The 60,948-nt window shown below is 31.7% G+C and overlaps 1 protein-coding gene across 1 annotated transcript; it reads right to left on the reverse strand.

Annotated features, from left to right (window-relative positions):
- Positions 1–50,034: 50,034 nt before the first annotated feature.
- On the reverse strand, positions 50,035–60,229 carry LOC142232037 (pancreatic triacylglycerol lipase). The gene is made up of 5 exons (XM_075302737.1): positions 59,746–60,229; positions 55,992–56,257; positions 51,882–52,511; positions 51,640–51,808; positions 50,035–51,571 (listed from the first exon to the last, which is right to left on the reverse strand). The coding sequence occupies exons 1-5, from the start codon at positions 59,861–59,863 to the stop codon at positions 51,141–51,143; spliced, it is 1,614 nt and encodes a 537-aa protein (XP_075158852.1). The 5' UTR covers positions 59,864–60,229; the 3' UTR covers positions 50,035–51,140.
- Positions 60,230–60,948: the final 719 nt, after the last annotated feature.

The following is a 60,948-nucleotide window of genomic DNA, read 5'->3' on the forward strand; positions in this document are numbered from 1 at the left end:
GTGGATATGCCCGATCTTAGCTGAGATAGCACCAACCTGGTCTCTCAAGGAAGCTGTCTCTCATCGTCGCTAACAGGTGGGGGTCTTCTCTAAGTGGATTTACCGTAATGTGAAACGTCGTTTGGACTCAGCTGTAGACCCTGTCGACCAGTGTTTTCAGTATCTTTCTCCTTTGGTGCTGACCACATTGCGAGACCTTTGAAGTACGTGCATTCATCCACAACCTGTTGTAGCACAATGGACTGAAATGAGCCAACAATAACGGGCTGGCACTATACCTAATCTAACCTAAAAATTTGTTATGTTAATATTTCCTGCGCCTTTCGCATCTCCCTTCCCAAATATTCTCATAGTATATTATCCCGTCTTGGGCAGAGCCTGCTGACCAATCTGCTCAGTATATTTTTCCTTTGCGCTGACCACATTGAGAATAAAGAAGGACCATTGAAGTACGTGTATCCAGCATCTTTCTGACCAGTTACACATAGAGGTTACTTCGTAATATGCTTGAATATCTTCTGCATAAGATTTGTCGATTACACATAGACTGGGTATCGTGCAGGCAGGAAACACAAACGGTTTATAGAGGTCACTAAGAGCTTGATAGCTATTGACCCATATTGTCTGATTACGAGCGCGCTGAAATTGGTGAGAACGGTGTCAGAAAAGTAGCAAGTTTGTTCCAATATTCATATCAAGTATACCCGGTTCCCAGTATAGTTAACGATGCCATCACTTCGTCATGGTTTCCCTCCGGGCAGGAGTCCATCCACAACATTGTGTCAGTTAACTGCCAACATTGGAAAATGATTGAATACAGTCAAATCTCTCAGAAGTGGACACTTAAGGTCGCCTAAAGCTTGTCCACATTTGCGAGGTGTCCACTTATGATATGTTACTTTTAGTGTGATAATATAGGAAACGTCACACGAAGTTCACTTTTACGAGGTGTCCGCTTTTCAGAGTTTGCAGATTTGAGAGGTTCCACTGTATTAAGAAGCCGCAAAACGTTTAATTCTTGTAGCATTATATAATCTAGAACATCCTATTAAGAGATATTATGGAGAACTCCCTCTCAAATAACTTTAAGAGATGATTCTCCAACTACAGTTGAACCTCTCAAAAGTGGACACCCACGGTCGCCTAAATTTTTACCAGCTTTGGAGGGTATCCACTTATGAGAGGTTAATTTTAATATGATTTTTTAATATCAGGAAAGTTGTCCGTAGAGTTGTCCGATTTTCAGAGTATCCAAGTTTGAGAGATAATCCTACGTAGAATATAGAGGCAAAACAACAAGGATGGAGCGCTGTCCCCTTCTATTAGCTCTGTATGAAGGAGTGCGATCACCTCAAATATACATCGAGAGCAAAAGTGATATTTTGAGAAATTTAACATGTTTGTCACAACCATCTCAGTTATCATCTCAGAAGTTGTTACCTGAGTTTGGCAAGCATGCTTGTGTTTGGCGAGAAAACAAGATTTTCTCAATGCCGCCGTCAGAAACCAACATTGTACTTTTGGAGCATGTTTGAGCTAAACGTATTTCGTCTCGGTGTTTGCGGACGATTATTCCATAGTTACGTCAGTTAGATATAACAAGAAGCTTTGTATTAAGAATAATAATTATATCCACGAACTTAAGGACTTTTAGAAGTTTTAAAATTTCAGCCCCTGAAGAGGCGAAAGTGATACGTTCGTGACTAACATTGTCTCATAACATTTATATATCCTCGATTTAGCGATATCCGTACGTCTGCTGATAACTACCGAACGAAAAAGTGCTATCCACATGAAACTTTGCACTACTTGTTATGGTCCATAATTACATACATAACCCCAATATAAAGCGATATCCAAATTTAACTTCCGGCGCTTCCTGGAGGTGGAAATTTCATCCCATTGGTTCATATCGGTCCATAATTATATAGCCGCCATACAAAACGATCCCCATATTTTACTTATTGAGCCTCTTGGAAAAGCAAATATTCACAATCCATGATGGAGGATCCAGAAGATTCGGCCTACCTGAATTTAAATTCAATTCATTCATTCAATTCAAATTTAAAAGTTTTTCTACTCCATTTCCACTGTGCTCATGTTTTCAGATTCTAAAACAATTTCCTTATTTATGATGCATAATATGCTACCAAATAGTACGGCTGTTTACCCAAGGGACTGCATCGGGCTTGGCGACACTTCCAGAAAGTTGTAAACAAATATTATGAAGAAAATTTGAAAAATTTCAAAACAGTATCCATTACTGCCGTCCTGGTATGGCAAAGAATATTTGATCAATGTGTTTCCCCTCTCAACCGAATGGGAAGAAAATTATATTGCCTCTGGTAATGGTTCTCCCAACAAATGCATGAAGTTTTTTTATTTATAGGTCTGTCATCGATGTTCAGCTGTTTTATGATCTTTAAAACAAAAAAGACTTGGTGTTTTCTTCGACAATGCAAAGAATATTTTTTGACAATGTGATATGTGGGCAAATTCAACATACATGGTGTATATTTCGAAACCTGTTATCAATTTAATATAATGAAGTGAAATATTCCCAAATCAAATGGCAAAGGAAATTGGAAAGATATTTTTAAAAATTCAAGGGATCCCTGGGTTTCCTGTTAATGTCTTTCCCTAAAAGGTAGAGAATATTTGGCCGTTTTGGAAATTTCAAACATATGTTGACATTTTCTTTATGCTTGAGAAGACAAGTTCATTACTTTAGATTATTTTGTCTGAGGGTCATATCAATCCATCATTAGATGTTTATGTCCTCGTAATTGTTTGATGCATCCTGGTTGACTTCTTCATTGTCAGCATAAACATCCAAGGGAAGCTTCCTAAAATCATCTACAACGAACTTCATAGTTACCCATTGTTTATTTGATTTAACAAATGAGCAGTGATTCATGTCCTTTGAAAGAAGGGAAGAGGGATGATTGTGCCACATCAGTGCTGGTCGACATCATATTGCCCTAACTTTAGAAAAAAATTTTTTTTAAATAAAATGTTCATACGTGTCTGTGTAGAACAGAACTTGTAAGGGGAAACATTTTCATAAAAATCAACTGGTGCAAAAAGCAAAACAGCTACAAGACGATTGATAAATTTCAAATCTAAACATCCTAGGTGAATTATAATCAATACGAGCTACAAATGCAAACCTCGCCGAATTAGTCTCACAATGGACTGAATAGTCTAAGTGAGCCTGAAACTTAATTGGGCTGCCGCTTTAACCAGAGTCTCAGAGGCAAGGACAACCTCTCATCGGACTTACATTCGATATGCAGATGCTCCAATATTAACTTCGTCAGGACAAAACAATGGATGGCGGAATATGAGGACTAGATTCGTATGCCACATTCATACGCAAAGGAACCAACACAGAGTGATGACACGTTGCCAGAAAATATTTGGAGAGACAGCTACTGGGATTACAGATTGAATGCTCCACCATAGTAGAAATGGATAGACACCCATTGCGAATAAAGGTCTTCGGACAGGCTGAGTAACGGCACAGGACCAAAAGCTCCGGTATATCGGTAGGCTTGCAAACGGAATCAACGGAAGAAAGCTTCATACCGATTTTCTTCATTTCTATTTATACCCTGCGCCACACTGTGGAACAGGGTATTATAAGTTAGTGCATATGTTTGCAACACCCAGAAGGAGACGAGATAGACAAATGGAGTCTTTGGCAAAAATGCTCAGGGTGGGCTCCTGAGTCGATATAGCCATGTCCGTCTGTCCGGGAACACATTTTTGTAATCAAAGTCTAGGTCGAAGTTTTAGTCCAATCGACTTCAAATTTGGCACAAATATGTGTTTTGGCTCAGAATAGAACCCTATTATTTTGGAAGAAATCGGTTCAGATTTAGATATAGCTCCCATAAATATCTTTCGCCCGATATGCACTTATATGGATCCAGAAGCCAGGGGTTTATCCCGATTTGATTGAAATTTTGCACGAGGAGTACAATTGGTAGTATAGTCGAGTGTGCAAAATTTGATTGAAATCGGTTCAGATTTAGATATAGCTCCCATATATATATTTTGCCCGATATGGACTTATATGGCCCCCGAAGCCAGAGTTTAGGCCCAATTTGGTTGAAATTTTGCACATGGAGTACAACTAGTAGTGTAGTCAAGTGTGCTAAATTTTATTGAAATTGGTTCAGATTTAGATATAGCTCCCATATATATCTTTCGCCCGATATTGACTAATATGGTCCTAGAAGCCAGAGTTTTGGCCCAATTTGGTTGAAATTTTGCACTAGAAGTACAATTATTAGTGTAGTCATGTGTGCCAAATTTGGTTGAAATCGGTTCAGATTTAGATATAGCTCCCATATATATCTTTCGCCCGATATGGACTAATATGTTCCTAGAAGCCAGAGGTTTGCCCCAATTTGGTTGACATTTTGCACTAGAAGTACAATTAGTAGTATAGTCGAGTGTGCAAAATTTGATTGAAATCGGTTCAGATTTAGATATAGCTCCCATATATATATCTTTCGCCCGATATGGACTAATATGGACCCAGCAGCCAGAGTTTTAAACCGATTTGCTTGAAATTTTGTACAAACGTAACACTTAGTCGTATAGTCAAGTGTGCAAAATTTGATTGAAATCGGTTCAGATTTAGAAATAACTCCCATATATAGCTTTCGCCCGATTTACACTCATATGACCACAGAGGCGAATTTTTTACTGCGATTTAGTTGAAATTTTTCACAGGGAGTGTAATAAGCATTGTTGCTATGCGTGCCAAATTTGGTTGAAATCGGTTCAGATTTAGGAATAGCTCCCATATATATATATATATATATATATATATATATATATATATATATATATATATATATATATATATATATATATATATATATATATATATATATATATATATATATATATATATATATATATATATATATATATACATATATATATATATATATATATATATATATATATATATATATATATATATATATATATATATATATATATATATATATATATATATATATATATATATGTTTTTCTGATTTCGACAAAAATGGTCAAAATACGATCATTTCCCTTTTACAATCGCCCCTGCTTAGTCGAAAAGTTGTAAAAATTACTCTAATTTTCCTCTACTTCTAATAAATATATATCGAGCGATAAATTATAAATAAAAGTTTGTGAAGTTTCCTTAAAATTGCTTCATATTTAAATCTTTCCCATACTTTTTTACTATCGTTGTGTTTCACCCTAGTGCATTAGCCGACTTAAATTTTGAGTCTATAGAATTTGTAGAAGTCTATCAAATTCTGTCCAGATCGAGCGATATCTAAATGTATGTATTTGGGACAAACCTCTATATAAAGGGTGATTCTTTTGAGGTTAGGATTTTCATGCATTAGTATTTGACAGATCACGTGGGATTTCAGACATGGTGTCAAAGAGAAAGATGCTCAGTATGCTTTGACATTTCATCATGAATAGACTTACTAACGAGCCACAACGTCGAATTTTCAGTGAATGGGCCCTAGAAAAGTTGGCAGAAAATCCGCTTTTTTATCGACAAATTTTGTTCAGCGATGAGGCTCATTTCTGGTTGAATGGCTACGTAAATAAGCAAAATTGCCGCATTTGGAGTGAAGAGCAACCAGAAGCCGTTCAAGAACTGCCCATGCATCCCGAAAAATGCACTGTTTGGTGTGGTTTGTACGCTGGTGGAATCATTGGACCGTATTTTTTCAAAGATGCTGTTGGACGCAACGTTACGGTGAATGGCGATCGCTATCGTTCGATGCTAACAAACTTTTTGTTGCCAAAAATGGAAGAACTGAACTTGGTTGACATGTGGTTTCAACAAGATGGCGCTACATGCCACACAGCTCGCGATTCTATGGCCATTTTGAGGGAAAACTTCGGAGAACAATTCATCTCAAGAAATGGACCGGTAAGTTGGCCACCAAGATCATGCGATTTGACGCCTTTAGACTATTTTTTGTGGGGCTACGTCAAGTCTAAAGTCTACAGAAATAAGCCAGCAACTATTCCAGCTTTGGAAGACAACATTTCCGAAGAAATTCGGGCTATTCCGGCCGAAATGCTCGAAAAAGTTGCCCAAAATTGGACTTTCCGAATGGACCACCTAAGACGCAGCCGCGGTCAACATTTAAATGAAATTATCTTCAAAAAGTAAATGTCATGGACCAATCTAACGTTTCAAATAAAGAACCGATGAGATTTTGCAAATTTTATGCGTTTTTTTTAAAAAAAAAGTTATCAAGCTCTTAACAAATCACCCTTTATATAGCACCCAACACATTTGACGGATGTGATATGGTATCGAAAATTTAGATCTACAAAGTGGTGCAGGGTATAATATAGTCGGCCCCGCCTGACTTTAGACTTTCCTTACTTGTTTATTTCTATAGAAAATTTTTCAAAACTTTATTTCTATGGAAAATGTTGTCCAAATTTTATTTCTATAGAAAATTTTGTCAAAATTTTATTTCTATAGAAAATTTTGTCAAAATTTTATTTCTATAGAAAATTTTGTCGAAATTTTATTTCTATAGAAAATTTTGTCAAAATTTTATTTCTATAGAAAATTTTGTCAAAATTTTATTTCTATAGAAAATTTTGTCAAAATTTTATTTCTATAGAAAATTATGTCAAAATTTTATTTCTATAGAAAGTTTTGACAAAATTTTATTTCTATAGAAAATTTTGACAACATTTTATTTCTATAGAAAATTTTAACAAAATTTTATTTCTATATCTAAATTTTATTTCTATATTTTTTATTGATGCCTAATTTATAGTTTTCGTCCTGACAATAGTGTATGTAGGGTATTTTCAATTCTCAATAATTAGATACAAGTACTGAAAACTAACACCCTTGTAACAATACATTTCACGATGCATCAAGAGTCCAGAGTGCAAAAAACAACAAGAGTCCACTTGACATAAAAAGGACAATATTTTGTCAATTATTACTTGCTCATACAACACTCCAACAACAAGTGGTCTTCAAAAAAAAAAAAAAAAAAAACAACAACAAAACCAAAACCAAAACCAACTCATGGGATGGTCTAAGGGTGAAAGCTTGATTGTGCAGATAGCTTCCTCGCTGCAGGATATAAAGTAATCTAGTTAACGCAAAATCTATTTTGAATTAAAAACAAAGCCCCACCTCGTAACACTAAGGGGGAGGAAATTTATGGTTTGTGTAGAACATTATTTTCTTTGGGTTAACATGATGGGCATAAAATGTGCCAGCCGTAAGGGTTCACGCTTCAGTGCTTCTCATCTTCATTCCCCCCTTCGCAAAAGTTATCATGGACTGATACCATTAACATTTATTAGGGATGTAAGTTAGGTCTTCGGGTTCTTTAATCCGAATGACTGTTGTTTGTAAAAATAATTATGGGTGAGCTTAACTGTCTTAGAGAAACTTGAGTGTATTCATTATGTGATGAATTTGGAAACAGAACAATGGGACCAGGATCCACCCATAGAGGGTATAGTTATAAGATATGATAAAAGACCTCTTAATAATACAGTGAAACCTCTCAGACGAAGCTATAACAATCGCCTCAATTTTGGCCACGTTTGGTAGTTGTACATATAAGAGAGGTTAATTATACCCTCGCCACACTGTGGACAAGGTTATAATAAGTGCATATAGTTGCAACTCCCAAAAGGAGATAGACAAAATTTTTCCTTGGCAATAACGTTCAGAGCCAGTCCCCAAGTCGATCCAGCAATATCCGTCCGTCTGTCGGTGAACACATTTTTGGGTTCATAGGTGACATTGCATTACCAAATCTAGCGTGCACATTAAATTTAAAGAGATCCCATTTTCTTAGAGTTTTCGCAACCATTGCAGTTCTCCCATCGATCAATCGCTATCGTAATAACTTTTTCGCGGCTTATCTCAATATGTGATTATCGACCTGCTCAGACATTTTGATATTGGCGGCAGTTAATTGTCTTTTTCAAGTTGAGGAGCACAGAGCCCATGGATTGGATTACAGATTGACTATCTGAATACAGATGCCAGCACGTTTTTTGAAAATGCCCTACCCGGCTCCTAAAAATTCCCTACGCCCAAAAATTTTCCCCCGGTAAAAAATGACTAAATTCAAACAAATATGGCAAGAAAATAACAAATATTTTATATTAATTTCAATTTCTTTACAATTAATAGTCAGAGACTATATCCTTCAATAAAGGCACCAAATGTTCAATAATATGAATACTGACATTCTTAATTGGATTTCAACATCATTTGCAACATCATTGTTCATTTTTAACACTACCAACATTTTTCCTGTGGACTGTGATTGTGAAAATCTTACCTGAAGAAACACGCGGCCATTAAGCGTGTTTCTTCAGGTAAGATTTTCACAATTTACGAACTTTCCACAAGCAATACACTGGTATTTAAATTCGTCATTTTCGACCACCTCTAGCCAACCCTTTAAACAGTGAGCCAATTTGCACAAAAGAGGTTGTTTTCTAAAATTTTCTGCAATGGTTTTATTTTCTTCGCTAGGCGATATTTTTCTAAAACACTCTTATGAATGTAATTTGCCCATAGGTAAACAGCGCAAAACAGTTCTTTGAAGATATTCCGGAATAAAAATCTTTCATTTATATAATCGAATCCGCGAATGCACTGCAAGTGGTCTTTGTATTAGGAAATATTGGGGAGCATCAAGTTGGAGAAGCCATCACCTGTTTATATATCTAAATGGAAGCGTTCATTCCTGCAAAATAAATCTATTAACGCATTCATGTAATTAAATGTTAGTAAAAAACAAGTAAGGAAAGTCTAAAGTCGGGCAGGGCCGACTATATTATACCCTGCACCACTTTGTAGATCTAAATTTTCGATACCATATCACATCCGTCAAATGTGTTGGGTGCTATATATAAAGGTTTGTCCCGAATACATACATTTAAATATCACTCGATTTGGACAGAATTTGATAGACTTTTACAAAATCTATAGACTCAAAATTTAAGTTGGCTAATGCACTAGGGTGGGACACAATTTTAGTAAAAAAAAAAAATATGGGAAACATTTAAATCTGAAGCAATTTTAAGGAAACTTCGCAAAAGTTTGTTTATGATTTATCGCTCGATATATATGTGTTAGGAGCTTAGGCAACTTAGAGTCATTTTTACAACTTTTAGACTAAGCAGTGGCGATTTAACAAGGAAAATGTAGGTATTTTGACCATTTTTGTCGAAATCAGAAAAACATATATATGGGAGCTATATCTAAATCTGAACCGATTTCAATTAAATTTCGCACATGACTATATTACTAATTGTACTCCTAGTGCAAAATTTCAACCAAATTGGGCCAAAACTCTGGCTTCTGGTGACATATAAGTCCATATCGGGCGAAAAATATATATGGAAGCTATATCTAAATCTGAACCGATTTCAATCACATTTGGCACACATGACTATACTACCAATTGTACTCCTTGTGCACAATTTCAAGCTAATCGGGATAAAACTCTGGCTTCTGGGTCCATATAAGTGCATATCGGGCGAAAGATATTTATGGGAGCTATATCTAAATCTGAATAGATTTCAACCAAATTTGGCACGCATAGCTACAATGCTAAATCTACTCCCTGTGCAAAATTCCAACCAAATTGGGCCAAAACTCTGGCTTTTAGGACCATATTAGTCCATATCGGGCGAAAGATATATATGGGAGCTATATCTAAATCTGAACCGATTTCTATCAAATTTTGCACACTTGACTATACTAATTGTACTCCTAGTGCAAAATTTCAACCAAATTCGGCCAAAAATCTGGCTTCTGGGGCCATATAAGTCCATATCGGGCGAAAGATATATATGGGAGCTATATCTAAATCTGAACCGATTTCAATAAAATTTCGCACACTCGACTATACTACTAATTTTACTCCTATTGCAAAATTTCAACCAAATTCGGGCAAAAATCTGGCTTCTGGGGCCATATAAGTCCATATCGGGCGAAAGATATATATGTGAGCTATATCTAAATCTGAACATATTTCAATCAAATTTTGCACACTTGACTATACGACTAAGTGTTACGTTTGTACAAAATTTCAAGCAAATCGGTTTAAAACTCTGGCTGCTGGGTCCATATTAGTGCATATCGGGCGAAAGGTATATATGGGAGCTATATCTAAATCTGAACCGATTTCTTCCAAAATCAATAGGGTTCTATTCTGACACAAATTAGGAACATGTGCCAAATTTGAAGGCGATTGGACTTAAATTGCGACCTAGACTTTGATCACAAAAATGTGTTCACAGACAGACGGACATGGCTACATCGACTCAGGCGCCCACCCTGAGCATTTTTGCCGAAGACACCATGTGTCGATCTCGTCTCCTTCTGGGTGTTGCAAACATATGCACTAACTTATAATACCCTGTTCCACAGTGTGGTGCAGGGTATAAACATGGAACGATATGGGCCATTTTCGGCACACCCTTTGATGGTCCTCAAGTACCTCTAGATTTTCAATTTCAAGCAAATTGGATAAAAACTACGGTTTCTATAAGCCCAAGACCCCAAATCGGGAGGTCGGTTTATATGGGGACCATACCAAAACATGGACCGATGCTCACCATTTTTGGCACACCTCTTTACGGTTCTAAAGTACCTCTCGATTTCCAATTTCAGGTAAATTGGATTAAAACTGCGGTTTCTATAAGCCCAAGAGTAAAATCGGGAGATCGGTCTATATGGGGGCTATACCAAAATATGAACTGATACTCACAAGTTGTGGCTCACGTATTTGTGGTCCTACAATACCCCTAGATTTCCAATTTCAGGTAAATTGAATAAAAACTGCGGTTTCTATAAGCCCAAGAAGTAAAATCGGGACCGATACTCACCATTGTTGGCACACCTCTTTATGGTCATAAAATACCTCTAGATTTAAAATTTCAGGCAAATTGGATAAAAACTACGATTTCTATAAGCCCCCAAATCGGGATGTCGATTTATATGGGGACTATATCAGAACCTGGACCGATATAGCCCATCTTCGAACTTGACCTGCCTGCAGACAAAAGACGAGTTTGTGCAAAATTTCAGCACGATTGCTTCATTATTGAAGACTGTAGCGTGATTACAACAGACAGCCAGACAGACGGACATCGTTATATCGTCTTAGGATTTCTGATCAAGAATATATATACTTTATATAGTCGGAAATCGATATTTCGATGTGTTACAAACGGAATGACAAACTTATTATACCCCCGTCACCATTCTATGGTGGTGGGTATAATAAAAAAATGTCCAATTCTTCCGGTACTTCCTAATCAAGTTTTCTACCATAAATTAAGCCGCGCATGCTAAAAGTAGATTTAATTTTTTTTTTATCACGTTTTAGTTTTAATGCTGATTTTAATATTCCATAGTTGAGAGGAGTATATAAAGACAGGGACTGTGATCTCTAATGCAAAAAGAATTCTTGGAGAAATCTTTGTTTAATACCTCAAACATTTTGGGATGTGAATGATTTGGCACTATGAGCCAGGGGAGAGATTTACAGCGTCATCACTTTCCTCTTTTCAGTTTCGAAAGAGAGCAAAAAACTGTTTATAGCAATGTTCTAAAGTAATAATCCGAGAACAACTCTTTGGGAGTACCTCTTTGCACATACTTTTCAATGGTTGTTTGTACACGGATAAAAAAGACTGTTTTTCATATGTTTGGCTATAAACATTATATGTTTGGAACACAAATTTTTAAACACAATATTTTTGAGTACAAGCATATAATGTTCATAAACTAGCATAACATGTTTGGGACATATATGTTAATATGTTAGAACATATTATGTTCGGGACATAAAATGTTTGTAAATATAATATGCTTGGATGCAAACATATATTAATTTAGAAATAGCCTATAAACATATATGTGTTTAGTAGCTTGGAGCGCTATTTAACAGGGAGCGATATTGAATTAAGTTGGTGGTTGTTGCTTGTTATTACAAAATTAACATTTTATCCTTACAAACTGTGTGGTCCGCTGTTCGAATCCCCGTCCGGCAAAAGGTAAAATTAAAATAAAAACAAGTATATACGGCCGTAAGTTCGGCCAGGCCGAATCTTATGTACCCTCCACCATGGATTGCGTAGGAACTTCTACTAAAGGCTGTCATCCACAATCGAATTACTTGGGTTGCAATAACACTTGCCGATGGCAAGGTATCGTAAAACTTTTTAACACTGTCTTCTAAATTGTAAGTTAGCCCATACGGGGTATATATTAAACAAAAAAAAGGCCGATTAAATACGTATATAATCTAGTTTGACAAAATTTTCTATAGAAATAAAATTTTGACAAAATTTTCTATAGAAATAAAATTTTGACAAAATTTTCTATAGAAATAAAAATTTGACAAAATTTTCTATAGAAATAAAAACTTGACAAAATTTTCTATAGAAATAAAATGTTGACAAAATTTTCTATGGAAGTAAAATGTTGACAAAATTTTCTATAGCAATACAATTTTGACAAAAATTTCTACAGAAATAAAATGTTGACAAAATATTGTATAGAAATAAAATTTTGACAAAATTTTGTATAGAAATAAAATGTTGACAAAATTTTCTACAGGAATAATTTTTTTACAAAATTTTCTATAGAAATAAAATTTTGACTTTCTATAGAAATGAAATTTTAACAAAACTTTCTATAGTAATAAAATTTGACAAAATTTTCTATAGAAATAAAATTTTGACAAAATTTTCTATGGAAATAAAATTTTGACAAACATTTGTATAGAAATAAACTTTTGACAAAACTTTCTATAGAAATGAAATTTTGGCAAAACTTTCTATAGTAATAAAAATTGACAAAATTTTCTATGGAAATAAAGTTTTGGTAGATTATTTTTGGCGATCAGGTACCAAATTTCAACCGGATCGGATGAATTTTGCCCCTCCAAGAGGCTCCGGAGGTCAAATCTGGGGATCGGTTTATATGGGGGCTATATATAATTATGGACCGATATGGACCAATTTTTGCATGGTTGTTAAAAACCGTATACTAAGACCACGTACTAAATTTCAACCGGATCGGATGAATTTTGCTCCTCCAAGAGGCTCCGGTGGTCAAATCTGGGGATCGGTTTATATGGGAGCTATATATAATTATGGACCGATATGGACCAATTTTTGCATGGTTGTTAGAGGCCGTATACTAACATCAGGTACCAAATTTCAACCAGATCGGATGAATTTTGCCCCTCCAAAAGTCTCCGGAGGTCAAATCTGGGGATCGGTTTATATGGGGGCTATATATAATTATGGACCGATATGGACCAATTTTTGCATGGTTGTTAGAGACCATATACTAACATCAGGTACCAAATATCAATCGGATCGGATGAATTTTGCCCCTCCAAGAGGCTCCGGAGGTCAAATCTGGGGATCGGTTTATATGGGGGCTATATATAATTATGGACCGATATGGACCAATTTTTGCATGGTTGTTAGTGACCGTATACTAAGACCACGTACCAAATTTCAACCGGATCGGATGAATTTTGCTGCTCCGGGAGGCTCCCCAAGCCAAATTTGGGGATCGGTTTATATGGGGGCTATACGTAAACGTGATCCGATATGGCCCATTTTCAATACCATCCGACCTACATCAATAACAACTACTTGTGCCAAGTTTCAAGTCGATAGCTTGTTTCGTTCGGAAGTTAGCGTGATTTCCACAGACGGACGGACAGCCGGACAGACGGACAGACGGACGGACGGACAGACGGACAGACGGACGGACGGACGGACATGCTTACATCGACTCAGAATTTCACCACGACCCAGAATATATATACTTTATGGGGTCTTAGAGCAATATTTCGATGTGTTACAAACGGAATGACAAAGTTAATATACCCCCATCCTATGGTGGAGGGTATAAAAAGGCCGATTAAATACGTATGACAAAATTTGACAAAATTTTCTATAGAAATAAAATTTTGACAAAATTTTCTATAGAAATGAAACCTTGACAAAATTTTCTATAGAAATAAAATTTTGACAAAATTTTCTATAGAAATAAAAATTTGACAAAATTTTCTATAGAAATAAAAACTTGACAAAATTTTCTATAGAAATAAAATGTTGACAAAATTTTCTATGGAAGTAAAATGTTGACAAAATTTTCTATAGCAATACAATTTTGACAAAAATTTCTATAGAAATAAAATGTTGACAAAATATTGTATAGAAATAAAATTTTGACAAAATGTGTATAGAAATAAAATGTTGACAAAATTTTCTACAGAAATAAATTTTTTACAAAATTTTCTATAGAAATAAAATTTTGACAAACATTTCTATAGAAATAAACTTTTGACAAAACTTTCTATAGAAATGAAATTTTAACAAAACTTTCTATAGTAATAAAATTTGACAAAATTTTCTATGGAAATAAAGTTTAGGTAGATTACAAAATTTTCTATAGAAATAAAATTTTGACAAAATTTTCTATGGAAATAAAATTTTGACAAACATTTGTATAGAAATAAACTTTTAACAAAACTTTCTATAGAAATGAAATTTTGACAAAACTTTCTATAGTAATAAAATTTGACAAAATTTTCTATGGAAATAAAGTTTTGGTAGATTATTTTTGGCGATATGGACCAATTTTTGTGTAATAAGTCATCGGCTATATATAACTAAAGACCGATATGGACCAATTTTTACATGGCTGTTAGAGGCCATATATTGACAAAATGTACCAAATTTCAGCCGTATCGGATGACTTTTGCTCCTCCAAGAGGTTCCGGACGTCAAATCTGGGGACGGTTTATATGGGAACTATATATAATTATGGACCGATATGGACCAAATTTTGCATGGTTGTTAGAGACCATATACTAACACCATGTACTAAATTTCAACTGGATCGGATGAATTTTGCTCTTCCAAGAGGCTCCGGAGTTCAAATCTGGGGATCGGTTTATATGGGGGCTATATATAATTATGGACCGATATGGACCAATTTTTGCATGGTTATGAGATGCCGTAAACTAAAATCAGGTACCAAATTTCAACCGGATCGGATGAATTTTGCTCCTCCAAGAGGCTCCGGTGGTCAAATCTGGGGATCGGTTTATATGGGAGCTATATATAATTATGGACCGATATGGACCAATTTTTGCATGGTTGTTAGAGGCCGTATACTAACATCAGGTACCAAATTTCAACCGGATCGGATGAATTTTGCCCCTCCAAAAGTCTCCGGAGGTCAAATCTGGGGATCGGTTTATATGGGGGCTATATATAATTATGGACCGATATGGACCAATTTTTGCATGGTTGTTAGAGACCGTATACTAAGACCACGTACCAAATTCCAACCAGATCGGATGAATTTTGCTGCTCCGGGAGGCTCCCCAAGCCAAATTTGGGGATCGGTTTATATGGGGGCTATACGTAAACGTGGTCCGATATGGCCCATTTTCAATACCATCCGACCTACATCAATAACAACTACTTGTGCCAAGCTTCATGTCGATAGCTTGTTTCGTTCGGAAGTTAGCGTGATTTCCACAGACGGACGGACAGCCGGACAGACGGACAGACGGACGGACGGACAGACGGACAGACGGACGGACGGACGGACATGCTTAGATCGACTCAGAATTTCACCACGACCCAGAATATATATACTTTATGGGGTCTTAGAGCAATATTTCGATGTGTTACAAACGGAATGACAAAGTTAATATACCCCCATCCTATGGTGGAGGGTATAAAAAGGCGATTAAATACGTATATAATCTAGTTTGACAAAATTTTCTATAGAAATAAAATTTTGACAAAATTTTCTATAGAAATGAAACCTTGACAAAATTTTCTATAGAAATAAAATTTTGACAAAATTTTCTATAGAAATAAAAATTTGACAAAATTTTCTATAGAAATAAAAACTTGACAAAATTTTCTATAGAAATAAAATGTCGACAAAAATTTCTATGGAAGTAAAATGTTGACAAAATTTTCTATAGCAATACAATTTTGACAAAAATTTCTATAGAAATAAAATGTTGACAAATTTTTGTATAGAAATTAAATTTTGACAAAATTTTGTATAGAAATAAAATGTTGACAAAATTTTCTACAGAAATAAATTTTTTACAAAATTTTCTATAGAAATAAAATTTTGACAAACATTTCTATAGAAATAAACTTTTGACAAAACTTTCTATAGAAATGAAATTTTAACAAAACTTTCTATAGTAATAAAATTTGACAAAATTTTCTATGGAAATAAAGTTTTGGTAGATTACAAAATTTTCTATAGAAATAAAATTTTGACAAAATTTTCTATGGAAATAAAATTTTGACAAACATTTGTATAGAAATAAACTTTTGACAAAACTTTCTATAGAAATGAAATTTTGACAAAACTTTCTATAGTAATAAAATTTGACAAAATTTTCTATGGAAATAAAGTTTTGGTAGATTACAAAATTTTCTATAGAAATAAAATTTTGACAAAATTTTCTATGGAAATAAAATTTTGACAAACATTTGTATAGAAATAAACTTTTGACAAAACTTTCTATAGAAATGAAATTTTGACAAAACTTTCTATAGTAATAAAATTTGACAAAATTTTCTATGGAAATAAAGTTTTGGTAAATTATTTTTGGCGATATGGACCAATTTTTGTGTAATATGTCATCGGCTATATATAACTAAAGACCGATATGGACCAATTTTTACATGGCTGTTAGAGGCCATATATTGACAAAATGTACCAAATTTTAACCGGATCGGATGACTTTTGCTCCTCCAAGAGGTTCCGGACGTCAAATCTGGGGACGGTTTATATGGGAACTATATATAATTATGGACCGATATGGACCAATTTTTGCATGGTTGTTAGAGACCATATACTAACACCATGTACCAAATTTCAACTGGATCGGATGGTCAAATCTGGGGATCGGTTTATATGGGGGCTATATATAATTATGGACCGATATGGACCAATTTTTGCATGGTTATTAGAGGCCGTAAACTAACATCAGGTACCAAATTTCAACCGGATCGGATGAATTTTGCCGCTCCAAGAGGCTCCGGAGGTCAAATCTGGGGATCGGTTTATATGGGGGCTATATATAATTATGGACCGATATGGACCAATTTTTGCATGGTTGTTAAAAACCGTATACTAAGACCACGAACTAAATTTCAACCGGATCGGAAGAATTTTGCTCCTCCAAGAGGCTCCGGTGGTCAAATCTGGGGATCGGTTTATATGGGAGCTATATATAATTATGGACCGATATGGACCAATTTTTGCATGGTTGTTAGAGGCCGTATACTAACATCAGGTACCAAATTTCAACCGGATCCGATGAATTTTGCCCCTCCAAAAGTCTCCGGAGGTCAAATCTGGGGATCGGTTTATATGGGGGCTATATATAATTATGGACCGATATGGACCAATTTTTGCATGGTTGTTAGAGACCATATACTAACATCAGGTACCAAATTTCAATCGGATCGGATGAATTTTGCCCCTCCAAGAGGCTCCGGAGGTCAAATCTGGGGATCGGTTTATATGGGGGCTATATATAATTATGAACCGATATGGACCAATTATTGCATGGTTGTTAGAGACCGTATACTAAGACCACGTACCAAATTTCAACCGGATCGGATGAATTTTGCTGCTCCGGGAGGCTCCCCAAGCCAAATTTGAGGATCGGTTTATATGGGGGGCTATACGTAAACGTGGTCCGATATGGCCCATTTTCAATACCATCCGACCTACATCAATAACAACTACTTGTGCCAAGTTTCAAGTCGATAGCTTGTTTCGTTCGGAAGTTAGCGTGATTTCCACAGACGGACGGACAGCCGGACAGACGGACAGACGGACAGACGGACGGACATGCTTAGATCGACTCAGAATTTCACCACGACCCAGAATATATATACTTTATGGGGTCTTAGAGCAATATTTCGATGTGTTACAAACGGAATGACAAAGTTAATATACCCCCATCCTATGGTGGAGGGTATAAAAATCATACAATTGAATAATTTCTTCTACAATGTTTGTATTACAGAAAAAGGTGCTAAGAACTAAAAAATCTCGTGGAAGTGAGAAAGATGTGGGGGAATATACAATTGGGCAGAAACAAAATTTTGAGCATTCAGGTCGAAAACCTATGTTGTTAGCACCTATATTACCTGTTTATTTTCATAATTCATTTTGATTGTAAATATATAAATAAATAAATAAAATTTTGAGCACAATATTGTTTGGGAGAATTTTTTTTAAGCATATAATATTTTTGAGTGGAAAATGCTTCCAAACATATTATATGTTCACATAATAACATATTGTTTTTTGGAAGACAACATTATTGAATTTGGATGCAAAAATACAAAATGTTTGGAACTTAGACTACCCAAACATATATTGTTTAGACCAATATGCTTTCAAACATATTATATATTGGAAGAGATCAAACATATAAATGTTTGGGCAATACTCAAAAATATATATGCTTGAAGCAAAATATGTTTGGGAGTATATGTTACAGAAGCGATTTTTTGTGAGCGTGCACTAAAGCAAGGATACAGAATGTATCTCAAAACTATAGAAACTTTTCCAAGATTAGCTCATTTCCCAGAAAATATTTGTCACATGACATTCACATCTAATTATCCTCAAGTTAATTTAATTTTCCCCAAAAAACTCTCATCCAGATGTCTGTCTATCTGTTACGTCTCATGCAATGACACTATGACCCGAGGCTGCTACATTTGTTTTTCCCAAAAATATTTATTTGTCATTGGGGATTTTATTGTTGGAAGAAATCAATTACCGGTAAACAAAAATATCTTAATTCACAACATCCTCTCGCTCTCTCTCTCTCTCTCTCTCTACACGCCAAGCGCCAAGGCCTTTCTTAGTCATTACACCCTGAGGGTAACCAGAGACAACAATTCAGAAAGCACTTAACCCATAAAAACACAATTACTTCATGTAATAGAATAACTAACAGTGACAGGAAGAGGAGGGTTGAGGGGACGAACAAATTCACTTAACAAATTACAGATGGGAAAACAGAATCGAAATTTGGTAAAAGAAAGGATTCTTGGCGGTAAATCCATTGCACAGAGCACAGCATGAACACCAGACACCCACATTTCTAGATCCAAAAACGAAGCCCTAGACCGCCAAACAGACATTGGAACGTAACATAACATAACATTAAATTAGGAAATGATTAATGGACTCAACCAAACGCTTGGAGATTATGGCAAAATTTCCCAAACAAAAAATATTTTTCGAAAAAATCCAAACACGCAGTAAAAATTTGAAACAAAAGGACAGACATAGAACAAAGTGGCACACTTCACATTCCACTCTGTAACGGCACTCCAGAGGATAACAACATTTGTCTATTTCGATTCTTGACAATGACTGCAAGGATGTGAATTTAAGAAGGGGAAGAAACATTGGAATGGAAACTAGTAGAGTTAGTGGTGATGGTGGTGGCGTCAGTGGGCGAATGTGTTTTGACAACCCCTCACTGAGAGAGGCGGGGGACTGGTTGCTATTTCAGTAGCACAGATATCCTGTTGACTGTTGATTTTCTGGGGGGGGGTGTGTTTGATGAGGTTTGAGGAAGTACACAAATTCACTCTTCCGTTACGTTTAATTTTCTACCAGGAATTATGAGCATTACAATCGTAAACATCTTCCTGCTGGCTTTCATTAAGGCAGAGAGGGTGTCTATTTGTTGATATGATTCTGATAATATCATACCGTGAGTTTAGCACAGTGTTTAAGGATACGTTCTTTTCCGATTTAAATGATCTAGGGAGTTATAGAAATGGTACCAAATCTCTGTCGAAAAAGCACTTTTATATGCCAAAACGTAATTTTGAATTTTTGCGAGATCAATGCCTGTAGTCTCTCCAGATTGAAACTGTATTAAAGCAGACTAAAGAAGAATTTATTTTGTATGCCAAAAAGTACTTTTGGACCTTTGTCAGAGCAATGTCTGTATTCTTTCTATATTGTCATCATAATAGGTACATAACAGGTAGTGCAATTAGCATTGCTGAAATGGCACTAAATGGATTGACTTCGTAATAGTATAAGGATTCTCTTAATAAAACTTGTGACTTAATGATTAGGATAGTGGACGAGATTAGACATAATTTGGAACGGAAACGCCCTACGGTTTTAGTTGCTCTTGATTTTAGTCTAGCCTTTGACTCTGTCTGCCATGAGAAACTTCTGAATAAACTTTTCTTTCAGTATAAATTTTCCAGAAGTTCTTGTAGTTTGTTAGGCTCGTTTCTGCAGTGCAGGGAGCAATTTGTTTCGACACCTAATAATTCGTCAAGTAGAAGGAACATTTATAGAGGAGTGCCACAGGGATCTATGTTAGGAGCGCTTATGTTCATCATGTATATAAACGACATCTTTGAAGTTTTTCATAATGCTAGTGGATACCTCTATGCGGACGATTTACAGTTAGTAGTTTCTTCGGATGGTGAAAATATGGTGCATATTTTGGGGAATAATTTAAATAGGGTACGGGCTTGGTGTGATGATAACTATATTGTTCTGAATACCTCGAAGTCGAAAATTATGCTTTTTCATGGATGTGGACACAGAGAGTTTGATTTTAGTAGTCTTGGGAAACCCTTGCTTTGACATCGTACATTAAAACCCTTGGTTTTTATATTGATAGCAAATTAAACTTTCAAAATCACATAAACTTTGTTATATCTCGTGTTTCTTGTGTCTTAAAGAGTATTTATTGCACAGGATGCAGGTTCCCCCTAAATACCCGTAAACAAATTGCTCACTCTCTCATTATGCCACTGATAATTTATGGTATTGAACTTTTTGCTGGTACCACTAGTACCCATTTTCAAAGATTAAACCGTTGTTTCAATAGAATTATTCGGTTTGTTAATGGGTTACACATACATGACCATGTTTCCTCCTATGTAATCGATTTTTTGGGATGTTCTTTCAATGATTTTGTCAATATACGAACTTTGTTGTTATTTTATAGGGCTATAAAGGGTGGAGTTCCCCGGTATCTCACATCAAGTTTTTCTTTTTCAACTTCGTCTAGATCTCACTCTTTAATATGTCCTCGTTTTTCGACGCTTCTAATGCAGCATTCTTTTGTAGTTCGCGTTTGCAGGCTTTGGAATACTATTGTGCCTTAGAATGAAAGAAAATTTTCCTATTCTCCAAGCGAGTTTAAATCATTGTTGCTTGCTAATGTATAATTTTTATTACTATTATTATCTTTAAGCATATATAAAGGGTGGTTAAAATTTCAAGGACCGATGTTGATTTTAAATAAAACACAAACTATTTAGGAAATTATTGTAATTTTATTTTATTATGATATATTGGTATTACTCAATTATGTATGGAACAAAATATCGGCCAAATGGACGCCGCGACCTCGGTGGCACACCTTCATCCGATGGTCCAAATTTTCGATGACGCTGAGGCATAATGGAGTTTCTATGCCGTTAATGTGCCGAATTATCTCATCCTTTAGCTCTTGAATTGTTGCTGGCTTATCGACGCACGCCTTTTCTTTCAAATAACCCCAAAGAAAAAAGTCCAACGGTGTCAAATCACATGATCTTGGTGTCCAATTGACATCGCCATTACGTGAGATAACACGGCCATTGAATTTGTTGCGCAAAAGAGCCATTGTTTCGTTAGCTGTGTGGCAAGTGGCACCGTCCTGCTGAAACCACATATCGTCCACATCCATATCTTCCAATTCGGGCCATAAAAAGTTCGTTATCATCTCACGATAGCGAACACCATTCACAGTAACTGCCTGACCGCCTTCATTTTGGAAAAAATACGGCCCGATGATGCCGCCAGCCCATAAACCGCACCAAACAGTCACTCTTTGTGGGTGCATTGGTTTTTCGACAATCACTCTTGGATTCTCATTCGCCCAAATGCGGCAATTCTGCTTATTGACGAATCCACTGAGGTGAAAATGTGCCTCTTCACTGAAGATGATTTTCTCCGAAAATGAACGCCCATTTTCATAATAAGTCTGGATAACTTTAACACGTTGTTGGATGGTGTATCTCTCCATGGTTCAAATTGAGTAAGTCTGAAATAGATAAATGTCAAATAAAATTCGGAAAAAAACTTGGCGTTTAGGTGCGGTTCACATTCAACATCGGCCCTTGAAATTTAACCACCCTTTAGAAGTAAGTTTAAATCCTTTTCCTGTGAAACGAGGTTTGATTGTTACAGTGGGATAGATGCAGTGCGATTGTTATAGTCAGTTTAGTTTGTAGTTTAAAAAATTAGGTTGTTATAGAATAAGTTAATTGAATTCAATATTTGGTAGTGTCATAAAGTATTTTACTGTGTAATCATTTTGGCTAATGTTGGCTTATCGATTATGAATAAAGAGAATTAAATTAAATTAAAAAAAAAAACTTGCGTTTAATTGAAATTACAGTAACAGAATGAATTTATTATTTTTCACAATCATTCATAAATTGTAAAAGAATTCTCTTGGCTTGTTTTTCCAAACATAGTATTTAAAATATTTTTATTATATAAAGTGCCTACAATAGGTACATACCAGTGAGGTTAAATAAAGGGTGATACGGTCAAAATTTGGTCAATATAAACTTGACGTATTTCTTTCAATTTTGCATTTAAAAAACTGAACACCCCTCATTTTGAAGGTGTGTGTGTGTAGAATGTTGCTCCTATTTTGATTTTGGAATTCACTCTTCAGTTGTCAAAATGCCGTCCAAGCAAGAAGAGCAGCGTATCAAAATTTTGCTCTCGCATCGCGAAAATCCGAGCTACTCGCACGCAAAGCTGGCAAAATCGCTAAAAGTTGCCAAATCAATCGTTATAAATGTAATTAAAGTGTTTGGGGAACGTTTGTCGACAGCCAGGAAGTCTGGATCGGAGGGAAATCGAAAACCGGAAGCCGCTGAGAACACAAAGAGAGTTGCCGGTAGTTTCAAGCGAAACCCTAACCTCTCTCTCCGTGATGCCGCAAATAAGCGGGGTGTATCGTCTACAACCGTGCATCGAGCCAAAAAACGAGCCGGACTATCCACTTACAAGAAGGTAGTGACTCCAAATCGCGATGATAAACAAAATACGACGGCCAAAGCGCGATCCCGGAGGTTGTACACGACGATGCTGGCGAAGTTTGACTGCGTGGTAATGGACGACGAAACCTACGTCAAAGCCGACTACAAGCAGCTTCCAGGACAGGAGTTTTATACGGCAAAAAGAAGGGGAAAGGTAGCAAATATTTTCAAGCACATTTCAAGCAAGCCATCTGTGCCTATGGCTTGAAAAGCAGCATTTTCATAGCTTCCGGGACTGTCAAGCAAGAAATTTAAGTGAAAGAGTGTTTGAATAAACGTCTGCTGCCTTTCCTGAAGAAACACGGTTGTTCCGTACTGTTTTGGCCGGATTTGGCATCTTGCCATTACGGTAAAAAGGCCGTGGAGTGGTACGCCGCCAACAACGTGCAGGTGGTTCCCAAGGACAAGAACCCTCCCAACACGCTAGAGCTCCGCCCAATTGAGAAATACTGGGCTATTGTCAAGCGGAACCTAAAGAAGACCAAAAAAACTACTAAGGACGAGCAGCAGTTCAAGGCAAACTGGCTTTCTGCGGCGAAGAAGGTGGACAAGGTGGCTATACAAAATCTTATGGCAGGTTTCAAGCGTGAGGCCCGGCAATTCGGATTTGGCAAAGCGAAAGCCTAACTGAATATTTTTCCTGAATTTTAAACTTGAACTTGAAAAAGAAATTTAATTTGATTTTTTAAATAAACGATTTCACCGATTTACACGCGTATTACCTTGACCAAATTTTGACCGTATCACCCTTTAGTATTCGTGAAATTGTACTAAATCATTTCTGAAAAAGTTATTCCCCAAACCAAAGGGAAATTCAGATGTTTGTGGGAAAGTCTTTAAAGGGTACGAAAATGTTATTTTACCATTATTAGCCAAAAGTTAATTTACTTTTTTGTGAGAGAAATTATAAAGAGCATTATTGAAATAGGTCCAACTTAGTCACGATAAATTGCTTTTCTCCAGTTAAGAAGTACTTTTGCATATTTTGTGAATGGAATTCTTGTCCAGACAGGGTAAATAACATTATAAAAATGGTACCAAATATGTCTCAAAATTGTACTTTTTTATGCCTATTTGAGGAAATATAAATTATCTACATCAGTTTTTAAAAATGTATTTTCTAGCCTAAATATGATATATGTAGTAGTAATATTTGTGAGAGCAATACCTGCATTCATTTTATATAGTCATCTTTTCTGAAGCTTGGATTTAAAATATTCCCACCAAAAACTGGGTAAGCACTAGTGATTCTTCCAGTATGAATTTCTTGTCCCGATAAACCTTTTTTATGTAAATATTTAATGACAGCACGCATTTCTAATTTTTCCATTGTGAAAAAATTGCGAATGCGTCTTTTTGGAACACCTGTTTCTATATGAAGGAGTTGCCAGATCGAAACAAAATTTAACATGGGTTCATAACAGAGATGGAAGTTTCCAAAACACTTAATACTTTTCTGTTTATATCGCGCTTTTTGTGCTACGCTAAGAAGTTTCCGAACGGCCCTCGTATTCTAAAGCAAGAGGTATTTTGCATTTTTTGAGAGAAATAATAAAGAGCATTGTCGAAAAAGTACCAAATCAGTATCGAACAAGTATATACAGCCGTAAGTTCGGCCAGGCTGAATCTTATGTACCCTCCACCATGGATTGCGTAGACTGTCGACTCCACCATGGATTGTAAAGACTGTCATCAACATTCGAATTGCTTGGGTTGTGGTAATATGGCAAGGCATCTTAAAACTTCTAAATAGTAAGTTAGTCCATACGTGGTATATATTAGACAAAAAAGATATAATAAATGCATTTTTTCCAAGCTCGAGGTGAAAATAAAGGACAAAAAAAATGAATTTATTATTCTAACAAAAAAAGTCGACCAAAAATCAAATAAAATACTAATAATTAAAAAAATATGTATATGTAGAAAAATATATAGGAAGTGTACAAATTTACGATTACGGCAATTGGAGTGCCACAATTGAAATATGGGGTTCGCTTTATACGGGGATATATACAATTATGAACCGATACGGACGAATTTTTGTGTGGTTGTTTCTTCTTTGAGCACAAAACAGGACATACTTACCTGGACATGGAATCTTCGCTTCTGCCCGGTAGAGTTTTTTTATTTATCAGTTATTCCACTTTGAACCCAAAAAGTTAATTTTTGTATTGTCCCTGGTAAAGGGTGATACGGTCAAAATTTTGTCAAGGCAAAACGCGTGTAAATCGGTGAAATCGTTTATTTAAAAAATCAAATTAAATTTCTTTTTCAAGTTCAATTAGTTGAAAATTCAGGAAAAATATTCAGTTAGGCTTTCGCTTTTCCAAATCCGAATTGCAGGGCCTCGCGCTTGGCACCTGCCATCAGATTTTGTACAGCCACCTTGTCCACCTTCTTCGCCGCAGAAAGCCAGTTTGCCTTGAACTGCTGCTCGTCCTTAGTAGTTTTTTTGGTCTTCTTTAGGTTCCGCTTGACAATAGCCCAGTATTTCTCAATTGGGCGGAGCTCTGGTGTGTTGGGAGGGTTCTTGTCCTTGGGAACCACCTGCACTTTGTTGGCGGCGTACCACTCCATGGCCTTTTTACCGTAATAGCAAGATGCCAAATCCGGCCAAAACAGTACGGAACAGCCGTGATTCTTCAGGAAAGTCAGCAGACGTTTATTCAAACACTCTTTCACGTAAATTTCTTGGTTGACAGTCCCAGAAGCTATGAAAATGCTGCTTTTCAAGCCACAGGTACAGATGGCTTGCCAAACCAGATATTTCTTTGCGAACTTTGACAGTTTTATATGCTTGAAAATATCTGCTACCTTTCCCCTTCCTTTTGCCGTATAAAACTCCTGTCCCGGAAGCTGCTTGTAGTCGGCTTTGACGTAGGTTTCGTCGTCCATTACCACGCGGTCAAACTTCGTCAGCATCGTCGTGTACAGCCTCCGGGATCGCGCTTTGGCCGTCGTATTTTGTTTATCATCGCGATTTGGAGTCACTAACTTCTTGTAAGTCGATAGTCCGGCTCTGTTTTTTGCTCGATGCACGGTTGTAGACGATACACCCAGCTTATTTGCGGCATCTCGGAGAAAGAGGTTAGGGTTTCGCTTGAAACTACCGGCAACTCTCTTTGTCGTCTCAGCGGCTTCCGGTTTTCGATTTCCCCCCGATCCAGACTTCCTGGCTGTCGACCAACGTTCCCCAAACACTTTAATTACATTTGTAACGGTTGATTTGGCAACTTTTAGCGATTTTGCCAGCTTTGCTTGCGATTTTTCGCGATGCGCGAGCAAAATTTTGATACGCTGCTCTTCTTGCTTGGATGGCATTTTGACAACTGAAGAGTGAATTCCAAAATCAAAATAGGAGCAACATTCTACACACACACACCTTCAAAATGAGGGGTGTTCAGTTTTTTAAATGCAAAATTGAAAGAAATACGTCAAGTTTATATTGACCAAATTTTGACCGTATCACTCTTTACATTTTAAAAAAATATTTTGTTCTTCCCTGGCCTAAAAGCTGTATTCTCTCTCCCCTCTTGTTACTACCGGGCATTCAGCATATGGGCACATTATCCGCAGGAAATTACAATCAGGCGATTCAGAAAAATTTCCAGAGATGAGGCCCTCGTCTGTCAAACAGCATTCATTGAATTCCGCAAACGTCTGGTTCGAATCTGGGTCCGAACGCCATTTCCCGCTATTTATGAAACCATTTCAAGAAACTATGAAACGGTTAGAAATTTCACCATTTTGTGACGAGATAGAAATCAACGTTAAATATCGGTTTGGTTTTCAGCCGAATATGTATGCTTTAAGTGTTCAATTCTTTTATTAATATCACATTAAGTTTTTAGCCACTGTGCATTCATGTCGGAACTGCAGCCTCTTCCTTGCATTACATTAGATCACATTATCCTTCCGTTTCGCACCATCAACAATACTCTTTGGTTTTCTCTTTGCCGTTGTTTTAATGTTCTTGTGATCTGTTGAAGGTTTTTGTAATTTTCCAAATGCGATTTCTGGTGTTTGATTCCGTATCTCCTCCTTCGCTCCAAAAGCGGGTGATGGTTGCTGTTCATTTCGTTTCAACTTTGATGCTTGAGGGAGAGTGCCAAAAAGGGAAAGTCCTTAAATTATGAATCAAATTACATTTAAAAAATCCTTTAGATTTTAATCTGAAAGGTCCTTTGACAAATGGATTTTCATTGCAATTTGTTTGCCAGAGAAGTGAGCGAGAGAGAGAGAGAGAGAGAGAGAGTGGAATGAAACTCTGGCAAAAAAAGGGTCCATGAATTTAATTTTCCCGTTTGTCTCGCCTCATCAGTACTAAGATGTGAAATATGTGGATTTGATGATGGCAGTGCTGGTGGTGGTAGTTGTTGATTCCTTCCGCCTGGTTACGGAAATATTTCTGTGGTATTTTTGGTCCTTGTTTGAAGTGATGTGTGTGGTGAGTCTCAATTTTCGACATAATCTCTGATTTTGAAATCTGTGATTAAATTTTTGTTCATTGTGAAAATATTGTTGAAGAGTTGTCACCGGAGTTATCTTCTGTTTGTGTTTTTGATCTGTTTGTTTTGTTAAAATTTTGACACTTTGGCATAAAGATTTAAATTTCGAGATAATTAAGTCATATCCTGAAATTGGAAAGAATGAGGGAGTGACACTATACTCAATAATTGGTGATGATAAAATGAAATACGAAAACAAATTGGTAGCATATTTTAAAAGTAATTTGTAGTCCATCAGAGATTGGACAAGGGCACATGGATTTCCTTGCCATTTCGAAAAAAGTTAATCACCTCATATTTCAGTTGAATAAATTTATTAAAAGCGAATAAACTAGGCATGGAATTTATTTGAAAAGTTAATCTGAGCTTTAAAAGAAGTTCGTCTTTGTAATTTACTCAAAAGATAAGGTTTATTCTATCAATATATAATATGGGGTCCAGGACAAAGTTGCCACAGTATAGTATAATCCTACCAAAAATTTCAGATTTTTTACTGTTTGGTACATTGGTAGTATTCTTGATGTTTTGATAGAGTCCCAGCAAAAAAATTTGGAAGTTCTTCTTAAGGCACAACTTTAAAAGCACTTCCAAAAATGTCCTCCCAAAGATGTTCTTTATTTTAACTGCACAGGATGTTCATCTGAGTCAATTTTTTATAATCCGCTTTTTTCACATTTTTAATGGGAAATTTAAAATTTTATTGTTTCAAATGGGTTAAAAACAGATTAAAAATTAATAAAATAGTGCAAATTATTTAAATTTTGCCGAAACAAAAATGTTAAATCCTTTCTGGAAAAATTGCAAATTTTTGAAAATATTTGATGTCAAACGTTCCAGAGAAGCGTTATAATGTATTAAAAATCATAAAAAAATTTTAAAAATTATTTATTCGTCAAAATATCACAAAATTTCTTTATTCACATCCAAATCACTGGATTCGCATCACACCTTAAGAAGTGATGCAAATTCAATGCAACGGCTGTTGAAATGGTGGACATCCATCCTATGACAAACCCATGTTAAAATCATCGCTTCTGCGCCAATTTTGCACCACTTCCGGATCCAAAAAGAACATTTTCACTACTTTTTTGGCGACGCTTTTTTTGCTGGGAGTTTGCTAAGAATTCCCTCAACAGGTAATTTAAAATTTTCTATAAAAATTACATTTTGAGAACATTTTCTATAGAAATAGAATTTCGACAACATTTTATGTAGAAATAAAATTGTGACAAAATTTTCTATAGAAATAAAGTTTTGACACAATTTTCTATAGAAATAAAATGTTGACAAAATTTTCTATAGAAATAAAATTTTGACAACATTTTCTAAAGCAACAAAATTTTCTATAGCAGTAAAATTTTTACAAAGTTTTCTAAAAAATAAAACTTTGACAAAATTTTGTATAGAAATAAAATTGTGACAAAATGTTGTATAGAACTAAAAATAGTGACAAAATTTTAACAAAATTTTCTTTAGAAATAAAATTTTGGAAAAATTTTCTATATAAATAAAGTTTTGACAAAATCTTCTGTAGAAATGAAATTTTGACAACATTTTCTATAGAAATAAAATTTTGACAAAATTTTCTTTAGCAGTAAAATTTTGACAAAGTTTTCTAAAGAAATAAAATTTTGACCAAATTTTCTGTAAATAAGATTGTGACAAAAATTTGTATAGAAATAAAATTTTAACAAAATTTTCTTTTGAAATAAAATTTTAACAAAACTTTCTAAAGAAATAAAATTTTGAAAAAATTTTCTATAGCAGGTAATTTAAAATTTTCTATAAAAATTACATTTTGAGAACATTTTCTATAGAAATAGAATTTCGACAACATTTTATGTAGAAATAAAATTTTGACAAAATTTTCTATAGAAATAAAGTTTTGACACAATTTTCTATAGAAATCAAATGTTGACAAAATTTTCTAAAGAAATAAAATTTTGACAACATTTTTTAAAGCAACAAAATTTTCTATAGCAGTAAAATTTTCACAAAGTTTTCTAAAAAAATAAAATTTTGACAAAATTTTGTATAGAAATAAAATTGTGACAAAATGTTGTATAGAACTAAAAATTGTGACAAAATTTTAACAAAATTTTCTTTAGAAATAAAATTTTGGAAAAATTTTCTATATAAATAAAGTTTTGACGAAATCTTCTGTAGAAATGAACTTTTGACAACATTTTCTATAGAAATCAAATTTTGACAAAATTTTCTATAGAACTAAAATTTTGACAAAGTTTTCTAAAGAAATAAAATTTTGACCAAATTTTCTGTAAATAAGATTGTGACAAAAATTTGTATAGAAATAAAATTTTAACAAAATTTTCTTTTGAAATAAAATTTTAACAAAACTTTCTATAGAAATAAAATTTTGACAAAATTTTCTAAAAAAATTAGATTTGTAATAAAATTTTCTTTAAATAAAATTGTGACAACATTTTGTATAGAAATAAAATGTTAACAAAATTTTCTTTAGAAATAAAATTTTGACAATATTTTCTATAGAAATAAAATTTTGACAAAACTTTCTATAGAAAAATAATTTTGACAAACCTTTCTACAGAAATAATTAAAAATTTTGCTCAATTCTTCTATAGAAACTAAATTTTCTATAGCAGTAAAATTTTGACAAAGTTTTGACAAAATTTTCTATAGAAATTAAATTTTGACAAATTTTTCTATAGAAATAAAATTTTGACAAAATTTTCTATAGCAGTAAAATTTTGACAAAGTTTTCTAAAGAAATAAAATTTTGACAACATCTTCTGTAAATAAAATTGTGACAAAATTTTATATAGAAATAAAAATGTATCAAATTTTTCTTTAGAAATAAAATTTTGACAAAACTTTCTATAGAAATATAATTTTGACAAACTTTTCTATAGAAATAAAATTTTGACAAAATTTTCTATATAAATAAAATTTTGACAAAATTTTCTATAGAAATAAAATTTTGTCCAATTCTTCTATAGAAACAAAATTTTGACAAAATTTTCTATAGCAGTAAAATTTTGACAAAGTTTTCTAAAAAAAAATTAAATTTTTAATAAAATTTTCTGTAAATAAAATTGTGACAAAATTTTCTATAGAAATAAAATTTTAACAAAATTTTCTTTAGAAATAAAATGTTGACAAAATTATATTTCGAAACAAAACTTTGTCCAATTCTTCTATAGAAATAAAGTTTTTACAAAAATTTCTATAGAAATAAAGTTTTAACAAAATTTTCTATAGAAATAAAATTTTGACAAAATTTCCTATAGAAATAAAATTTTACCAAATTTTCTTTAGAAATAAAATTTTGACAAAATCATCTATTGAAATAAAATTTTGCCTAATTATTCCATAGAAATAAAATGTTGACAAAATTTTCTACAGGAATAAAATTGTGACAAAATTTTCTATATAAATAAAGTTTCGACAAAATGAAAAAAAAATTCGACAAAATTTTTTTATAGAAATAAAATTTTGACAAAATTTTCTACAGGCATAAAATTTTGAGAAAATTTTTGTTTAGAAATAAAATTTTGACAAAATCTTCTAAAGAAAAAAAATTTTGACTAAATATTCTATAGCGGTAAATTTTTGACAAAGTTTTCTAAAGAAATAGAATTATGACAAAATTTTCTGTAAAATTGTGTCAAAGTTTTGAATAGAAATAAAATTTTGACAAAATTTTCTATAGAAATAAAATTTGAACAAAATTTTCTTTAGAAATAAAATTTTGACAATAGTTTCTATAGAAATCAAATTTTGACGAAATTTTATATAGAAATAAAATTTTGACAAAGTTTTCTAAAGAAATAACATTTTGACAAAATCTTCTGTAAATAAAATTGTGACAAAATTTTGTATAGAAATAAAAATTTATTAAAATTGTCTATAGAAATAAAATTTTGACAATACTTTCTACAGAAATAAAATTTTGACAAAACTTTCTATAGAAATATAATTTTGACAAACTATTCTATAGAAATAAAATTTTGACAAAATTTCCCATAGAAATAAAATTTTAACAAAATTTTCTATAGAAATAAAATTTTGCCCAATCTATAGCAGTAAAATTTTGACAAAGTTTTCAAAAAAATAAAAGTTTTAATAAAATTTTCTGTAAATAAAATTGTGACAAAATTTTCTATAGAAATAAACTTTTAACAAAATTTTCTTTAGAAATAAAATGTTGACAAAATTATATTTCGAAATAAAATTTTGTCCAATTCTTCTATAGAAATAAAATGTTGACAAAATTTTCTATAGAAATATAATTGTGACAAAAGTTTCTATATAAATAAAGTTTTGACAAAATTTTCTATAGAAATAAAGTTTTAACAACATTTTCTACAGAAATAAAATTGTGACAAAATTTTCTATAGAAATAAAGTTTCGACAAAATTTTCTATAGAAATAAAATTTTGACAAAATTTTCTACGGGCATAAAATTTTGAGAAAATTTTCTATACCAGTTAATTGTTGACAAAGTTTTCTAAAGAAATAAAATTATGACAAAATTTTGACGAAATTTTATATAGAAATAAAATTTTGACAAACTTTTCTATAGAAATTTTTACAAAATTTTCTATATAAATAAAATTTTAACAAAATTTTTTGAAGAAATGATATTATGACAAAAGTTTTTATAGCAATAAAATTGTGACAAAATTTTCTATTGAAATAAAATTTTGAAAAAAAAAGAAATCAATAAAAACACAATTTGAAAAAATTTTCTATAGAAATAAAATTTTGACAACATTTTCTGTAGAAGTAAAATATTGCCAACATTTTCTATAGAAATACAATTTTGACAAAATTTTTTATAGAAATTAAATTTAGACAAAATTTTCTATAGAGATAAAATTTTCTTCTGTAAATAAAATTGTGACAAAATCTTATATAGAAATAAAAATTTATCAAATTTTTCTTTAGAAATAAAATTTTGACAAAACTTTCTATAGAAATATAATTTTGATAAACTTTTCTATAGAAATAAAATTTTGACAAAGTTTTCTAAAAAAATTAAATTTTTAATAAAATTTTATGTAAATAAAATTGTGACAAAATTTTCTATAGAAACAAAATTTTAACAAAATTTTCTTTAGAAATAAAATGTTGACAAAATTATATTTCGAAATAAAATTTTGTCCAATTCTTCTATAGAAATAAAATGTTGACAAAATTTTCTATAGAAATATAATTGTGACATAAGTTTCTATAGAAATAAAGTTTTGACAAAATTTTCTATAGAAATAAAGTTTTAACAAAATTTTTTATAGAAATAAAATTTTGACAAAATTTCCTATAGAAATAAAATTTTAACAAAATTTTCTATATAAATAAAATTTTGACAAAATATTCTATAGAAATAAAATTTTGCCCAATTATTCTATAGAAACAAAATTTTGACAAAATTTTCTATAGCAGTAAAATTTTGACAAAGTTTTCAAAAAAATAAAAGTTTTAATAAAATTTTCTGTAAATAAAATTGTAACAAAATGTTCTATAGAAATAAAATTTTAACAAAATTTTCTTTAGAAATAAAATGTTGACAAAATTATATTTCGAAATAAAATTTTGTCCAATTCTTCTATAGAAATAAAATGTTGACAAAATTTTCTATAGAAATATAATTGTGACAAAAGTTTCTATAGAAATAAAGTTTTGACAAAATTTTCTATAGAAATAAAGTTTCGACAAAATTTTCTATAGAAGTAAAGTTTCGACAAAATTTTCTATAGAAATAAAATTTTGACAAAATTTTCTATAGAAGTAAAGTTTCGACAAAATTTTCTATAGAAACAAAATTTTGATAACATTTTCTATACCAGTTAATTGTTGACAAAGTTTTCTAAAGAAATAAAATTATGACAAAATTTTCTGTAAAATTGTGTCAAAATTTTGTATAGAAATAAAATTTTAACAAAATTTTCTTTAGAAATAAAATGTTGACAATATTTTCTACAGAAATAAAATTTTGACGAAATTTTATATAGAAATAAAATTTTGACATACTTTTCTATAGAAATTTTTACAAAATTTTTTATATAAATAAAATTTTAACAAAATTTTTTGAAGAAATGATATTATGACAAAAGTTTTTATAGCAATAAAATTGTGACAAAATTTTCTATTGAAATAAAATTTTGAAGAAAAAAAATCAATAAAAACACAATTTGAAAAAATTTTCTATAGAAATAAAATTTTGACAACATTTTCTATAGAAGTAAAATATTGCCAACATTTTCTATAGAAATACAATTTTGACAAAATTTTTTATAGAAATAAAATTGTGACAAAATTTTCTATAGAAATAAAAGTTCGACAACATTTTCTATAGAAATAAGATTGTGACAAAATTTTCTATACAAAGAAAGTTTTGAGAAAAATATCTATAAAAATAAAATTTAGAAAAAATTTTGTAAAATCTAAAATTTTAAAATTTTGATCCCAAGCTTGAATAATTATTTTCTATTGATTAAAAGAAAGATCGATTAAAATCAAAATTTCTAATTTTGAAAAAATGTTCGATAGAAATAAAGTATTGAAATAGAATTTTGAGAAATAAAATTTTAACAACATTTTCTATAGAAATAAAATGTTGGCAAAATTTTCTATAGAAATAAGATGTTGACATCATTTTCTATAGAAATAAAATTTTGATAAAATTTTCTATAGAAATAAAATAAATAAAATAAAAATTTTATAAAAGTTTCTAAAAAACAAAATTGACTAACCTACAAGTGTAGCTTAACCAACAGAAGAATTGTATGTTTGACAATTTTTTTGGGATTTGTTAATAGGGTAGATTTGTGGTAAATTTTTTTTTTCAATTTTGGTAAATTATTTTTGACAAGAGTAGTAGCCGTAGCCCAGGATCAATATTTATCGATAAGGGTATAAGAAGGAAAGTACCAATCCCCCAAAGGATAACAATGATTTGCCCTAATAATCTGACCACAGGATCAAATGACCGATAACAAGAGCTCACGCACAATTGCGAAAGAGTTTAGAAAGAAGTCACAACGCCAGTTTTTTCAACCATTGTAAGCCGTTTCTTTCTTGCATTGATAGGCATACCTGAACCGACTAACTAACATGGCAGAGACAAGAAACGTAGATGTCGCATGGCGTGCCATATGACAATGTCATAAAAATTTATAATAACAATATTTCAATGTCACAGCAGGATATCATTGTTACCATGTTAACGCTTATTTTTTTTCCAGACAAAAGTCCGAATTGAAGACGTCCGCATGATGACGACAACGATGACCATAACATCACAGGCCAAAGGGTTGCAAAGTTGAGCCTCCGTTTGTCTGCGGGTCTGAGGTAAATCTCAGTTGCAGGCTAGATGGTGATTTTGGAAGGTTGTTTCACGGTTGAGTGTTTGCATTTTTTTTCTGTTAAATTGTTTTACTCGATATCTTTCCTGGATAAAGAACTCTACTCAGAAAAAATAAATCCTAAAAAAGAGGAACAAAAAACTAAATTTATAATAAAGACAATGAAATCCATTGACGACAAAAACACAAACGTCGTCAGTGCGATGATGACGTTGATGATGATCATGATTTTCTATATGTTTTTGTTGCTGCCACGGTTTGGAACTGTTCCTTTAACCGCACATTAGTTTTCAGGAGTAAAGAGGAGAAGAGAATTAAACGATATTGCACTTAATTCCAAACAAATTTTAAGAAATCTTAATAAAAATTTCGAATTATTCATTTGGACGTAAACCGATTGTTTGGTGCAGGACAGAAATAACAATTCTGACGAACGGATTTTGGAACCACTATTGCGATTCATTCCATAATAAAATAAAATAAAATTTTGAGAAAATTTCCTATAGAAATAAAATTTTGAAAAAATTTATAGAAATAACATTTTGAAAAAATTTTTTATAGAAATAAAATTTTGAGAAAATTTTGTATAGAAGTACAATTTTGAAAAAATTTTCTATTGACATAAAATTTTCTACAAAAATTTCAGTTTGACAAAATTTTCTATTTTCTATTTAATTTTCGTTTTAGGTCATACTATCAACGTTTTCCTTTTGGTAGAAGTAGCAGAAGCTGATAAATACTTCGATAGTGTGAGTGAATAAGAAGGCCTTGGTCCTACGCCATTTCTGATGGTGATGGTGATTATAATGATGCTGGAGTTAGTGATACGAAACGCATTTCGTGGTATTTTTACGCATGACATGTTTAACGAAGTTATATTTATGGAGATTTTTTTTTTTTTTTTTTTTTTGCTAAAATTATTCAACCTCTTGTCCCAAAAAATATAACAAACCAAAGTATCCAAGAGGAATACAATAAAGACAAAAGAGAATTATTATAAAATGGTTTTAAATTTCATTCACAAGAATTGTATGCTTTGTCTTTTTTATTTCTTTCTTTAATTCAAATAAAAAAAAAAAAAACAATAATACGTTGAAGATATGATAGGTTTTGTATTATTGTTTTATATGATGGTATTAAAAGTGATATGTTCAAGTTTACAAAAAATAATTCGTTACAAAAAAAAAAAAAAACAAAATATAAATTATTCGCAGAAAAAACTTAGTAAGTATCGAGAGCAACAATTAAAAATGCGGGATTTCTTTTGGAGAATTTATTACGAGAAAAAATGTAACCGCTTGATCAATCAAAGTATTGCCCATCGATAGCCGCTACTTTCTCCCATAATTCTAGCGACATCAATCAATCTGCGAATAGTCATACATAGAAAACAATTTCACGCAAAATTTTTCCAATTAAAGCCTTAATTTTGTTTTAAAAATATTCACCTAGAAATTTATTGAATTAATCATTTCTGTGATTGAAGACATTTCAATGAAAAATTAATTGCATCAATTAATTTCGAGATTGAAGACAAAAAATATGTTTTTTTTTTTTTGTGTGTAAGAACGAAAATGTTGATCAGCCAGGTCATGCACCATCTATTGGAACAGGTGGTAATCAGAAGGAGCAATGTCAATGTCGGAAATTATGTATCTGATATTGGCAAGTATTTCAAGTTTGGCGAGAAATTTTTTTTTAAGACAAAAATGTTTCATATTCACTATCCAAAAATAACATTTTGCTCTTGAAATAAGTTTGGAGTGATCATATTTCTTCTCTGCATGTGGGCCAAGAGCATTGGTGACATAACCTAGAAAAAACCTCATGATGTGAAGCGACTACACGCAGAGAAGGAATATGATCTCCTCAAACATGTTTCAAAAGCATAATGTAAGACACCCATAATGGTAGACACCCCAATTTTTATCCGATTTAGCTGAAATTCAAAATCGAGAGGTATTTTAGGTCCACAAAGAGGTGTGTCAAATATGGTGTGTATCAGTCCATGTTTTGGTATAGCCTCACATAAACCAATCTTTTGATTTGATTTCTTGGGCCACTAGATGTCCCAATGGTTACCCACTTTTCCTGAAATTGGAAACCTAGATGTATTCCAGGTCCATAAATAGGTTGTCGAATATGGTGCATGTCGGTTAATTTTGACTCGAGCCAAAAATAATTAACCAACAATTACCAAATAAAAATATCTTATTTCTATAGATTTTTTTAAAAAATTTAATTTCAATAAAAAATTGTATCCCTATTGAAAATTTTGTTAAACTTATATTTCTATTGAGATTTTCCTCAACATTTTATTTCTATAGAAATTGTTCTCAAAATTTTATGTCTATAGAAAATATTAAATTTTATTTTTATAGACAATTTTTTCAAAATTTTATTTCTAAACAAAATTTTGTCTTAATTTTAGTTTTAAATTAAAACTTAATTTACTCAAACTTGGATTTCTATAGAAAATTTTCCCAAATTTTATATCTATAGAAAATGTTGCCAAAATGTTATTTCTTTAGAAAATTTTCTCAAAATTTTATTTCTCCAGAAAAATTTCTCAATCTTTTATCTCACTAGAAAACTTTGTCAAAATTGTATTTCTATAGAAAAGTTTGTTAAAATTTTATTCCTATAGAAATTTTTTTAACATTTTATTTCTATAGAAAATTTTCTCGAAATTTTATTTCTATACACCCTCAAAAAAAATCGCTTCTTTAACATATGTTCCAAACATATTTTGCAGGAAGCACATATATTATTGGATACTGCCGAAACATTAATATGTTTGTTTTATGTGAACATATTATATGTTTGGAAGCATTTTGAGCCCAAAAATATTATATGCTTTGAAGAATTTTTCCCAGAGACGATTGTGCTCATTCCCTAACATACTCGTAATTTTCACTTCCACGAAATAGTTTAGTTCTTGGCACCTTTTTCTGTAATACAAATAATGTTGAAGAAAGTATTCATTTTTATAATTTTTTTTAAATTTTACCTGTTGCCTGCACGGAGAATCGAGCCGAGGACCATACAGTTTGTAAGCCAACACACTATCCACTGGGCTACGTAGCTGTTATAGTCACCAGCAGATAAATATCGTTATAAGTTACATTTATATAGCATAGTTTGCAGCGCCCACGAGCCCATGCAAACATAACATTATTTAACTGAAACATACATTTGTTTGCCACGTGGAGCAGTGGTTAGCATGTCTGCCTTGCATGCAAAGGGTCGTGGGTTCAATCCCTGCTCCGACACTTTTTTTTTCAATTTACACATTTATATTAATACTATATTAAATTTTTATAATGAAACTTCGAAATGTGGGTTACTAAAGATTTATAGTCAGTAACAGTGCTTGATATAAACGAAATTGACTAATTTTTGTATAAAATATTATTTTTTTATTGCAAAAATAACAATTTTGTAACAAAAACTGGTACAAAACTTTAAAATTTGGAAGGAATTCAAAAACTCTAATAAAAGAAGAATGTGTGTAATATAAACATAACTTTATTTAGGCGTTTACTAGCATTTAACACCATCGCTCTAAAATGCCTTTTATTTTTCTTTAATAATTCATTTTAAAGAAAATAAACTTTTTACATTGTTTTAGCTGCAAAAATCGAACTTAATGCCCGCTTTTATATTTGAACGTGTCCGTCAACTACTCGTGGACTACTTATTAATAAGGAGGAACTAAACTTTGTTTTTACTGTGTAATTTTTCACTATTTCCTCCTTATTTCATTTTACTGTCCCAACTCTAAAAAGAGTATAGTGCCCTTCCGTTATTTTTATGAAGATCCCTGATTTCTTTTAACGAACCAAGAAAAAAATTGTGCCCATAATGCCAAAATGGTAAACAAAACACATGTCCACACATACATAACATAAAATGCTGCTCTCAAGGCGAAAACATATGCTGTTTGGTTTTCAAATGTCTATTCTCTTGGTTCCGAATGTCTATTCTCTTTATTCAAATTAAATAATATTTAGACTTAAGCATATCAAATTTGTGGCCTTATCATAAAACAGTTTTCCGAAACAACATACAAGCGGTTTCACAGAAATTGTTCCCTTTTGATTCTTTCGCTGTGTTATGTTGATATCTTTTGTCAACTCTTCCGGTTTCCATCTCTATTTCTTTTTCTATACTCTCTCTGTCGCTTTGAATAAAATATCACAACATATGTATGTTTAGTCGAAATTTGTAAATTTATATATGTTTGCATTCACACATACGATTTTTTTGAAACATTCATGCCCCAAACATAATATATTCTAACATATTAACATAGATGTCCCAAACATTTAGTGTTAGTTTAGGAACTTTATATGTTTGCACATAAATATATTGTGTTTTAAAATTGTGCCCGAAACACATTTTGTTTATATCGGAACATATGAAAAACATATTTTTCTAACAGTGTATAGAAAATTTTCCTAAATTTTATTTCTATAGAAAATGTTGCCAAAATGTTTTCAATCTTTTATATCTATAGAAAATTTTCTCAAAATTTTATTTCTATAGAAAAGTTTGTTAAAATTTTATTCCTATAAAAAAATTTGTTAACATTTTATTTCTATAGATTTTTTTTTATATTAGAATTTTTTTTTTTTTTAATTTAGAAAATTTTCTCAAAATTTTATTTCTATAGAAAATTATGTCAACATTTTATTTCTATAGAAAATTTTCTCAAAATTTTATTTCTTTAGAGAATTTTGTCAAAATTTTATTTCTATAGAAAATTTTCTCAAAATTTTATTTCTATAGAAAACGTTCTCAATTTTTTTTCTTAAGAAAATTTTGTCAAAATTTTATTTCTATAGAAAATTTGTCAAAATTTTATTTCCATAGAATATTTTCTCAAATTATTATTTCTATAAAAAATTTTCTCAAAATTTTATTTGTATAGAAACTGTTGTCAAAATGTTATTTCTGTAGAAAATGTTGTCAAAATTTTATTTCTATAGAAAAGTTTGTTAAAATGTTATTTCTATAGAAAATCTTGTTAACATTTTATTTCTATAGAAACTTTTTTTAAAGTTTTATTTCTATAGAAAATTTTCTCGAAATTTAATTTCTATAGAAAATTTTGTTAAAAATTTATTTCTATAGAAAATTTTCTCAAAATTTTATTTCTATAGAAAATGTTGTCAAAAATTTATTTCTGCAGAAAATTTTGTCAAAATTTTATTTCTATAGCAAATTTTGTCAAAATTTTCTTTCTATAGAAAATTTTCTCAAAATTTTATTTCTATAGAAAATTTTTTCAAAATTGTATTTCTATAAAAAATTTTGTCAAAATTTTATTTGTATAGAAAATGTCAAAATGTTATTTTTGTAGAAAATTTTCTCAAAATTTTATTTGTATAGAAAATGTTGTCAAAATGTTATTTCTGTTTTATTTCTATAGAAAATTTTGTCAACATTTTATTTCTATAGAAAAGTTTGTTAAAATTTTATTTCTATAGAAAATTTTGTTAACATTTTATTTATATAGAAACATTTTTTAAAATTTTATTTTTTCGAAATTTAATTTCTATATAAAATTTTCTCAAAGTTTTATTTCTATAGACAATTTTCTCAAAACTTTATTTCTATAGAAAATTTTGTCAAAATGTTATTTATTTCTTTAGAAAATTTTGTTAAAATTTTATTTCTATAGCAAATTTTCTCAAAACTTTATTTCTATTGAAAATTTTCTCAAAATGTTATTTCTATAAAAAATTTCTCAAAATGTTTTTTCTTTAGAAAATTTTGTCAAAATGTTATTTCTTTAGAAAATGTTGTCAAAATTTTATTTCTATAGCAAATTTTCTCAAAATTTTATTTCTATTGAAAATTTTCTCAAAATGTTATTTCTATAGAAAATTTTGTCAAAATGTTATTTCTTTAGAAAATTTTGTCAAAATTTTATTTCTATAGCAAATTTTCTCAAAATTGTATTTCTATTGAAAATTTTCTCAAAATGTTATTTCTTTAGAAAATTTTGTCAAAATTTTATTTCTATTGAAAATTTTCTCAAAATTTTATTTCTATAGAAAATGTCCTCAAAATTTTATTTCTGTAGAAAATTTTTTCAAAATTTTATTTTTGTAGTTTCTTTAAATTTTATATCTATGGAAAATATCGTCAAAACTTGTTTTCTTTAGAAAATTTTGTGAAAGTTTTAGTTCTTTAGACAATTTTGAAAATTTTTTTGTCTATAGAAAATGTTCTCAAAATTTTATTTCTATAGAAATTTTTTTAAAATTTTATTTCTATAGAAGATTTCCTCAACATTTTATTTCTATAAAAAATTTTCTCAACATTTTCTTTCTTTAGAAAATTTTGTCAAAATTTTATGTCTATAGTAAAGTTTCTTTAAATTGTATATCTATGGAAAATATCGTCAAAACTTGTTTTCTTTAGAAAATTTTTCAAAGTTTTATTTCTTTAGACAATTTTGAAATTTTTTTTGTCTTTAGAAAATTTTGTCAAAATTTTATTTCTATAGAAAATTTTGTCAAATTTTTATTTCTATAGAAAATTTTCTCAAAATTTTTTTGTGTATAGAAAATTTTGTCAAAATTTTATTTCTGTAGAAAATTTTGTCAAAATTTTATTTCTATAGCATATTTTCTTAAGATTTTATTTCTTTAAACAATTTTGAAAAATTTTATGTCTATAGAAAATTTTCTCAAAATTTTATTTCTATAGAAAAGTTTCTCAAATTTTTTTTTTCTATAGAAAATTTTCTTAAAATTTTATTTCTATAGAAAATTTTGTCAAAATTTTATTTCTATAGAAAATGTGGTCAAACTTTTATTTTTATAGAAAATTTTCTCAAAATTTTATTTCTATAGAAAATTTTGCCAAAATTTTAATTCTACAGATATTTTTCTAAAAATTTTAGTTCTATAGAAAATTTTCTCAAATTTTTTTATTTATTCAAAATTTTGTTAACATTTTATTTCTATAGAAAATTTTGTCAAAATTTTATTTCTGTGGAAAATTTTCTCTAAATTGAATTTCTATTGAAAATTTTCTTAGAGTTTTATTTCTATAAAAATATTTGAAGTCCTCTTCATACCAATTGCGGCAACTGTGATAGACACCCCAATTGTTATCCGATTTGATTGAAATTCAAAAGAAGTATGTTCGAACCATAAAAGATAAGTCAAACTTGGTTTATATCGGTTGCGTAATCCTTAATTACACTTGGGAGCCACCGTGGTGCAATGGTTAGCATGCCCGCCTTGCATACACAAGGTCGTGGGTTCGATTCCTGCTTCGACCGAACACCAAAAAGTTTTTCAGCGATGGATTATCCCACCTCAGTAATGCTGGTGACATTTCTGAGGGTTTCAAAGCTTCTCTAAGTGGTTTCACTGCAATGTGGAACGCCGTTCGGACTCGGCTATAAAAAGGAGGTCCCTTGTCATTGAGCTTAACATGGAATCGGGCAGCACTCAGTGATAAGAGAGAAGTTCACCAATGTGGTATCACAATGGACTGAATAGTCTAAGTGAGCCTGATACATCGGGCTGCCACCTAACCTAACCTAACCTAATTACACTTGCCTCCCGATTTAACCTTTTTACGACTGTTTATGAGAGTCTTGCAACTCTAGAAGTAAAATTTCCCTATTTTACTTCCCGGGCTCATGTAAGTAATGGGGTTAAAAATTTATAGAACTCTGATTTGAAGTCATAGGAAAAACGTTATTTTATTGGGCTTTTGTTGCATGTTTAGAAGAGATATTTAAGATTCCTTTAAAAGTAAAACCGTTTCTTATAAATCCAGAATCTGATGTAGTCTATAAATCTAGAAACTGTAAATGAAACTTCGGTAAGCGTACGATTTGGACTGATCAGCTTGGGAGAGTATGTATCTCAGTCCACCTGGAATTCTTTATATTTTCAAGTAACACGCTACGATGAAGAGTTTTTAAAATTTTTGAGATTTGACCGGGCCGAACTTCATACCCACATAATTGTCTAATTCTCTATTCATTGAAATCCACATTCCATTTGGAAGAATTATTCTTCTTCTCTAAATCTAAATCCATTATTGCAACATTTTTTTTTCTACCGAAATGAAAAATTTTAAAAAATAAAATATATTACCTATTTTGTCTTCTCCAAATATCCAATTTCTGACCACATCCGCAAATGGCCATTTGCAAACAGCATCCGCATGCAATCTATTATTCATTCTATCTAAAATTTTTTTCCTCCCAAAAGAAATTCTCGTCTTTGGTCATGTCATCAAGGAAAGTGCATTGAGAATTTATGATGGTTTCCACTTTTCACGAACCCTCCACCTCCACCGCTCACATTTACGTACAATACTGGTGCTTAAGAAAATTTATTTGTCATCATCAAAAACATTTTAAATCTTTGGGATTAGTGCAGAAATACACAAAAATCCCCATAAAATGAACATCAGACATATTCGAGGCAAATAATTTATGATGATACCTGGTCGACGGGGAGAAAAAGTCAAAATAAAGTTTCCCTTTTACCAAAATAGAAAACAACAATAAATGGTTTGGGGATATTTCACGTTTCCAGCAATGCATCTGGAATATAAGGGAAATAATGAAGACATCAACATCTTTCGGGCCAATAGTATAAATGAAGGCCAATACATGTATCTTAGAGATACATTATAATACCGTTGGATACAAATGAGAAGATATTCTCTCTTTATTTTTTTTTCTGTATAAGTATAAAGGCAAGTGTGGTGGTTTATGAATTCAATGTGAAATCCTTGAAACCTTTTTTGCTGTTGTCATTAGAGCTTGAAATTGGTTTTTATTTCAAAAATCAAGAATGGGGAGCTAGATGGCCATATACATTAATCTCTTCGATTCGTTCTAGGATTACGAAAGCACGTGATTGTGATTTTTATGTACTAGCGTGGGGCCATACTCTCCTTGTCATCGAAATACTAGTGTGAGACCAAAAGCAGGGAATTAGGTGAGGTTAGGTTTAGTGGCAATCCCTAATTAGAGGCTCACATGCACTATTCAGTCCATAGTTATACCACAAGTGGTGAATTTCTCTCTTACTCTTATTGAGTGTTGCCTGATTCACAGGACGATACTGGGATTGTACCTATTGCCCTTTGTATGCAAAACGGACATTCTAACCATTGCACCACAGTGACACAAGGAGTGAGATTAACAAAACAACCCAGCAAAAAAAGCGTCGCCAAAAAACGTAGTGGAAATGGACATTTTGGATCCGGAAGTGGTGCAAAATTGGCACAGAAGCGATGATTTTAACATGGGCTTGTCATAGGGCGAATGTCCACCATTTCAACAGCCGTTGCACTGAATTTGCATCACATCTCAAGGTCAGATCCGAATTCAGTGTTTTAGATGTGAATTAGAAAATATTGTGATATTTTGCCAAATAAAAAAAATATAACTTCTTATGATTTTAAATGCATTCTAACTCTTGTCTGAAACATTTGACACCAAATATTTTCAAAAACTCGCAATTTTTCTAGAATAGATTTAGACGGTTTTTCGACAAAATTTCAACTATTTGTACCATTTTATAAATTCATACTTAGTTGTTAACCTATTTAAAGAAAACAAGTGTATACAACACTAAGTTCGGCCGGGCCGAATCTTAAATACCCACCACCATGAACCAAATATTAGGGTTTCCTTTGAAATTTCAGGAGGGCTTGAGGTCTTGAGGACACTTCCCGAAGATAAATTTAAAGATTTCACCTATGAGGACTATATCAGATTTTGGATTTATAAGAACCATTTTTGTTTGAGTTTTAGAGGAATCACTAACATCTCTTGTAAGTGTGCAAGAAATTTATAAAATAACGTCTTGATTTGAAATCTTAAATCTGTAGAAGTAAAATCTGGAAATTTTACATTGAGTTTCAAGCAATTTTCATGATCAGTGCGCCTTCTACACCCTCAAGAAGTGAAGTCGGTCTATATGGAGGCATTACCAAATGGACCCATAAAAACTTAATCCGATACACGTTTTTGTGAGCCTAAAATACCAGAATATTTACAATTTCAGGCAAATCAGATAAAAACTACGGTTTCTAGAAACCCAAGGAGTTAAATCGGGAGATCGTTCTTAGGGGGATATACTAAAATATGGACCGATACTCACCGTTTTCGGCACACCTCTTTATGACCCGAAAATACCTCTAGATTTCCAATTTCAGGCAAATAGGATAAAAACTACGGTTTCTATAAGCCCAAGACCCCAAATCGGGTGGTCGTTTTATATGGGGACCATACCAAAACATGGACCGAAACTCACCATTTTTGGCACACGTATTTGTGGTCCTAAAATACCTCTAGATTTCCAATTTCAGACAAATTGGATAAAAACTACGGTTTCTATAAGCCCAAGAAGTAAAATCGGGAGATCGGTCTATATGGGGGCTATACCAAAATATGGACCGATACTCACAATTTTTGGCACACGTATTTCTGGTCTTACAATACCTCTAGATTTCCATTTTCAGGTAAATTGAATAAAAACTGCGGTTTCTATAAGCCCAAGAAGTAAAATCGGGAGATCGGTCTATATGGGGGCTATACCAAAACATGGACCGATACTCACCATTTTGGGCACACCTCTTTATGGTCATAAAATACCACTAGATTTCAAATTTCAGGCACATTGGATAAAAACTACGATTTCTATAAGCCCAAGACCCCAAATCGGGAGGTCGGTTTATATGGGGACTATATCAAAACATTTTACCTCTGCAAAATATGCCAGAGTTTCAATTAACAGACATACCCAGCAAAAAAGAGCTTCCAAAAAGTAGTTTGGATCCCCAATTTGTGATCCGGAAGTAGAATCATCTCCAATGAATTTTACATAGGCTTGTCATAGGATGGAAGTATTCCATTTCTAGATCCTATGCATTGCTTTAGAAATTGTGCCTTGGAAGTTCATTTGGATAAAAAAATTTAAAAAAAAAATTAAAAAACCATTTTTTTCCACACCGAAAGAATTTTCTTCGTAAAAAGAACGAAAAATTTCGTTAAAAGTACGAAATTTGTCATTGTTTTACAACCAAAGAAACTTTTCATTAAAAGTACGAAATATTTCGTACTTTTTACGAAGAAAAGTTCTTCGTAGTTTGTAAGAAAAAATTCGTACTTTTTATGAAAAATTTTCGTAGTTTTTATGAAAAATGTTCGTACTTTTTATGAAAAACTTTCGTACTTTTTTCTGAAAAATGTTCGAACTTTTAGAAAAAAGAAATTATAGTCGAAAGTGCATTTGGTTGTAGTCGCAAGTGTGAAAAATGACATCACTACTTTACATCTTAAGTTTTTGAATAATTTTTAGTTTTATTGCTTCACTTTTATTCATAGCGCGCTATCACCCAAATGAGAAGTAGCATAGACTTGCATAAAAAAATAGAATAAAGGAATACACCCAAGCACATTTTAAAAGACAATTTAATGCCTCGAACGGAAATTTTACAACTTCAATGAAACTTCTTCGTTATTTCAAAGAAAATGTTACGTACTTTTTATGAAGAAATTTTAACGCAGAATGTTTCGTAAAATATTCGTAAAAACTTCTTCACAAAATTCATGAAATGTGAAGAAAGTTTCGTTAAAAGTACGAACTTTTTACGAAGAAAAGTTAATGTAGAATGTTTCGTAGAAGTTTCGTATATTCGTAAAATGTTCTTCGTAAAATTTACGAAAATGAATGAAAATTTCGTTATTTTAATGAAGAATTCACGAAGAATATTTAATGAAGAATTCTTCGTAAAATTAACGAAGAAAATTCTTTCGGTGCATTTTCACTTTTTATTTTTATCAGTAGTTTTTGTTACACTTTTATTTTCTTATTATCTAATTTTTACAAATTGAAAGACTTCTTCGCTTGCACTGGGGGTTGAACCTGGGCCTGTTGGCACCATAACAGAACGACGTAGCACACTCAGCCACAAACGCCATTGAATACGATGCATCAAAACGTCTACTCAAATGTTTGTGATATGAACCTAATATGACACCACGGCATACCATTCTAACTACTTCCTGAGAAGTTGTTTATTAATATCAATGACAAAATAAAGAACGCTGGTTTAAATCTCATCAGCGGCAATTTTTTATTAAATATTTTTCAAAAAAAAAAATATTTTTCTAAAAAAACCATATTTATTTATTTATTTATTTATTTTTTTTTTCTAAAAAAAAATATTTTTTTACGTTATACATCGTTTTTATTTGTATAAACATATTTTTTCCATTCAAAGTCAAATTAAAAAATTATCGTAATTTGCTAAACCGCAAACTACACAGGTGCAAATCCCAGTGGGGTTGATTTTTTTTATTTTTTTTTTTATAATTTTGCATTTTTTTAATTGATTTTCTTTTTTGCGAAATTTAATTGTCCAAAACTTCTCTGTTTTTTTTTTTTTGTAGAAAAGAAGCTAAAAAGTTAATTTTCCGGACAAAATGCTAAAAAGTGCGAAATTTTTATAAGGAAAAAAACACCATAAGCCCACAAATATACATTTTAGCAATTCTTAATCAAGCAAAAAATCATTGAAAAAAAATGACAAAAATCAATATCCACATTTGACTTCTTTGCCATTCTGGAGACTAATTACAGTCCCTATTCTCCTGGTATTCATGTACTTAGAACAACACAATTGAATCCATATCGACCCATTACAGTCTTCCACTGCGTTCTTTGTGATTTCATCCAGTGGTATGGGCAGACGACTTGAAAAGGCTGAATAATGTAACCCTGAGAATCTTTGCGAAATTTATAGTCACAATCATTTTGCCATCGACTTTGACATTGCACTGCCTGCGTACTTCTGCCTTCCATTTTGTGAATAGAGTGGCTGAGGATTTGGTGGCGTATTCCTCAAATTTCTAGCTGTGGAATAACTGGTAAGGCCGGCAAGGTAGACGTTTAATCGATTGCATATGTCAGCAACAATGGCTCCGGATACCATGATTGTACAACTGTCCCCATATCCTCCTGAGGGCGTCTGGATACAATGTCTACGCCTTCATGAGGGGGTGGAATGGAGAATAGGTAGAGATTGAACGGTGCCGGAAATATCACCCCACATTGGGAAACTCCCTATTTCACTCTAAAGAGTCTTGACTTTTTATCTCTAAATTGCATAATACGATTGACGCTCGCACAGACAATTTAGAAGGTTCGGTTCTTGCTGGTAAGGAGGTATTTTCTATATCCTCGAAGTATTTGACATGGTTGCACGTATCGAATGCCCTCGATAGGTTTAGCGCCATGGGGACCGTCATATGACAAGGCTTGTGCTGATTGCGTTCTCCATTAATGTATACTGAAATGTTGATGGTTTGAAGGTGGAAAATTCTCCACAAGGCTGGAGGGAAGTAGTGCCTCAAGTGTCACGAATTCGACGAATGGCTCAACTTTTCACTCTATCACAAACTTTCAGTTGAAAAATCTAGAACATCTCTTTGGATCATTCACCATCACGCCTCCAAAGGTGACTGAGATCCCATCATCCCTTGTAGCGGGATGATGGGCTTTCCCCGTTGACCACAACTTATCTTTTACTGTGACTAGATTACATTGAGCTCGTCGACTATCTTACTAATCTCTAGATTCAGTTCCCTGATACAAGGATCAGCAAGGTTAGCACCGAGGCGTTCATCACGCTTGTCGGCCAGTCCCGCCGTTTCTGCTTGAGAGTTGGGCCTCACATATGCAATTCGACCAGCGGGTATAAAGCGGGCGGCTGCTGCGTTGATGATGCCCCGGAACTCCCTTCGAACAACATGAACATGGGAGAGGCTAGAGCTTTGAAAATTTCCTAGTTGGCTTTCTTATGTATGATGAATGTCCGGCGTAAAGAAGTTATAAAATCGAAGGGTTGGTCAATGGTGAGAATTATGGGGAAGTGGTCTGATCCCAGTGATGACGGTTGCCAAGATACGTTATTTATCATATTAGGTGATGTGAAAGAGATATCTAGCGAACTGCTGTAATCACTCATAATTCTCGTGGGAGCCTCTTCTTTCACAGTGCGAAATGTGGAGTCAAAGCTAAGCCTCTCAGTTCATTACCAAGGAGAGAATACCAAAGTTAATGGTTGACATTTAAACCTCTTAGAACATCTACCAACCGGCGGTATACACACGTTGTATATCTGTATCTTGGCAGGCCCAGACTTAACTGCATTGCATGTAAGGGTCACTAGTGCCTGACACAAGCGAGATAGGTATATACACCACGGAACGGTGCAATATGAAAGCCAGGCCTCAATCTCCTATCCTTGTGCGATCCTTACATAGTACATTGTAACCCATCACAATGGCGCAAGCTACAGATGGTATTTAGCTTCGTCTGATATGGAAAATTAAAAATCAAGAAAACGTTTGATGACTAAATGAATGTGATGGGAATTCTAATATTTTTCAAACAATTCAGTTGATGTATGCTAGAAAATCTTAACTCAACTTATATTCTTGTCGAAGGGTTAGGTTAGGTTTAGGTTAAGTGGCAGCGGGCTCACTTAGACTATTCAAGCTCTGGTAGGAATCATCGCCGATCATCGTCGTTTTTAAAGGATATCAGATTAGCGTATATTCAGAAATGCCAATTACGGGGGACATACGAGAAGCAAAGGCGAGGACGGCTTCAGAAATAATGGTGCACACAACAAAATATATTTTTTTCTTCAATTACGAAATTAATTGATCCAATTAATTTTTTATTGAAATGTCTTCAACCACAGAAATGATAGTATCAATCACCAAAGTCATTAAACCGTTAATTGGTCTAATAAAAAAATGTATTGATACAACTAATTTTTGTGATTGATTTTTTTTTGAATCAATTAAATTTTTTAAAACTCAATTAAAAATTTAATTGGAAACAATTTCGTGATATTTTTTCTGTATGATTGATAACAAATAAATATTTTGATATTTCATTAAAATTAATATTATCTTCTTTTTATTTTATTTTCTTAAATTATGGTCATTAGTTTTCAATATATATTTTTTCAATTACAAATAGTTCATAAATAGTGCAATATAATAAGTAAATGATAATCAGTTAAATATTAATAAATATTCAGAAAGGTAGTATTTGTTTTATTCTTATTAATATAACAAAAATTTTCTAATATGAATGTTTTATGTGAATTAGATTTTTCTCCAATAAAACAAACACTTTTAAGGCATCATTAGAAACAACACATTGTCCAACATTATTGTTTAAAATCAAATAGAATAGAATCAAATAGAAATTTGTACAAAGTGTTCATTTAGAAATAAGCCAATTTATCTAATTGGATTTTTTTTAAATATAAATATAAGCATATATAGTTCTCATAAATATTAATTAACTTATTTTTGTATTTATGACATTATTTACAAGTGAAAGATCTAACCAAACAAGCACAAACCTTTTGGGACATTTATTATTATGAGCGTATAGCGCTATTAAATTATGGTGTGTGAAAAATCCTTGAATTCAAACAGCTTACAAAGGTTTGTATTTGTTTGCTAGTGTAAGAAAGTGCATTGTGTAAATTTCAGAGTATACTTTTAGGAGGAAAATAATTATAGCCAATAAATACCGTTAATAAAAGTGGGGGAATAATTTAATAACGAATTTTTTCTGTATATAAATATATAGCCAAAACACAAACCTCATGGAAAATGGTTATGACATTTGCTGAAAATCTCTTTGTAAATTGAAATGGGATATTTGGTAATAAGGGTATATTTCCCAAATGGGGAAGTTTTTCAGACATTTTCGTTTAGGATTGTGCCTACGATGAGGTTTGTTTCCTGGATAAAGCTTTGGTGCTGCGCTACAAATTTCTTCGAAGCACCCAGTCTTTTTAGTTCAGCATTTTCGCTTGTAGAGGGACCAAATATTGAAAACGATTTCTTTTTTGTCTTTTCCTCAAATGCGAATTTTGATGACTTTCTTAAAATTATATATAGTGGCAGGTATTTTGTGTTTTTTTTGGGAATTTTTCCTAATAAATTCCCTTTAGTAGTTATGTGGTTTCCCTATTTATGTGAGGAATTGTGGCAATACGATTCATGCATTATATTTTCACTACCGGCAATAACTGCAGATGATTCATTGATGGGACATAGCTTGAGATATACATGAGGTGACTCCAATGATTCTACAACAATGTACGATATAAATATTCGTGGTGAGGTCAGTAGACGCCATGTTAAGGGATTAAATAGACTCGTTTGATATTCCCAATAGACACTGGCATATACGGGATCCTTAATGTGATGACCCACCACCAAGCTGGAATACTCAAAGCCGGGTTCAAAGAATTGTGGATCTGATGTAAATTGCATTTTCTCTGTTGTTTGTTTGTAGCTTTTACCATGGAGACGTACAGATAGGGTACCAATTTCACCACCATGGGTTGTACTCTGATCATGAGCCGAAATTCGCACAGTTATTTTATAATGATGGCCTAAAAATTGTGAAATTGATACAAAAGTTAGCAAATTATTTTCAATTTCCAGAAAATAAAATACTTACGACAGAAAGGAGCCTTATCAGCAGTCATCAAATATAGACTAGGAGGCTTTTTGACATCAAGTTTTCGGGCCCTAACCAAGGGACGATAATCCTCAAAGCTATGGAAACCCATTCGCAGACATTGTTTACCATTTTCATTACAACGTGAACATTTGCCTTCTTTGAAGCTCTGTAAATAAAACACAAATCATTAACAAATCATTAATAAGAAGTTTCTGTTGATTTCTCCTCCAAAAACCTACCTCAAATGAATCACAGGTTATACCCATAAAAGGACATTTGCTTCCTATACTCTCCGTGAAATATTGATAACTTCTCAAGTGATTGCAACCCAAAAATTGTTGCATATTCTCGAATACAGTATTTTCACGGTTACGCATATATTCCTGCAATTTTATATCACATCCTGGCATACTTATACCGCCATTGGGATAAAAATCCAAATGGCCAATTCTCTGATAGAGACCCAAACCACCCACAAGATTGGCATCGGTGTGAATGATATCGACAAAATGAGCATCGGAACGGTCCAAACGTACAATATGATCGGTTTCAGCAAACAATGGTGCTGCCGGATCCAAGCCTGTGATACGAGCCAGTTTTAAATTGAAATCCTTTTGTAGATGTGTCCCAGCATAACCGGCCAAATGTGACCCCAGTGAGTGGCCAATGAAATGAACTTTATGCAAATTATCCATACCCAATTCTTCATAGATCATATGGATGACATGAGCTGTAATGGCACCCACTAGACGAATATTGGCTACAGCTTGAACATATGGTGGACTTGAACCACCACCCCAATCGATGAGAACAACAGCTGCTTCGCCTTCGGGTTCGTGTTTCAGCAAAGTTTTTCCCATTTCAATCATCTGGAAAGGAAATTGTTTGATATTCAATAAATATTTTGTAAAACGTAAATTTTATAAAAAACAAAAACTTGGTCAAAATAGTTGCCACTGGTGCCACAAATAAAATTTTAAAAAATGTTATTTCTATAGAAAATTTATTTCTATAGCAAATTTAAAAAAAAAATATTTCTATAGAAATTTTTTTTTTCAACATTTTATTTCTATATAAAAAATTTTTCAACATGTTATTTATATAAAAAATTTTTGTCAAAATTTTCAAAATTTTATTTCTCTAGAAAATTTTTAACAATTTTATTTCTATAGAAAAGTTTGTAAACAATTGATTTCTATAGCAAAATTAAAAAAAAAAATATTTCTATAGATTTTTTTTTCAACATTTTATTTATATAGAAAATTTTTGTCAAAATTTTATTTCTATAGAAAATTTTGTCAAACTTTTATTTTTTGGTAATTTTGTCAAAATTTTTTTCTTTGGAAAATTTTGTTAAAACTTGATTTCTGTAGAAAAATTATGTCAAAATTTTATTTCTATACACAAATTTTGTCACAATTTTACTTTTATAGAAAATTTTGTCAAAAATTTATTTTTATAGAAAATTTTGTCAAAATCTTATTTTTATAGAAAATGTTGTCACAGTTTTATTTCTATAGAAAATTTTGTAAAAATTTTATTACTATAGAAAATTTTGTAAAAATTTTATCTCTATAGAAAATGTTGTCAAAATTTTATTTCTATAGAAAATTTTGTCAAATTTTTTTTCTATAGAAAATTTTGTCACAATTTTATTTCTATAAAATTTATTTCAATTTTATTTCAAAATTTTATTTCTATAAAAATTTTGTCAAAATTTTATTTCTATAGAAAATATTGCCAAAATTTTATTTCTATGGAAAATGTTGTCAAAATTTTATTTCTACAGAAAATTTTTCAAAATTTTATTTCTATAGAAAATTTTGTCAAAATTGTATTTCTATAGAAAATTTTCTCAAATTTTTATTGGCCTACTTTTAATGACACATTTCGTTAATATATCGAAACTTTTTTATTAGTGTGCTATCAGTGTACTGTATTTCTGATTTATCCTATCCTAGTAATTTTTGTGAAAATTTTATTTCTATAGAAAATTGTGTTAACATTTTATTCCTATAGAAAATTTTGTTAAAATTGTATTTTTATAGAAAATTTTGTCAAAATTTTATTTCTATAGAAAATTTTGTCAAATTTTTATTTCTATAGAAAATTTGATCAAAATTTTATTTCTATAGAAAATTTTGTCAAAATGTTATTTCTATAGAAAATTTTGTCAAAATTTTATTTCCATAGAAAATTGTGTCAATTTTTTTTATAGAAAATTTTGTCAAAATTTTATTTCTATAGAAAATTTTGTCAAAACTTTATTTCTTTAGCAAATTGTCAATTTTGTCAATTTTTTTTATAGTAAATATTGCCAAATTTTATTTCTTTAGCAAATTTTGTCAAATTTTTTTTTCTATAGAAAATTTTGTCAAGTTTTTATTTCTATAGAAAATTTTGTCAAAATTTTATTTCTATAGAAAATTTTGTCAAAATTTTATTTATATAGAAAATTGTGTCAAAATTCTATTTCTATAGAAAATTTTTGTCAAAATTTTATTTCTATAGAAAATTTTGTCAACATTTTATTTCTATAGAAAATTTTGTCAACATTTTATTTCTATAGAAAATTTCGTCAAAATTTTATTTGTATAGAAAATTTTATTTCTATAGAAAATTTTGTCACAAATTTATTTTTATAGAAAATTTTGTCAAAAATTTATTTTTATTGAAAATGTTGGTCAAAATATTATTTCTATAGAAACTTTTGTCACAATTTTATTTCTATAGAAAATTTTGGTCAAAACATTATTTTATTAGAAACTTTTGTCAAAATGTTATTTCTATAGAAAATTTTATCACAATTTTATTACCATAGAACACTTTTTCGAAATTTTATTTCAATTTTCTCAAACTTTTATTGGCTCGCTTTTAATGACACATTTCGTTATTATAACGAAACTTTTTTTATTAGTGTACTATCAGTGTACTGCATTTCTGATTTATCATATTCTAGTAATTTTTGCCAAAATTTTATTTCTATATAAAATTTTTGTCAAAATTTTATTTCTATAGAAAATGTTGGCAAAATTTTATTTCTGTAGAAAATTTTGTCAAAATTTTATTTCTGTAGAAAATTTTGTCAAAATTTTATTTCTATAAAAAATTTTGTCAAAATTTTATTTCTATAGAAAATATTGTCAAAATTTTATTTCTATAGAAAATTTGGTGAAAATTTTATTTCTATAGAAAATTTGGTGAAAATTTTATTTCTATAGAAAATTTTGTCAAAATTTTATTTCTATAGAAAATTTTGTCAAAATTGTTTTTCTAAGAAAATTTTGTCACAATTTTATTTCTATAGAAAATTTTGTCAAAATTTTATTTCTATAGAAAATTTTGTCAAAATTTTATTGCTATAGAGAATGTTGTCAAAATTTTATTTCTATAGAAACTTTTGTCAAAATTTTATTTCTATAGAAAATTTTGTCAAAATTTTATTTCTATAGAAAATTTAGTCATAAATTTATTTCTATAGAAAATTTTGTCAAAATTTTATTTCTATAGAAAATTTTTGTCAAAATTTTAGTTCTTTGGAAATTTAGTTAAAATTTTATTTCTATAGAAAATTTTGTCAAAATTTTATTTCTATGGAAAATTTTGTCAAAATTTTATTTCTATGGAAAATTTTGTCAAAATTTTATTTCTATAGAAATTTTTGTCAAAATTTTATTTCCATAGAAAATTTTGTCAAAATCTTATATCTGTAGAACATTTTACGCTCAAAAACAAACCCAGCCAAATACATTCAAATCGATGATTTGAGTTTGGCAAAGGAAAAGAGATATGCTGGCAAAAGAGATATGTTTAGGCAGTAGCCGACTATCAAACCCTTTTTCGGGAGGTTCAAGTGTAGTTCACTTTGGGTTGAGTGAATTACCCGAATTTATTCTGATAATTGGTTGATAGTTTTGCTGCAAGTAGAGGATGCTGATGAGGAATGTGGTAATTCCGAAACAGCTGTACATCCAACCATCTTGCAGTCTATAGGGCTTTGCCCAAATAAATTTGACAAGCATAGTTTTCCTCTGTTGGTTAAGCTACACTTGTAGTTTAGTCAATGCATGGCTTTAAGCTGAGATTAAAACCAAAAAAAAAAACAACAATAACTATCTATAGAATTTTTGTTCAAAAGTTTATTTCTATAGGCGATTTTGTCAAAATTTTATTTCTATGGAAAATCTTCTCCTTAGTTATTCCGAATTCTAGATCAAAAAATTCAGTATCTATGAATATAAATATGGTTTACTTTTTTCTATAAAACATTGGCAAAATCTCGATGGTCATTTCTATTGGGGTATTTCGCTTTAAATCTATCCGATCTATTTTACATTTCCCTGACTTACCCATGGTATAGCTCCTGATTCCAAATAGCCATGAGCAATGAAATACAATTTTCCATTTGGATTAATGCCCATAGAACGTATCGCATCTGGATCATTTAAGTCAATAAATTTGGGATTATCAAAAGCTCGCGTTGTATACAAGGTATAATGGGGCTCTATTTCTGATGGTTTCAGAGGATGGGCATTTATGGGTCTTGTCTTTGTATTCCAAGGACCATTCAGGGGAAAGCAACCATAAACACCATAACACTTTACTTCATTCACATCTGAAAAAGACAGCGAGAAGAAAATACGAATACAAAATGTGAGAAAAAAATGTTGCAAAAATTTATTCTTATCTCTCTAATGGAATATACAAACAAACATTAAAATAAAATAAATTTATACATAGTACTCTTGATATACTCATTCACGGAGTAGATGAGTGCTGAACACCCAATAGTATAATAAAGATTTTTTTTTTAATAAATATATGTGTTCAATATGTTTAACACATAAAGTAATCAAGTTGTAGCTTTAACCCTTAAAGTAGATTTCCCAGAAGAGGTCATTGATAATCCACATGGATTTTAGTTTCAAAAAAGATTCACTGCTGATGTAGCTGATATTCATCTTTGATGAAAACTAATGTTGGGGGCTTGTGATTTGCTTGAATGGGGAATTATGTATTTTTCAATCCTATTTTAGTTTTGTTACTAAGGTCCAATACTTGCTATTCGCTGATATTCTTCACATAGTGCCCAATATAAGATTTAACAAAAATAGCAAGTTACCATAAAGTATTAATTTGTATAAATGCTCTCCATGTAGGTCTTATGAGGGAATTGTTTCATTAGGTATGTTCACCAATTTCTGCATTAAAATATTTCTCATAAAAATTTCTGGGGATCGGGTTATATGGGGGCTATGTATAATTATGGACCGATATGGACAAAGTTTTGCATATTTGTTAGACACCCTATACTAACACCACGTACCAAATTTCAACCGGATCGGATGAATTTTGCTCCTCCAAGAGGCTTCGGAGGTCAAATCTGGGGATCGGCTTATATGGGAGCTATATATAATTATGGACCAATTTTTGCATGGTTGTTAGGTACCACATACTAACACAACGTACCAAATATCAGCCGGATAGGATGGAAATTGCTTATTTTAGAGGCTCCGCAAGCCAAATCTGGGGATCGGTTTATATGGGGGATATATATAATTATGGACCGATGTGGACCATTTTTTGCACGCTTTTAAGAGACCAAATACTAACATCATGTACAAAATTTCAGCCGGATCGGATGTAATTTGTTTCTCTAAGAGGATACGCAAACCAAACCTGGGGATCGGTTTATATGGGGACTTTATTTAATAATGGGCGGATATGGACAAATTTTTGCATGTTTGTTAGAGACTATATACTAACACCACGTACCAAATTTCAACTAGATCGAATGAAATATTCTTATCTTAGAGGCTCCGCAAGGCAAATATGGAGGTCCGTTTATAGCCCGTAAAAGTGGTCCAATATGGCCCATTTGCAATACCTTCCGACCTATATCAATAACAACTACTTGTGCCAAGTTTCAAGTCGATAGCTTGTTTTGTTCGGAAGTTAGTGTGATTTCAACAGACGGACGGACGAACATGCTTAGATCGACTCAGAATTTCACCACGACCCACAATATATATACCCCAGCAAAAAAAAATTGGAAATTGTTCCACAAACATTTCTTTTAAAGCCCATCCCAGAATCCCCCATCGAGTTTTTTCAACTTCCGATGCAGTCCTTTTGGACAAGTCCACAAACATTTCTTCTAAAGCGCATCGTGGGATCCACCAATAATTTTTTTCACTTCCGATGCAGTCCTTTTGGACAAGTGCACCAACATTTCTTCTAAATAAAGCGCATCTTGGGATCCCCCAATGATTTTTTTCTACTTCCGATGCAGTCCTTGTGGAAAGAACGCAATCAAGCTATTTTAAGTGCAAATTTTGTATAATTAAATTTTACAAAAAATAGAAAACTAATAAAAAAACTAAAAAAAAATAGAAATTAATAAAAAAAGGAAAAAAAAAATAATTAAAAAAAACTAAATTTCATGGGATTCAACCTGTGCCGTTTGACTTTTTCGCTTCCATGGAAGTTCTTTTGAGAAGGTTTTACAAATTACGAGAATTTTGAATTTTACGAAAATATATGCCGAATATAAAAAATAAAAATGATGCATGGCATAAGAAATATTTTTTTAGAAAAATATTTGATAAAAAAATTGCCGCTGGTGAGATTTGAACCTACGTTTCTTATTTTTTTCGTTCATACTAATAAAGAACACCTCGAGAAGCAATTAGAATGTTATTCCTTGGTGTCGTATTACGATAATATCACAAACATTTGAATTGACCTTTCGACGCTTTATGTTCAATGACGTTTGTGGCTGAGTGTGCTAAGGCGTTCTGTTATGGTGCCAGCAAACCCAGGTTCAACCCCTGGTCGGAGCGAAAAAGTTTTTCAAATTGTAAAAATTAGATAATAGGAAACTAATTGTGTAATAAAACATATTGATGAAAAAAAGTGAAATTGGTAAAAAAAATCGCTTTTTAAATTTCTTCATTCAAATTAATTTCCAGGGCACAACTTCTAAAGCAACGCAAAGGATCCAAAAAGGGAGTACTTCCGTCCTATGACAAGCCCATGTATTCATTCATTGGAGATGATCCAAGTTTGCACTACTTCCGGGTCACAGATTGGGGATCCAAACTACTTTTTTTGAAGCTCTTTTTTTGCTGGGACGTTATGGGGTCTTACAGCAATATTTCGATGTGTTACAAACGGAATGACAAAGTTAATATGAAATTGAAAAAATGAATTAGAACAAATTAGGCCGAACAAAGCTTGTTGTCCTTTTTGGATTGGAAATTTTTAAAACTTTATTCACAGGCTACCTACAATCGCCATAAATGTTGATAGAAATGTCCAATAAATTCGAACTTTTGACAGGATGCAATTCACATCAATCCGAATAAAAAACAACGAACTCATTCAAAAAATGCTAAGTCCACATAGCGTACTCTGGAATGAGGACATCGATATGTTAGAATTTATTATGTTTGGGAAGTCAATGTTTCATAAAAATACAATTTTTTTCATAGCTTATTGCTATTGTGATCGTCTCACGAAAAGTATTTACTTTCGATAGGTGCCACCGGTGAAACCTTTCCAAACTTGAAAGGTTTCACCGTACTGATTAATGGCTAATAGGTGAATAGATTACGAAAGTATCATAGTCTTCAATAATAGCAAATATAAATTCATAAACAAAATAGATAATGCCATTAAATCAAAAAAAAAATCAAATGCAATCGTAAAACAAAATAACAAACGTGCGCACACTTTAGATGATAAATAATCCCCAAATGCAGTCATAGAGATAACCAAAAAAAAACACAAAACCTCTGAAAGTAATGCCGGTTATTAGCACAGGTACTTGCGGCTGATTGCAAATGTGCCAATTTAATGTTCACGTTGAATTACCAAAGAGTTTGTGGCAAACAACAACAAGACACAATCTTCTAGAGTTTTTCTCTGTAGGCAGTAATTTGGTATCAGCCATATAATCGAAGAATGACGTTTAAGTTTTTCTGTGGAATTCGTAAAGGAACTTTCGAGATGGATAACAATGTTTGTGGTGTACTTTTTAATAGTTTTTCTTGTTAAATAATTAACGTTTAGTTATTTGATGAATAAGGGGGAAGATCTTACCTGCTTTAGTCGAGGGGGGTAAATCGATTAGAGTATCCATGGCCGCTCTATTTGTGTGATTGGCCAAATACAGCATGGTCTGCAGCATCAGACCACCAGTGGAATTTGCAACATACATTGTGCTGCTGTTGAAATATTTTATGGCTCAGTTGGCGGGATAATTATGTTTTGGTGGATTCCTTAGAAAGGTTAAATTACCTTGAAATCCTTTATTTATTGGGGAGATGGGTATATATGTCTTGAGTTCTCTTTGATATTTATTTCTTTTTTAATTTTCACTTATAATTTAATTTTCTTATTACACTCCTTTTTCATTTGAAAAATATATATTTATTTCTTATAAAATAATTTCATTTATTAACATATTTATCTTTGAATTGTTTCCTTAGGCACTTGTTTATTATTTTTAGCTTTCACTATCTTTCCGTTCTTTCTTCTTTGGTTTTTTTTTAACAACCTTTTCGTATGAAATGCACCGCTATACTGAGATTGATTTGTGGTCTTGAAGGAATTTTATACTGATAGCTAGACAAGTTCCTCTGAGGCTCTCTTGGCCTCTCTCTGCATCTCACAACCAGTGGGGGTATTCCTATGTTTTGCTTTTGTTTACAGATCAATGGCTTCAAATCAAGCCCCCCAATACGGTTTTCAATAAGCATTTCTCTTTTTCTCTGTGGCCCACTAAAAGAGAGGCTCATTGTAGTAGCTGTGCAAAGAGAGTTTGAGGTTAAAGTACAATTATTTTCAGAGTAAACATTAGTCCTCTCGTCATCGCTCTTTATCAGTGAAGGAATGTGTTTTTCTTCAATTTGAATTTGATTGATAATATTGCCGGTGTGAAGCGGTTTACAACAAATTGTCTTTGGTTGCCTCGTGTGCGAGTGTATGTGTGAGTGTTTGTTTATGTGATCTTTTCACATCACCTGTAGGTTACAGTGGGTATTTGTTGTGGTTACAGATGCTACAACTGCAATATTTTTACCACACGCTATGAAATATCAAGGGCGTCACGTATGTACACTGACAAAAAGTTGAATCAGAAAATTTTTGACTATGAAATTCACAACAATTTGCAAACTTTTCAAACGCGTGAAAGATAGGTTAAAACTTGATATTTTAAAAATGCTATGTTATTATGAAAACTATGAAACTATGTTATTTGCTAGGACATTAGGTATCTGATTTCGACAATCATTTTATGTC

This window comes from Haematobia irritans, chromosome 3, assembly GCF_050003625.1.
Source record: "Haematobia irritans isolate KBUSLIRL chromosome 3, ASM5000362v1, whole genome shotgun sequence".
NCBI lineage: Eukaryota > Metazoa > Arthropoda > Insecta > Diptera > Muscidae > Haematobia > Haematobia irritans.

Coding starts and splice junctions, on each gene's coding strand:
- LOC142232037 (XM_075302737.1), bottom strand. CDS start 59,863: ATGTATGTTGCAAATTCCACTGGTGGTCTGATGCTGCAGACCATGCTG. Junction 56,258..59,745: donor ACCCCCCTCGACTAAAGCAG/GTAAGATCTTCC, acceptor TGTCTTTTTCAG/ATGTGAATGAAGTAAAGTGT. Junction 51,572..51,639: donor TGATAAGGCTCCTTTCTGTC/GTAAGTATTTTA, acceptor CACAATTTTTAG/GCCATCATTATAAAATAACT.